Here is a 54,254-nt window from a genome sequence, read left to right as displayed (position 1 = left end):
AGAGTTCCAAAGAATAGCAAGGAGAGATAAGAAAGTCTTCCTCAGTGATCAGTGCAAAGAAATAGAGGAAAACAATAGAATGGGAAAGACTAGAGATCTCTTCAAGAAAATTAGAGATACCAAGGGAACATTACATGCAAAGATGGGCTCAATAAAGGACAGAAATGGTATGGACCTAACAGAAGCAGAAGATATTAAGAAGAGATGGCAAGAATACACAGAACTATACAAAAAAGATCTTCATTACCCAGATAATCACAATGGTGTGATCACTCACCTAGAGCCAGACATCCTGGAATGTGAAGTCAAGTGGGCCTTAGGAAGTATCACTATGAACAAAGCTAGTGGAGGCGATGGAATTTCAGTTGAGCTATTTCAAATCCTAAAAGATGATGCGGTGAAAGTGCTGTACTCAATATACCAGCAAATTTGGAAAACTCAACAGTGGCCACAGAACTGCAAAAGGTCATTTTTCATTCCAATCCCAAAGAAAGGCAATGCCAAAGAATGCTCAGACTACTGTAAAACTGCACTCATTTCACACACTAGTAAAGTAATGCTCAAAATTCTCTAAGCCAGACTTCAACAGCACGTGAACTGTGAACTTCCAGATGTTCAAGCTGGTTTTAGAAAAGGCAGAGGAACCAGAGATCAAATTGCCAACATCTGCTGGATCATGGAAAAAGGAAGAGAGTTCCAGAAAAACATCTACTTCTGCTTTATTGACTATGCCAAAGCCTTTGGCTGTGTGGATCACAATAAACTGGAAAATTCTTAAAGAGATGGGAATATCAGACCACCTGACCTGCCTCTTGAGAAACCTGTATACAGGTCAGGAAGCAACAGTTAGAACTGGACATGGAACAGTAGACTGGTTCCAAATAGGAAAAGGAGTACGTCAAGGCTGTATATTGTCACCCTGCTTATTTAACTTATATGCAGAGTACATCATGAGAAACGCTGGGCTGGATGAAGCACAAGATGGAATCAAGATTTCTGGGAGAAATATCAATAACCTCAGATATGCAGATGACACCACCCTTATGGCAGAAAGTGAAGAAGAACTAAAGAGCCTCTTGATGAAAGTGAAAGAGGAGAGTGAAAAAGTTGGCTTAAAGCTCAACATTCAGAAAACTAAGATCATGGCATCCAGTCTCATCATTTATGGCAAATAGATCGGGAAACAGTGGAAACAGTGACTGACTTTATTTTTTGGGGCTCCAAAATCACTGCAGATGGTGACTGCAGCCATGAAATTAAAAGATGTTTACTCCTAGGCAGGAAAGTTATGACCAACCTAGACAACATATTAAAAATTAGAGACATTACTTTGCCAATAAACTTCTGTCTAGTCAAGGCTATGGTTTCTCCAGTAGTTGTGTGGATGTGATGTTTGAACTATAAAGAAAGCTGAGTGCCGAAGAATTGATGCTTTTGAAGTGTGGTGTTGGAGAAGACTCTTGAGATTCCTTTGAACTGCAAGGAGATCCAACCAGTCCATCCTAAAGGAGATCAGTCCTGAGTGTTCATTGGAAGGACTGATGTTGAACCTGAAACTCCAATACTTTGGTCCCCTGATGTGAAGAGCTGACTTATTGGAAATACCCTGATGCTGGGAAAGGCTGAAGGCAGGAGAAGAAGGGGACGGCAGAGGATGAGATAGTTGGATGGCATCGTCAACTCCATGGACATGACTTTGAGTAAACTCCGTGATTTGGTGATGGACAGGGAGGCCTGGTGTGCTGCAGTCCGTGGGGTCTCAGAGTCAGACACAACTGAGTGACTGAACTGAACTGAACTGAGACGAAGCTGCTGGTCTCCTGCCTGGAGGATGTACATCCAGTTTTTGAGTCCACATCTCTCCCTTATTCCTTGCAATAGTGTTAGTTGCTCAGTCATGTCTGACTCCTTGCGACCCCATGGACTGCAGCACACCAGGTGCCTCTGTCCATGGGATTTTCCAGGCAAGAATACTTTGTTCCTTGCAATGCCTAATGTTTTTAAGTCTGGAGTTTTTGCTGTCCATTTTCTGGGTGAATATAATTCTCTGTCTGGTAGTGGTGGGGTTGGGTACTTACCTGGCCTTGGTGGTGGGGAGGGGGCTTGAGCGTCCAACTTTTTGTTTCTTTTTTTGGCTGTACCTCTGGCATAGAGGGTCTTAGCTCCCTGACCAGGTTTTGAACCCATGCCCTCTGAGGTGGAAGCATGGAGTCTTAAGCGTTGAGGGGTCCAACTTTTTGGAGTCCAGGCTTTCGGGCCAGTCCTCCCGTTTGGGCTCTTGGTCAGCTGCCTCCCCTGGGTTGTCTCATCACTACTCCCCCGTCTTCTTTCCATTTTCCAAAACTGCATTTAAATGTTTCATCTGCTTTTCTTCTATTCACTTTGTTCCTATAGATTTGTACCTTCCTTAGAAGGAAATGGCAACCCACTCCAGTATTCTTGCCTGGAAAATCCCATGGATGGAGGAACGTGGCAGGCTCCATGGGGTTGCAAAGAGTTGGATATGACTGAGCAACTTCACTTCACTTTTACTATGTTTTAGTGGGATTTTAGGCACAAGAGGCAAGTTGATCTGCCATCTTTATGAGAAAATTTCCTCAAAAAGTTTTTTTTCTTTTTAAAAAATAATTATTTATTAGCTTTAAAATTTTTGGCTGTGCTGGGTCTTTGTCTAGTTTCAGCAAGGGAGGGCTTCTCTTCCTTGATGTGCTCAGGCTTCTCATTGCGGTGACTTCTCTTATTATGGAGCACGGGCTCTAGTCTCGGGCTCAGTAGTTGTGACTCTTGGGCTCTAGAGCACAGGCTCAATAGTTATGGGGCTCAGAATTAGTTGCCTCATAACATGTGGAGTCTTTCCAGATGAGGGACTGAACCTGCATTGGCTGGCAGATTGTTATCCACTGCACTGCCGTGGAAGTCCCCTCTTTGTTTTAAAAATATTCCTCTAATTGTCTACTTAGGAAAAGTACTTTTAGGGAATTCTGTGGTGGTCCACTGGTTAGGACTCTGTGCTCTCACTGCCAAGAGGCCAGGGTTCAGTCCTTGGTTGGAGAACTAAGATCCCACATCCCATAAGCTGATGACCAAAAACAAACAAAAAAACTTTTAGATAATCTATTTTTTGGAAGACTTTATGTCTTTAAAGAACATGCTTAAGCTTCTGTATTAGTCTGCGTTCTGCTGAGAAACAGAGCTAATAAGTGTATATATATCTAGACTAATACAGAAGCTTAAGCATGTTCTTTAAATAACCCTTGAACAACAGATGTTTGAACTGTGTGGGTTCATGGCTATACAGATTTTGTTTTACTGTATACATACTGTGGTGCCACACGATCCACAGGTGGTTGAACTAGTAGATGCGGAATCACCAATAGGGAACATCGACTATATAGTTACACACAGATTTTCAACCGCCTAAGAGGTTGGATGCCCCTAACCCCCATGTTGTTCAAGGGTCAACTATATATTATATATATTAAAGCACTGGCCCTCGTGAATATGGAGGTTGAGAAGTCCCAATATTCATACTTGGTAAACTGGAAGCCCAGGAGAGAAAATAGTTGAGTTCCAGTTTAATTCTGAAGGCCCGACAACCAGGCAAGCTGATGGAGTGATTTTTATTAATAGTCTAAGTTCCAGTCCAAAGGCAGGGGACCAATATTCTTGCTCAAAGGCAGGCAGAGAACAAATTCTCCCTTACTCAGCCTTTGATTCTGTTCAGGCCTTCAAAGGATTGGATGAAGCCCACTCAATTTGAGGAGGGTGATCTGCTTTTCTCAGTCTTAATATTCCAATATTTATCTCATCCAGATAAACTCTTAGGCACACAACCAGAATAATATTTAGCCAACTATCTGGGCCCACATGGCCCCCAGGTAATTGACACATAAAATTGAGCATCACGGGTCTACCCCTGTCAACTTGTACTCTTTTGCATCTCCTGAAGCCATTCTTATTCTCCAAATAAAAATAACAACAAGGTCATCATTCCACCAAACATGATACAATCATCCTGTGTGCAACTGAAAATGCAACCAACCCCTTCCCCAGAAGAAGAAGTAAAGTCCTTGAGTGATGTTTGCTCTTCTCCTTGATCTTTCTTTTGAAAGGAGAGTTATGACCAACCTAGATAGCATATTGAAAAGCAGAAACATTACTTTGCCAACAAAGGTCCATCTAGTCAAAGCTATGGTTTTTCCTGTGGTCATGTATGGATGTGAGAGTTGGACTGTGAAGAAGGCTGAGCACCGAAGAATTAATGCTTTTGAACTGTGGTATTGGAGAAGACTCTTGAGAGTCCCTTGGACTGCAAGGAGATCCAACCAGTCCATTCTGAAGGAGATCAGCCCTGGGATTTCTTTGGAAGGAATGATGCTAAAGCTGAAACTCCAGTACTTTGGCCACCTCATGTGAAGAGTTGACTCATTGGAAAAGACTCTGATGCTGGGAGGGATTGGAGGCAAGAGGATAAGGGGACGACAGAGGATGAGATTGCTGGATGGCATCACTGACTCGATGGACGTGAGTCTGAGTGAACTCTGGGAGTTGGTGACGGGCAGGGAGGCCTGGCGTGCTGCGATTCATGGGGTCTTGAAGAGTCGGACACGACTGAGCGACTGAACTGAACTGAACTGAACTGAACTTGGTCTCTCTTAACTTAATTGAAAGTGAAAGTGAAGGTGAAAGTCACTCAGTCATATTTGACTCTTTGCGACTGTATGGTCCATGGAATTCTCCAGGCCAGAATACTGGAGTGGATTGCTGTTCCTTTCTCCAGGGGATCTTCCCAACCCAGGGATTGAACCCAGGTTTCCCACATTGCAAGTGGATTCTTTACCAGCTGAGCCACCAGAGAAGCCCCTTAATTTAAATAGTATGATGTAAAATTAAAAACATATCTGGGAATTCCCTGGTTATGACTCCACACTTTCACTGACAAGGACCCAGTTTCCATCCCTGATTGTGGAATCAAGATCCCACAAGCAGCATGGCATGGCAAAAACAAACAAACAACCCTAACCTCTCCCCCCTCAAAAAAACCAGAACACATAACTTGAATGAAAGAAAATCAATGTGTATTATGGTACATGAAAAGGATTAAGGGGGAAAAAACCCAAAGATTTTATATATATGCGAAAGTAAAAATGAAAGTGTTAGTAGCTTCAGTTCAGTTCAGTCGCTCAGTAGTGTCCGACTCTTTGAGACCCCATGAATCGCAGCACACCAGGCCTCCCTGTCCATCACCAACTCCCGGAGTTCACCCAGACTCACGTCCATCAAGTCAGTGATGCCATCCAGCCATCTCATCCTCTGTCGTCCCCTTCTCCTCCTGCCCCCAATCCCTCCCAGCATCAGAGTCTTTTCCAATGAGTCAACTCTTCACATGAGGTGGCCAAAGTACTGGAGTTTCAGCTTTAGCATCATTCCTTCCAAAGAAATCCCAGGGCTGATCTCCTTCAGAATGGACTGGTTGGATCTCCTTGCAGTCCAAAGGACTCTCAAGAGTCTTCTCCAACACCACAGTTCAAAAGCATCAATTCTTCGGTGCTCAGCCTTCTTCACAGTCCAACTCTCACATCCATACATGACCACAGGAAAAACCATAGCCTTGACTAGATGGACCTTTGTTGGCAAAGTAATGTCTCTGCTTTTGAATATGCTATCTAGGTTGGTCATAACTTTCCTTCCAAGGAGTAAGCGTCTTTTAATTTCATGGCTGCAATCACCATCTGCAGTGATTTTGGAGCCTCCCAAATGAAGTCTGACACTGTTTCCACTGTTTCCCCATCTATTTCCCATGAAGTGATGGGACTGGATGCCATGATCTTTGTTTTCTGAATGTTGAGCTTTAAGCCAACTTTTTCACTCTCCACTTTCACTTTCATCAAGAGGCTTTTTAGACGTGTCCAACTCTTTGCGACCATGTGAACTGTAACCCACCGTGCTCCTCTGTCCATGAGATTCTCCAGGCAAAAATACTGGAGTAGGTTGCCATTCCCTTCTCCAGGCCATATTCCCCACCCAGGGATCAAACCTACGTCTCCTGCATTGCAGGTGGACTCTTTACCATTTGAGCCAGAAGGGAAACCTTGAAACCATATATGTGTGTATGTGTGTTTTACATAACAAAATGAGAAGGAATACTTATGATAATTACAGTGTTTATATAACTGGTCACATGGTCATAGCTGGTAATTATCATTAGCTTCTAGTTGCGGTGAGCTGGCTTAGGTGCCCCACAGCATGTGGGATCTTAGTTCCCCGACCAGGGATTGAACTCATATCTCCTGGTTTGGAAGTTGGACTCTTAACCACTGGACCACCAGGGAAGTCCCTATTACTCATTCTATTGATATAATTCCTTTGCAAGCACCTCAGTTTGTTCTTTTCTTGGTGGAGTGACTTGAACCTTCATTCCTGAGAAGTCTGAGTCATTAATGGTCCTGCCTGGATTGGACTGCCAGTTTTCACTGACCTTTATCCCAGGGCATGTTAAGGGGAAGACAAGCCCTAAGGGCTCTTTGGCGTGGTCGGCTTATTCTCCCTTATGCCCAGTGTGGAGAAGCAGTCCAATTTCCCCTTGGAAGTCAGGGTCACTCAGTCCAGCCAGCACAGTAACCCCTTTCTTTGAGTCTCTCATGCCTCCAAATCAACAGGCAAAGTGGCCGGGCAGCAGTCTTAAATTGCAGTTCAATGGAATCATTGTTATGTCTTCTGGTGGAAGCATCCCTTCCTCTGAACTAAGACCTCCAGGCCAGCAGAGCATAAGGACATGGGGACAGGGAGAAAAAATTTCACTTGTGGGTTCTAGGGTTAGTAGTGATCACCTATTTCTACTCCCTGATACCCGGACCCATGAATCTTGGCTATGGGAGGAATAGCACCGTATGTTAGATGCTGATTCAGAGTATATACAGCCTTCTAGAGAAACTTGCCCCAGCCCTGCAAGGTATGACCAGTGTAGGGGAGAAAAATTTGCCGCCCTAAAATGTCTCTTTGGTATGTGGATTATCTTGAGCTGAAAATAAGGCATGAAAAACTCAGGAAGAACCTTTGACCTTCTTCCTAGCTGCCTAAAAGAATTCAGACAGAGGTCTTGTTCCTAGAATAGACCTATTATAGACCAGAGATATCTGCAAAGGATATGGGTTGAGTGGGGCGGAGGGTGGGGAAGCTCCAGGCAGGACCTAAGATCAGGGTCTGCTTTGTGTCCAGTGTATCTCCATATCCCAGCAAACATTTGTTAACCAAACACCCGCTTTTTTAAAAATATGATTTTCTTTATGATATTTGGCTGTGCTGGGTCTTCCTTGCTGTGCAGACTTTCTCTAGTTGCGATGCTCAGGCTTCTCATTGCAGTGGCTTCAGGCTCTAGGGTGCGAGGGCTTCAGTAGCTGCGGTTCCTGGGCTCCAGAGCACAGGCTCAATAGTTGTGATGCACCGGCCTCGTTGCTGTGTGGCATGTGGGATCTTCTTGGATCAGGGATCGAACCCATTGGCAGGCAGATTCTTTACCACTGAGCCAACAGGAAGCCCACCAAACACTTTTTCATCTCCGTATGTATTGCCTTCCTCCCCTTTGAGATTCCAAAACCATTTTCCCATCATTTTCTCTCTTTTTTTTTAGTTTTTTTTTTTTTCCCTGATGTGGACCATTTTTATAGTCTTTATCGAATTTGTTAAAATACTGTTTCTGTTTTGCTGCTGCTGCTGATCGACTCTGTGCGACCCCATAGAAGGCAGCCCACCAGGCTCCTCCATCCCTGGGATTCTCTAGGCAAGAGTACTGGAGTACGTTGCCATTTCCTTCTCCAATGCATGAGAGTGAAAAGTGAAAGTGAAGTCGCTCAGTTGTGTCTGACTCTTCACAACCCCATGGACTGCAGCCTACCAGGCTCCTCCGTCCATGGGATTTTCCAGGCAAGAGTACTGGAGTGGGGTGCCATTGCCTTCTCATTTGGGTATTTTGTCCATGAGGCCTGTGGAATCTTAGCTCTTTGACCAGGGATTGAGCCCAAACTCCCTGCATTGGAAGGTAAATTCTTAACCACTGGACTGCCAGGGAAATCTCCCCGCCATTCTCTTTTGTCTTTAGCTGAAGATGCTATTAAAGTTTAAGATTTTGTCCTTTTTGTTGCTCAGTTTTCCTGGGTCTCTCCTATGTAGACGTTACTAACTTTCATTTGATTTTCTCCTGTTATTCTGTCTTACATCAATTTAATTTTTAACCAGCCAGAGGAATCTAGAATGGTAGAGGACAATTTCTTCCTCCTCAAAAACACTGTGGGAGAGGGAAATTTCCTCTTCCTCCTCTTAGTTCTTTTTGGTTGACAAATTTAAATGGCATAAGGCAGATGAACAGGAGAAAATAAAATTTATTATGTGGCGTGAGGAATCCACATAAGCATGAAGAAGTCCAAAGACAGCAAGGGAAGACAGAGAATATATATTATCCTTACACTTTCCTGGCAGTCCAATGGTTAAGAGTCTGCCTGCCAATGCAGGGGACACGGATTCAATCCCAGGTTCAGGAAGATTCCATGTGCCTTGGAACAACTAAGCTGCAACTATAGAAGCTTGCATAAGAGAAGCCATCACAGTAAGAAGAGTACCTCAAAGAAAAATAACCCCTACTTGCTGCAACTGGAAAAAGCCTGGAAGCAATGAGGAAGACCCAACTGGGCCAAAAAAAAAAAAAAAAAAGAGAGAGAGAGACAGAATATGTATTATCTTGGACTAAGGAGAAGGAGCCCTGGAGAAGGAAATAGCGACTCACTCCAGTATTTGTTCCTGGAAAATTCCATGGACAGAGGAGCCTGGCAGGCTACAGTCCATGGGGTCACAAAGAGTCAGCCACGACTGAGCACATCAGTACAGTAAGGAGAAGGAGGTAGGAGCATGATATTTCAAAAGAATGTAAGGTAATTCACAGAAAGATTAAAGAGTTAATATTCGGTAAATAAATCCAAAGACAATGATAGGACTTTGATCAAGTGGGCCTTGCTAGGTTCCTCCCTGCCCACCACACCTAATTTACACTTTGCTGTAGTTACCTATCCTGATAACTCCTTCCTGGGACAGGCAATTAGTGGGGATGTTGTTCAAAGGTTCTTTCTGAGTCTTTCAGGTCTCGCCTATTTTCCGGCTCAAAGTAATCTGCATGCCAGCATGGCACATCTTGGGGTGGCCTGTCCTGAACCCTGTCATCATGGTAACTGAGTCTTCAGAAGTCCACAAAAGCTATCAAGCCAGCTGCTTCAGGGTGGTGAGGAACATGACGCAACCAGTGAATTCCATGAACAGGGACTCGTTGCTGCACTTCTTTCACTGTGAAGTGAGTTCCTGGATGTTCCTGGAAGCTTGGCCTCTGTACACCGGTGTCGAATCAAATCCTGGAGACAGTGTTTTGTATGAAGTAGAAAAGGATATCCTTATTGCTTGGCATCACTGATTCAATGGACATGCGTTTGAGCAAACTCTGGGAGACGGTGAAGGATAGGGAAGCCTGGTGTGCTGCAACTGACAGGGTTGCAAAGAGTCAGACACGACTGAGTGATTGAACAACAAAATTGCTTTGCTGGGCAAAGAGAGACACAGTGGGGTTCTGCTGTGGAAAAATTATGTGTCTCAACTCCAGAGAGGGCTTCCCTGGTGGCTCAGCAGGAAAAAAAAAAATCTACCTGCAATGCTGGAGACCCAAGTTCGGTCCCTGGGTCAGGAAGATCCCCTGGAGAAGGGAATGACAACCTACTCCAGTGCTCTTGCCTGGAGAATCCCATAGACAGAGAAGCCTGGTGGGCTACAATCCATAGCTAAGCTAAAAAAGCTAAGTCACTTCAGTCTTGTCCAACTCTGTGCAACCCCATAGACGGCAGCCCACCAGGCTCCCCCGTCCCTGGGATTCTCCAGGCAAGAACACTGGAATGGGTTGCCATTTCCTTCTCCAATGCATGAAAGTGAAAAGTGAAAGGGAATTTGCTCAGTCATGTCCGACTCTTCACAACCCCATGGACTGCAGCCTACCAGGCTCCTCCGTCCATGGGATTTGCCAGGCAAGAGTACTGGAGTGGGGTGCCATCGCCTTCTCCGATACAATCCATAGGGAGTCAGACAAAACTGAAGGGACTATGTGCTAATGTATGCAACTCCAGAGAACTTGATGAGGCTTTTTATAACAGTAGGTCAAAGGTGGGGTCTCTGACAAGATTAGAGTGTGAGCAGGGCTTATACTCACTTTATCTCATTTTAGGTAATCTATCTCCTAATGAACTTCTCTGCTCCCTTTAATCTGCCCTCAGGTGATTTCTTGGTTGCTCCTCCCTTGATTAGCAACTGTTTGAGTCCATCCCTCGGAACCCAGGGAAGGTTATAATGGCTGAAGTCTCGCCTACAAGAAATGGGGGACAGAAAGTCTTCCATGTCTAGGAACCCCACAGAGCCCCACTCGGTTTCACTAAGAAGCAATGTCATCCATCCATGATGCTGGATAAGGTGTTCTGTAAGTCCACAGATGGTAGGTTGACAGAAACATTGCATGTGGGGAAGGTGAAGTCATATCTGAAGTGTCTAAATGCAGAAAGAACAAAATGCTGGCTTTCCATGATGGAAGTGAAATAGACAAGAGGGCAGGGCACAACCTTTAAAAGAATGATGTCCCATTGAGATCATGACACAAACTGATTAGAATCATCCTGGTGTCTCAAACAATAGAGAATCTGCCTGCAATGAGGAAGACCTGGGTTCCATTCCTGGGTCAGGAAGATCCCCTGGAGAAGGGCATGACAACCCACTCCAGTATTCTTGCCTGGAGAATCCCCATGGACAAAGGATCCTGGCAGGCTACAGTCCATGGAGGTGCAAACAGTCGGACACAACTGAGCAACTAACACTCACTTTCTACAGGTCCAAGATGGCTGAAGATTTGATGTTCATTAGAGCTTGAGCCTCATTTACACTCACTGTAATACATCAGCATCTAAATGACACACCCACAGGCACCATGGTAGTTCCCAGGGTAACCATAAAAGGCCAAAAAGTGGGCAGTGGCCCAATACCTGGAAATCTCTGTCCCTTCTCCAAAATAGTTGGAATAATCCTCCCACTCATTAGTCTATGAAATTGTTGTTAATTACTGTTCAGTCACTAAGTCGTGTCTGACTTTTTGACCCCATAGATTGCAGCACGCCAACCTCCTACGTCCTCTACTATCTCCTAGAGTTTGCTCAGACTCACATCCATTGAGTCGGTGATGCTATCTAACTATCTGATCCTATGCCACCTCCTTTGCATTTTGCCTTCAATCTTTCCCAGCAGCATGATCTTTTCCAGTGAGTCGGCTCTTTATATCAGGTGGCCAAAGTACTGGAGCTTCAGCTTCAGCATCAGTCCTTCCAATGAATATTCAGGATTGATTTCCTTTAGGATTGACTGGTTTGATCCCCTTGCAGTCCAAGGGACTCTCAAGAGACTTCTCCAGCACAATTCGAAAGCACCTGCATTTCTACAAATGACCCACTTTAATTTCTTTTTATGGCTGAGTAATATTCTGTTGTGTGTGTACACCACATCTTCATCCATTCCTCTGTTGATGGGCATTTAGGTTGTTTCCATGTCCTGGTTATTGTAAACAGTGTTGCAATGAACACTGGAATACATGTCTCTAATCTGTTTTTTAATCTTGGTGACTAATTAAAAAGTTTTAAAAGTGCTCTGTAGGCCAATACTGAAAAATGTGTTAGTTGCTCAGTTGTGCCTGACTCTGCGATAACAAGGACTGTAGCCCTCCAGTCTCCCCAGTCCATGGAATTCTCCAGGAAAGAATACTGGAGTGGGTTGCCCTTCCCTTCTCCAGGGGATCTTCCTTACCCAGGGGTCAAACCTGGATCTCCTGCATTCCAGGTAGATTCTTTATCATTTGATTCACCAAGAAGCCAATACTAGACAAAGCAAATCAAACACATGTGTTGGCTAGGTTTGGCATATTTTCTTTCAGCAGCCTTATCCTCTCTGATCAGTTCACCTGTGTAATGAGAGGCAGAGGATGGTGGTACAGCCTGACTTAGGATTCTTAGCTATCTGGCTCTTTCTGGGGAATGGGCCAGGTGAGTGTATCAGAAACCTGTTTGCTTGAGGAGCCTCCCCCAAGGAGAGAACTTGACCAAAGGCAAGGAGGAACCTGTTCTAATATGCTCAGTTCAGTGACAAAATCTCTGGGTCAGCACTGATGCAAGACTCCCCACACTGGACTGTGACTCCTGTGAGGGCAAGGGCTATGTCATTTGTTTACACTGTGCACTCAGAGCTTAGCGGAGCCTGGCACGCAGTAGATAGTAAGTGTTGACTGACCGACTGACAGTATTCTTATTACTGCCCAGTGCATGTCACTCAAGTCATTTTTCACATCAGCCCTGATGAGTTCCTATCTGGATCCATGAGACTGTGTGTAAACAATGCAAGAACCACGTCCCTGAAAACTCTGCAAGACACTGGAGTACTGACGTGCTGCTCTGGTACTTCCTAAAAGAAGTAACCAAAAAGCAAGAAGGGGGATTTCCCTGGGGGTCCAGAGGTTAAGACTCTGTGCTTCCATGGCAGAGGGCACAGGTTTGATTCCTGGTTGGGGAACTAAGCTCCCACAAGCCACAGGGCATGGCCTATATATATCTATATATATATGTATGTTGTTCTTGTGTTCAGTCACCCAGTCTTGTCTGACTCTTCATGACCCCATTGGACTGCAGCATGCCAGGCCTCCCTGTCCCTTACCATCTCCCAGAGTTTGTCCAGGTTCATGCTCTTTGCATTGGTGATGTCATCCAGCCATCTCACTCTCTGACACCCTCTTCTCCTTCTGCCTATATATATATATATAGGCTTCCCAGGTGGCGCTAGTGGTAAAGACCCTGCCTTCAGTGCAGGAGATAGAAGAGATATAGGTTTGATCCCTGGATTGGGAAGATCCTCTGGAGGAGAGCATGGCAACCCACTCCACTATTCTTGCTTGGAGGATCCCATGGACAGAGGAACCTGGCAGGCTATAGTCCGTAGGTCGCAAAGAGTTGGACATGACTGAAGTGACTTAGCACATATATGCTATACATATAATTTAATTTATTTATAATTTATATTTATCATTATATTTATATTTTATAGAAACATTTTATTTTATAAATGTAAATTTTATGAAATATATGTATTCATATAAATATATATTATATATTATATAATATATATATTTAAAGTTTAAAAAATTAAGCTCCTGGAGAAGGAAATGGCAACCCACTCCAGTATTCTTGCCTGGAGAATCCCATGGACAGAGGAGCCTGGTAGGCTCCAGTCCACGGGGTCGCAAAGAGTCGGACACGACTGAGCGACTTCACTTCACTTCACATGTAGGGCAGCAATAAAGATATAGATGTAAAGAACAGACTTTTGGACTCTGTGGGAGAAGGCAAGGGTGGGATGATTTGAGAGAATAGCACTGAAACATGTGTATTACCATGTGTAAAATAGATCACCAGTGCAAGTTTGATGCATGAAGCAGGGCGCCCAAAGCCAGTGCTCTGGGACAACCCAGAGGGATATGGTAGGGAGGGAAGTGGCGGAGCGGGGTTCAGGATGGGGGGACACATGTATACCCATGGTTGATTCACCTTGATGTATGGCAAAAATCATCACAATATTGTAATTATCCTCCAATTAAAATAAATTAATTAACTGAAAAAAAATTAAGCTCCTAAGTATCATGCTCTAAGAAGCCTTCTCTGAAACTTCAAACTCATTAAAATAAAAAAAAAAGGCAAGAAGGCAATGTTTGCCTCTATGTTACTTACGGTGCAGTTTTAGCCTGTAAAGGGCTTCCGAGTAATAGCAGGAGCTCCCTTCCAGGAGATGGCACTGCTGGGTTGTTATAGTACTCACAGCCTGGTGAGGAAGTTGTCGGGTCATAGAGTGTTTATGAATTGGAGAAGGAAATGGCAACCCACTCCAGTGTTCTTGCTTGGAGAATCCCAGGGATGGGGGAGCCTGTTGGGCTGCCGTCTCTGGGGTCACACAGAGTTGGACACGACTGAAGCGACTTAGCAGCAGCAGCAGCAGAGTGTTTATGAACATGAGGATCCCGTGTAAGTGGGGAGAGGGTACAGGAAGCAAAATTTGCCACCCTAGAGTGTATCTCTTTGGCATGAGGATTTTTTAGGTTGGTTATTTGTAAGAAATAGAAGACTTAGGAAGTTATTCTTTTACTTTCTCTGCCTAAAAGAATTTTCTTTTATTTGAAAAGATTTTGAATTTTATATTGGATCATAGCTGGTTAACAATGTTGTAATAGTTTCAGGTGTACAGTAGAGTGACTCAGTCATACATATACATGTATCCGTTCTCCCCCTAACTTCCTTCCCATCCAGGCTGCCACATGACATTGGGCAGAGTTCCCTGTGCTATACAGTAGATCCTTGTTCATTATGCATTTAAAAATATAGCAGTGTGTACATGTCAATCTCAAAGTCCCTAAGAATTTAGATAAAGGTGGGAACTCCCTGGGGGTCCAGTGGCTAAGACTCTGTGCTTCTAATGCAGGGGGCCCAGGTTTGATCCCTGGTCAGGGAGCTAGATTTCACATGCCACAACCAAGTGTTCCCATGCTATAATGAATATTGAGGATCCTGCGTGCTGCAACTAAGACCTGGCGTAGCCAAATAAATAGATACCAAAAATAGAATCTGAATGAAGAGCTTGGTCCAGGAAGAGCTCTCTTGCCAGAGATGTCTACAGGGAAGAGGGGCTACGTGTCTGGTGGGGCCGAGATCAGTCCTCCCCGTGTCTCATTGTCTCTGAACAGCCCAGCAAACGTCTGTCTGGCAAGCATTTGTTAGTCCATATCCACATGAATTGCCTTCTTCTCCGCTGAAGTTCAAATTCCGCACCCCCTTTACTTTCAGATGGCATATGAGCCTCCGTTGCCTAACTTGGACCCCACATTCTTTTCAAAATTTTTTAAAAAATTAATTAATTAATTAACCTTTTTGGCTGTGCTGGGTCTTCATTGCTGTGCTCAGGCTTTTTCTAGTTGCAGCCATCCAGGGCTACTTTGTAATTGTGGTGTGCTGGTTTCTCATTGTGGTGGTTTCTCTTTTGCAGAGCACGGGCTCTTGGCACTTAGGCTCAGGAGCTGTAAGTAGTTGCAGCTTGAAGGCCCTAAAGTGTCGGCTTCATTCGTTATGGTGCAGTAGCTTAGTTGCTCCATAACGTGTGGAATCTTCCTGTACCAGGGGTCGAACTCGTGTCCCCTGCATTGGCAAGCAAATTCTTATCCACTGGACCACCAGGGAAGTCCCTATCATGTCAATTTAATTCTGAGATCAGCCAGAAGAACCTAAAAGGGTAGAGGAAAGTTTTTTCCCTCCCCCAGGTAGAAAAGCCCAAGAAATATTTGAGGGGTCTTATTTGTATCCACAGCTTGGAGAAATATCGGTTACATTTAGAGGTTGTGGCAGACACTGAAAGCTGCTAACCAAATCCTCTTCTTTCTGGGCACACACTCACAGTTAGATGTGAACTTGTGGTTGACTTCTAGCCAACGGAATGTGAATAGAACTTGTGTTTACCACACCTAGCCCTGGCCCATAGAAATCTCCAACTCTCTGATCCACTATGTTCTTTTCTTACAGTGGCCCTGGAAGTAATGTGTGGAAGATGGCAGGCCTTTGCTGTTCTGCTGACTTTTAAAAAACTTCTTGTTTTTAATATTTATTTATTTGGCTGCATTGGGTCTTAGTTGCAGTTCAGTTCCAGTTATCTATTGTTAAATAATGTGTGTGTGTACTCAATCGCTCAGTAGTGTCCGATTGTTTGTGACCCCATGGACTGTAGCCCTCCAGGCTCCTCTGTCCATGGAATTTTCCATGCAAGAATACCAGAGTGCATTGCCATTTCCTTCTCCAGGGGAGCTTCCCGACCCAGGGATCGAACCCAGGTCTCCTGAATTGCAGACAGATTCTTTACCATCTGAGCCACCAGGGAAGCCCTAAATAATGAAGTCACCCCAAAACTTAATGACAATACATATTGTCATTATTTCCTTTTCTCTGGCGAATGGGATCTTGTTCCCCAACAAGGGATGGAAACTGTGCCCCTTCAGTGGAAACGAGGTGGAGTCCTAATCACTGGACCACCAGGGAAGTCTCTTATTAATATTTCTGTATTATCTCTCATGGTTCAGGACATTCACTGGGTTCAGCTAGGCGGCTGTCACTTGTGGGTTTCCTGTAGTTGCAGTCAGATGGGGATGGAGTCATCTTGTGAGCGCTTCCTCACTCAAACCTGGTGTTGAGATTAATGTTGACAGCTGTAAGCTCAGTGGGTTCAGCCAGCACATCCACATGGCCTGGGCTTCCCCACAGCATGGCATGTGGGTTCCAAGAGTGAGTGTCCCGTGGGTATGAGGATGGGGCCTAGGTTCAATTCTTGGCAGGGAAACTATTACTAAGGTCCTGCAAGCCACACAGTATGGCCAAAAAACAAACAGATGAAAAACAATACCCCCCACAAAATCCCCACAAAGCAAAAAACTAAGAATAAAGCACTCCTGGGCATATATCTGGAGAAAAACATGGTTCGAAAGGGTACATACATCCCAGTGTTTACTGCAGTATTGTTTACAATAGCAGGGATGTGGAAGCAACCTAAATTTCCATCCATGGAAGAATGGATAAAGAAGATGAAGTACATATATACTATGGAATATCCTCAGCTATGAAAAAGAACAAAACATTGTCACTTGCAGCAACATGGATGAACTTGGAGAGTACCATACTAAGTGAAATAAGTCAGATGGAGAAAGACTAATACCATATGATATCACCTGTATCTAAGAAAAATTGCGGAATTGAAGTGATACAAATAAACTTATTTACAAAACAGACTCACACAGACTTATGGTTACTGGGGGGAAGGGTGAAGGGAAGGGATAGTTAGGGAGTTTGGGATGGACATGTACACTCTGCTATATTTAAAATGAATTACCAAGAAGGACCTATTGAACAGTCCAGGGAATTGTGCTCAATGTTATGTAACAACCTAAATGGGAAAAGAACTTAAAAAAGAATAGATACACATATGACTGAATGACTTTTGTTGTATACCTGAAACTAACACAACATTGTTAATCAACTATAGTATAAAATAAAAATTAAAAAGATAAAAATAAAAGCTACTACAATTATTACTGTAGGAATTTCACACAATTTTCTTTCCGTTACTAGAAAGTTCCTTGAGGGAACTGGGCCTTCTTATTGGTGTTGGGATGTAGCTACACTTCTTTTTTAAAAGTGATTTTTCTACATGAAAGAAGTACATCAATAAACAATCCTCTTTTAGTGTTCCTGAACAGTACGTGAATTGGAATTTTGGCAAGCACGGCTTCTATTTGACCATGGTCCAGATTCCCTGTATGTTGTGGAACTAGGAAGGAAGGAGGGTGAAGTCGCTCAGTCGTGTCTGACTCTTTGCGACCCCATGGACTACAGTCTACCAGGATCCTCTGTCCATGGGATTTTCCAGGCAAGAATATTGGAGTCGGTTGCCATTTCCTTCTTCAGGAGATCTTCCCAACCCAGGGATTGAACTCGGGTCTCCCGCATTGTAGGCAGACACTTTACCATCTGAGCCACCAGTGGAACTAGGATTCTCCTTAATCCCAATATTTCCTTCTAGAAATACTTCCTGCAGGGAAGTGAAGCTCTGCAAGTGCTGCAGGGCACAGGGGAGACTTCAGCTTTAATCTGCGAGGGCCTGGCTAAGGTTGAGAGTGCTAAATTGGCCAACTCCATCCTTCATTCAGGGCCAAGGAGGAAATTGGAAAGTCTGATCTTGAATTCAAGTGGTTTGTTCAAAGGTTTGAGAGTAGAAAATTCTCAAAAAATTACTGAGCGGGTTTCCAGGTGATATACTTATTGTAGGTGAGCTTGCTGGCATTGCCTGTACCCTGAAGTCACCCTAATTTGTTATTGAAATTAAAAAGTGGAAGAAAGACTAGTATCAGGGAATTTGACAGAGGTATTATTCCTTAACTAGGCTCACAGCCTTCGAAGGAGTCAGGGCCTCAGTTTAAGAATCCACTGAGGGCGTTTTTTTCCAGCTGAAATAAGCATAGATTTGAAGGGAGAGAGGCTTTTCCCATCTCAGTGACTATAGAGGCAAAAGACACAGAGCCCCAGGGTTGAAAACATCTGCCCTCTTTGCACCATGGAGGCTGAATTACCAGACAGAGCTCATCTACCAATGCAGCCTTGAGAGCCAGAAGCTTGGGTCTGCAGAGGGGAAATGGAAATGAAAATGTCTGCATAGGAGCACCCCCACCCCTACATGCTAAGTACGGAATGCCCAAATGAACCCTTTTCAAGATGATTTCTTCTGATTGTGTAACATTGCACGTGTGATTTGCTGTCTCCTTGAGAGTCTGAAAATGTTTCACTTGCGTGGCAAAATTGAAAAAGAGAAGACGGAACACGGTGTGCATCAGAGAGAGTCACCAACTTTTTGTGAAGTGTTGAATTCCACAGGATGAGGAGAAGGAATCACGGACAATTTGGTGACATGTTCTTTTTCCTTCTGCTCATGTTTGGAGATGAAGTTATTGCTGTTTATTTATTAAGGTCTTGAATGCTTAGTCACTCAGTCATGTCCAACTCTTGTGACCCCATGGGCTGTACTCTTCCAGGCTCCTCTGTCCATGGAATTTTTCAGGCAAGAGTACAGTGGGTAGCCATTTTCTTTGCCAGGGCATCTTCCTGACCCAGGGATTGAACCCTCATCTCCTGTGTCTCCTGCATTGGCAGGTTGATCCTTTATGAGCCATTGGGGAAGCCTTATTAAGGGCTTACTGAGTGCTGAATATATGCTGAATGCCTAGCATACATGATCTCATTTAATCATGGTCATAAACAGGCCCTGACAATGACAGCTGTTTTTGAGCTGGTGATATTATTCCAGCTGTTTTTGAGGTAGGTGATATTATTCCCATTCCACACATGATGAAGCTCAGAGAGGTTAAAAAACTTTTCAAAAGTCATGCAGCTAAAAGCAGCTACTAAATGGTCTGAACTCACTGGTGCACTCATGTAGTCATTCATTTCTCAGGTTCTCACTGAGCTTAGTTCTTTTTTTTCAAAATTATTCTATTGAAATAAAGTTGATATGCAATGTTGTGTTAATTTTTGCTGTACAGCACAGTGATTCAGTTATGTGTATATATATATTCTTTTTCAATTCTTTTCCATTACAGTTTATGACAGGATATTGAATATAGTTCCCTGAGCTATACAGTGGGACCTTGTTGTTTATCCATTGAGCATTGTTCTTAATTGCAAGAAATAGGAACCAATTCTGGTAGATTGTAGCAGAAGAGGAATTTATTAAAGGGGTCCTGGGATGCTTTTAGAAGTGCCAGGAGAGCTGAGGAGCCGGGTGTGGACACGTCACAGCAGGAGCAGTGGACACAGTGTGGCTGCCACTGTCCCTGCCATGTCCTGGTCACTTCCACCTTGCGAGGCTCACCCACTGGGGCAGGCTGCTGGGTGCTGCCTGCAAGCCCCAGCTCCTCCTCCATCTTAGGGTGGCTACCACCTTCCCCAGAGGTTCTGTAGGGCCTGCTTCTTGGCATTACTGCTTCTGGCTTCAAAATCTAGACAGTACCTCTGATGAATGGAGTGTGAGTATACAGTTTGCTCCAGAGCTGATAGATAGCTAAGAGACACGCTTCCTGTATGTGCATCAACTCTCCTGGGAGATGGGCTCTGTTCCCAGGACTCACAATGAGGAGCTCCCCAAATGTTGTAAAGATGTTCCGATGCTGGGCAGCTAGAGGAACACCTTTAAGTTCCTCTTTACATTGACTGCATGAATGATGCAGCTAGACGTGGTGGAGCATGCAAAGGTGGGTCCTAGAACCTGCCTGCAGACACCTCATCGACTCAGAATTCCCTTCCTTTCAAAGTGTGCATTTATTTGGCACCACAGTTTGCAAAGCCCTCTCTTCTCACTGTTTCCTTAGGTCATTCGGACAGACAGCCGTGCAAGGTAGACAGAAGAAGTGAAGAACTGAAGTCGCTCAGTCGTGTCGGACTCTTTGCGACCCTGTAGACTGTAGCCTGCCAGGCTCCTCTGTCCATGGGATTCTCCAGGCAAGAATACTGGAGTGGGTTGCCATTTCCTTCTCCAGAGGATCTTCCCAACCCAGGGACTGAACCTGCATCTCCTGCATTTCAGGCAGACGCTTTATCCTCTGAGCCACCAGGGAAGGTAGACAAAACTGATATTCTATTTCATCCTTGAAGAAGCTAAGAAGTTAGATGATGAGCCCAAGGTCCCCCTGCTGGTGAGTGGCAGAGTGGAGACTTGGCCTGTCTGAGTCCAGGCCTGGTGTCAGCCGGAAGCAAATGATCACAAATATCATGCTGCATCAATTCCTAGGCATGTGGTTTTCCCCTGAAATTTTTTTTTATGTGAACAAAACCAGCCTTCTTTATTTATTTTTAACTTTTCATCAGAGACATTTTCAATCATACACTAAAAGAAAATAACATAATAAGTTCCTATTACCCATCATTTCAATAATGATAACCTAAGGCCAATTTTGTTTCATCTATAATCCCCACTCACCCCCACCTCCACCTCTAGAATTTTATTTTATTTTAATTTTGTTTTCCAGAACTCCCCTGACCAGAGATTGAACTCATGCCACCTGAAGTGGAAGCATGAAGTCTTAACCACTGGGCAAGTCCTACCTCTCAGTGGTTTTTTTTTTAAAGCAAATAGGTTTCCCTAAAAAATGGGACTTTAAACTTAGTGATTACACATGTCACATGCCTGTTTCTTTTTCATCACCTCACCAAGACACCAGATATGATATGGCACCACTTTATGCCAGTTTGAAGTAGCACAACAAAAGTATCAACAAAGTCTCATTTTAGATGCTGATTACAAATTATTTTTTTTAAATACCAGGAATTGTGTAATTATTAAAAATTAAATAATTTCAGAGTTGGTAGGCTAGTAAGTCTGTCATGTTTTTGTCACCACCGTTGCTTAACAGAAATGCCTACCTACCTTCATGATCACTCCGCTTCTATGGTTTAGAATGGAACAATTATCGTGACTATTTTTCAGATTAACACTTGCCATTATTTTAATGTAAAACTGTTTTTAATAGCTCAAACAATGCCATGAAGTGCTGACATTTATGTTTAAAACTCTCTTCCGGGGACTTCCCTAGGGGTCCAGTAGTTAAGACTTTGCCTTTCAGGGCAGGAATGTGAGTTCAATCCCAAATTGAGGAGCTAAGATTCCAGATGACTTGTGGCCAAAAAACAAAAACAGAAAACAGAAACAATATTGTAACAAATTCAATAAAGACTTAAAAAGTGGTCCACATCAAAACAAACAAAAAACAAACAAACACAACTCACAGCCATATCAATAGCTCTGGAGTAGAAGTTAATGTGATAAATTGCTCTGAAGAAGGCCAGGCCCCACAACATCTGGCATTGTTTAGAACACTTCTGAATTCGGATGCATCTTGGAATCAATGATACGGCACAGTTTAATTGGCAACTTAAAAATTCCTGTCACTCTGCTTATTTAACTTATATATAGAGTACATCATGAGAAACCCTGGGCTGGATGAAGCACAAGCTGGAATCAAGATTGCCGGGAGAAATATCAATAACCTCAGATAGGCAGATGACACCACCCTTATGGCAGAAAGTGAAGAAGAACTAAAGAGCCTTTTGATGAAAGTGAAAGAGGAGAGTGAAGAAGTTGGCTTAAAGCTCAACATTCAGAAAACTAAGATCATGGCATCTGGTCCCATCACTTCATGGCAAATAGATGGGGAAACAGTGGAAACAGTGGCTGACTTTATTTTTCTGGGCTCCAAAATCACTGCAGATGGTGATTGCAGCCATGAAATTAAAAGATGTTTACTCCTTGGCAGGAAAGTTATGACCAACCTAGACAGCATATTAAAAGCAGAGACATTATTTTGCCAACAAAGGTCCGTCTAGTCAAGGCTATGGTTTTTCCAGTGGTCATGTATGGATATGAGAGTTGGACTGTAAAGAGGGCTGAGTGCTGAAGAATTGATACTTTTGAACTATGGTGTTGGAGAAGACTCTTGAGAGTCCCTTGGACTGCAAGGAGATCCAACCAGTCCATCCTAAGGGAAATCGGTCCTGGGTGTTCATTGAAAGGACTGATGTTAAAGCTGAAACTCCAGTATTTTGGCCACCTGATGCGAAGATCTGACTCATTTGAAAAGACCCTGATGTTGGGAAAGATTGAAGGCAGGAGGAGAAGGGAACGACAGAGGATAAGATGGTTAGATGGAATCACCGACTCAATGGACATGAGTTTGGGTAAACTCCGGGAGTTGGTGATGGACAGGGAGGCCTGGCGTGCTGCAGTTCATGGGTTCACAAAGAGTCAGACATGACTGAGCGACTGAACTGATGTCAAATAAGGAGGCACTTTACTTGAAGAAATTGCAGATTCTTTGGAATGCGGTCACTAAGACAGGGGTAGAAAGTGACAAGGGACAGGAGGAGAGCTTAGGGGGTGGCGGAGGGTGTCAGGGAAGGATCTGGTGAGAAGGTCTGCCACCCTCGGTCCCTTATCTGAAGCTCTAAATTCTAAAAAGCTCTGGAATATGAGTGTTCATTTGTTTTCTTCTTCCAAATTTGGAACCAAACCTAACCTGAACTAATGCAAAGTAACTTTTAAACATAATCTATAATGATAACTTTATTCTAGTCACTGTGAAGATCAATCTGTTTAGCTGCAGAAATATTCTTTGTTGATGGAGCATTATCCCAGTCCCTCATGGGGAGGGACAACAAGAGTTGTTGCCTACTTTTTTTTTTTTTTTTTTTCTGGTCATTTTTTGAAGCCTGTGGGATTTTAGTTTCCCAACCAAGGATAGAACCTGGTCCCTCTGCAGTGAAATCACAGAGTCCCAAGTACTGGACTGCCAGGGAATTCCCTGCACTGCCTTTATATTTTATTTTTAAACAAAACGTGTTTTATAATTTTTCTTTCTGTCCTTTGATATAGGAATTTCTTTTGACTTATTTTTGGCTCTGCTGGGTCTCGGTTGCTGTGTGGGGGCTTTCTCTAGTTGCGGTTCTCGGGCTTCTCATTGCAGTGGCTTCTCTCGTTGCAGAGCACAGGCTATAGGTGTGTGGGCTTCAGTAGTTGCAGCTCAAGGGCTCCAGAGTGAGAGCTCAGTAGCTGTGGTGCGTGGGCTTAGTTGCACTGTCCCACCGTGGAATTGTCCCGGACCAGGAATCCAACCCGTATCCCTTGTTTTGGCAGCTGGATTCTTAACCACTGGACCACGAGGGAAATCCCTGATGGCTGGATATAATTTAGATATGTGGAGACACGGAAGAGTTTTAAGAAGAGGAAAAAGCATCATCTCACATGGCGACAGAGGATGAGATGGTTGGATGGCATCAATGACTCAATGGACATGAGTTTGAACAAACTCTGGGAGATGGTGAAGGACAAGGGAGCCTGGCCTGCTGCAGCCCATAGGGTCGCAGTCAGACTCGACTTAGCTGCTGAACAACAATAACACATCAGCTTGGGTTTAAGTGTAAGTCAGGATCCAATCATTACATTTGCCTTAGAGGCAGAGATGACCTGCATTTCTTTCTTTGTTTGTAAATATTTATACACTCTGTGTACTTTTCTTTCTTTAAAAGTTATTTATTTATTATTTATTTGGCTGCACCTGGTCTTAGTTCGGCATGCAGGGTCTTTTAGCTGTGGCATGCAAACTCTGAGTTGTGGCACGTGGGATATAGTTCCCTTACCAGGGATTGAACCTTGGGCCTCCTGCATTGGTAGCAGGGAGTCTTAGCCACTGAACCACCAGGCAAGTCCTTAAGTGGCATTTCTGATAACTCCTCTCTCTTTTAATTTGTGTTTCATATGCAGCTGGAGGGCTGGACTTCCTGTTTTGCTTTTCCTTAGAGTATTAATCCCCTCCTTTTCGCACAAATCACCTGACTTCCCCGAAAACTCTAACACACCCTTTGGCTAAAACAGAGTGTTAGGCAATCAGTGAAATTCCCCAATCCCTCCTTCGGAGCCTGCAGCCCAGGACAGAGGAGTGTCAGGCTGGAAAAAGGATGCAGTTCTTGTTTCAAAAGCAGAGGGAGCTCCAAGATCAAAGCTCAGCTCCACTTTCCCTAAGCCATGGTCTCCCAGCCCCCTCTTTGTTTGGATCAGGGAATTTCAGACATGCACCCTGGGGATCACAGGGAAGGAACCAGAGAACCAGATCCAGGGAGGCCAGCGGAGGTTGCTGCAGAGGGAGCGTCCAGCTCTGAGCCGCTCTTCCTGGGAGCGGGCAGGGTCGCTCGGCCTGCCCACTGGCAAGAGGGACGGGACTGACCCACTTGTTCCCATCAGCTTCTGAAGGTAAAATCCTTAAACTTGAAGAACAGAGCTTTGATGGAAGGAAAAAGGAAGGCAGAAAACTTTACATAGGGAAGTTTTGGGCAGAGATCGAGGGCTGAGAAGAGCAGAATCCAAAGGAGGGAAAATATAGACCACCTATTTTTCTTAGGTTGACCCCATTCACCCTCATGTCACCCCCCCGCCCCAAAACAGTGTTCAGGGTTAGAAGCATATTTGGTAACACTTTTCTAGGGACTACGAGGAGATGTCTTATCTTTTTAGTAAAGGTAAAAAAGAAAAGGAAAAAAAGATCTGGAAAATTAAGGTAGGAAATTGAGGAAATAGCTTTCGTCTCCTTTTGTGTTCATTCACCTGCCCCTTTTCTTCTCCCCTCACACAACTCTGTCTGAGACCACTTCTCCCAAGGTCACTGCCTTCCTCTAAGGAAACAAATCCATTCCTCCGTCAGTGGTCTTTGGGAGCATTAAGAGAAATACATGCAATAATACACAGGCAAGAGAGTTGGTTCGAAGTGATAAGGGGGCTCCTTGTCAAAAGAGGAGGGAGACCTGTCCTGGTGGATGGTCATGATGCGGACAAACTCCTGAAATTCCAAGTGGAGACGGGGATGCTGTTCTGTGAGGGGAGAAGAGAGGCTGACAGAGCGGAGGCAGGGTGGAAGTTGGGGGTGAAGAAGGAGCACAGAGGAAGCAAAGCACTTGGGAAAAGTCTCATGCTTTTGGAAGAAAACCAGGAGAAGGTCCTGAGAAGCCATGGGAGAAGGATAAGGTTTAGTTTCAGTCTAGAACGAGAGCCAGTGTGAGAGGAGGGGTGTCATACACTGTTGCTTAATGATACAGCTCTGTTTAACCTCGGTGTTATTCACACCAAAGTGACACTGACCCCTTACCACTGAAACAGGTGCCTGTGTTTGTTCGACAAATACTGCTAGGCCTGCCACCCCTTTAGCTCCAAAGTCAGAGGTGCAGAGAGCCAGGACCAAGAGAAGAGCTGCTCACCAGGGATGAACAAATTGCCAGAGATGTGGTGAGTGATCCCAGGTCTAGAGAAATGTACATGGAACGCATTCCCTTCATCCTCTCAAGAGAACAGCTCAGATCCTAAGCCTGGGTTTGGCTTTGCCCTTGGTTTTTCTGCTTCATTCCAGCCCAAGACTCTATTCCATGCGCTGGTGCCCTTCGCCTCTCCCCTCCCATCTCCCTGCCCTAGTCCACTCGTACCTGGGTCACCCACCTCTCCAATTGCCTTTATTATTATTATTTTTTTAGGTGCATTGTCCTGTTTTCCCTTGTGGCCTGGGTTTATGCCGAGCCTACTATGTATGGAGAGATTCTATCCCCCAACTACCCTCAGGCGTACCCCAACGAGGTCGAGAAGTCTTGGGACATAGAAGTCCCTGCAGGGTACGGGATCCACCTTTACTTCACCCACCTGGATATAGAGTTGTCTGAGAACTGCTCCTATGATTCAGTGCAGGTACACTGTGATGGGTGCGAAAGGATGGGGCTGGGGTGGTGGACTGAGAGCGTGAGCACACAGTAAGCCGGGTCACATAGTCCTAAGGTGGGAAGTGGTCTATCTCTCTACCCTCCATGCCAAAATATTACCCTTTCCTGGGTTCTTTTGACTCTTCTCTTAGATAATGTCCGGAGGCCATGAAGAAGGGAAACTCTGTGGACGGAGGACCAACAAGAATTCAAACTCCCCAGTGGTGAAAGAGTTCCACATCCCATACAGTAAATTGCAGGTGATCTTCCGGTCGGACTTCTCCAACGAGGAGCGTTTCACCGGGTTTGCTGCGTACTATGTTGCTGAGGGTAAGGCTCACCTCTTTGTGCCTCATTGATCCAGCCATGAGACTGGAAGCAGGGCAAATATTGAGCAATACAGGGAGTGAGGATTCCGTTTGTAACTCTTATGAAGTATTGACTTGGCTTGGATCACTCCGTGAATTGCTTTTGTGAAAGTCAAACATGTAATCAAAAGTGTATCTTGATGGTGATGATGGTAATGAAAAAAATAGATAAAAAACACCCCAGTAATTTATTGAGAACCACTATGAGCTGGGTATTGTGTTAAGAACTTTACTTATATTAATTAAATCTTTACCTATATTAATTAAATCTTTACCTAAATTATATAATTTGAAGAGCTTCACAAGTGGCACTAATGGTAAAGAACCCACGTGCCAAAGCAGGAGACACAGAGTCACAGGTTCAATCCCTGGTTCGAGAAGACCCCCTGGAGAAGTGAATGGCAACCCCCTCCAGTATTCTTGCCTGGAGAATGCTGTGGACAGAGTAGCCTGGTGGTCTACAGTCCATAATGTTGCAAAGATTTGGACAGAAGCGACTTAGCACTCACTCAAATTATATTTATTTACTTATGGTTGCACTTGGTGGTCGCTATTGCACACAGGCTGTCTCTTCTTGCTCTCTTGGGTGCTAGTCTCTAGTCAGAGTGCATGGGCTTCTCTTTGCTGTGGCTTTGGCTTCTGTTGTTGCAGAGCATGGGCTCTAGGCCATGTGGGCTTCAGCAGTCGTGGCATGTGGATTCAGTAGTTACCGTGCAGGAGCTTAGTTGCCCCGAGGCACGTGGAATCTTCCTGGACTAGTGATCGAACCTGTGTCCCCTGCATTGTCAGGCAAATTCTTAACCACTGGACCTCTAAGGAAGTCCTACCTCAATTCTGAAAGTAGGTGTTATTATCTCTACTTAAAGATAGGAAAAGTAAAGATTAACGAAGTTAAATAACTTGCCAAGGCTCACACAAGGAATGTGTGGTATTCAAACCCATTTAACATATAGCAAACAAACTTTCACATTCTATGTGCGTCTACACCTATCTTCAGGGTATCATGATGTTAGAACATCTCATAAAGCCAAAGCCTTGTTTAGATTTGACAGAAGTGCCAGCATCATGTAAGGAAATACATGTATTAGTTGTTCCTCCCTGCAGAAGACATATTATGTTAAGCTTGCAGAATGCTATCCCTGGAGCGGAAATGCTCTGTTTATGAAAAAGGTCAAGGGTCTTCGGTGTTGACAGCTCCCACTATAGACGCACAATGGTAAAGCAGAAGTCTAGAATCATATTTCAGGAGAGTAACATGGAATAACTGGAGGAGGGCAGGGCAAATACTGGCAACCCACTCCAGTATTCTTGCCTGGAGTATCCCATGGACAGAGGAGCCTAGTGGGTCCTCTGGGTCCATAGGGTCACAAAGAGTTGGACATGAATGAAGTGACTCAACACAGTATAGAGTATAGTGTTTGAGATGTGATTCACTGAATGTCTCGAAACAACAGACCCTTCCTACTTTTCTTACACTTGCAGTTTTGGGCTTAACTTCATTCTTCCTTCTAGGTCTTTGTCCTTGACCACCGTTTTTCTCTACTTTTTGTAGATATAGATGAGTGCACAGCCTTTGCAGATGCTCCTTGCAGCCACTTCTGCAATAACTTCCTTGGTGGTTACTTCTGCTCCTGCCCTCCAGAATACTTCCTCCATGAAGACAAGAAGAACTGTGGAGGTGAGCTTGGCATCAGGAGAGGCGAATGTTCCCTGGGATTTGGGCTGGCTGGAGGCTTCAGTAAGGTGTCTGTCTACCCTTTTCGATTTTGATTAGCCACGGCCTTGACTTGGCATCAATTTTTAGTTACTCATAAACAGAAAGGGAGCCACAAGAGTGGAGAAAGATAAGCCTACAGGGTCAAGTTAATTAATTGGAGAAGAGAGATAGGTGTCAACTTGGGCCTCTTCATAACCATGAAAAGCTCCACATAAGCAATGCGATGGAAACCCAATACATATTAGGTATCTCTGCTGTTATGCATTGGTGTGTAATTGTGGCACATGGGCTTCAGTTCATAAGAAGGACCATAGTAAAGAGCTGGGACTCCTTGGCCTGACCCTATATTTTATTCTCCTTTTCTCTTTTTCTTCCTTAGTCAATTGCAGTGGAAATGTATTCACCACAATGACTGGGGAGGTTGAAAGTCCTAATTACCCCAGTCCATACCCAGAGAGCTCAAGGTGTGACTATCAGATCCAGTTGGAGGAGGGGTTCCGAGTGGTGGTGACCATGAGGAGAGAAGACTTTGATGTGGAACCAGCTGACTCCGAGGGCCACTGTCCCGACAGTTTGCTCGTGCGTGATGGATGATCAGTTTTCTTCCAACTCACTCAGAGAGAGTTCTCCCTGAAGATGCATTATCTAGCTTTCTGTCCCTTCTTTTTTTCTTTCTCTCCTTCTTATTTTATTTTACTTTTATCCCTTCCGTGTTACCTTTTTCTTTTCGTTCTTTCTCTCTTCTGATTTCCCCATTTTGATTCTCTTCAGTTTGTGGCAGGAGACCAGCATTTTGGTCCTTACTGTGGGAACGGCTTTCCTGGGCCACTAACAATTGAAACCCAGAGCAGTGCTCTGAATATCATCTTCCAAACTGATGGATCAGAACAAAGAAAGGGATGGAAATTTCGTTACCATGGAGATCGTGAGTAACCTAGAAGCTGCCCTCTAGTTGGTGGGACCAGAGTCCTTGCCCAAGGTAAAATCAAAACAGTGGATTGTTGTATGGATGGATATCCTGAGAACACAGCAGCTCCTCAGCACCATGTAAACCTGTTAGTGGTTGTGAGAAACCCTCAACTTTTAGGAATCCTTCAACTGGATTTTCAAATGCAGATGGCCTGGAGGTGGTTAGTTAGTAATGTCATTATTCTATTTTATTTCATTTCATTTCACTGTCAGACTTGCGAGATTTTAGTTCCTTGATTAGGGATCAAACCTGTACCCTCAACAGTGAGAACGCTGATTCCTAAGCACAGGACCGCCGGGGAATTCCCTGCCATATTATTTTAACCACCTCCATGTTGGAATGCTGGGTTTCAGGACTGAGGATGAGTCAACAACTGTAGAAAATATGTTGTTATTTAGTTGGTAAGCTGTGTCTGACTCTTTTGTGACCACATGGATTGCAGCCTTCCAGGCTTCTCTGTCCATGGGATTTCCCAGGCAGGAATACTGGAGTGGGTTGAAATTCCTTCTCTAGGGATCTTCCCAACCCAGGATCAAACAACATCTCCTGCATTGGCAGGTGGATTCTTTACCACTGAACCACCAGGGAAACCCAACAAATGTGAGAATGATTATATGTAATAATGATTCTCCAGTGATTTGGTAAAGTTCTTTTCCTATCCTTTTCAAGCAATCCCTTGTCCTAAAGAAGTCACTGCCAATTCCTTCTGGGAGCCTGAGAGAGCAAAATATGTGTTCAGAGATGTGGTGAAGATAACCTGTGTGGATGGGTTTGAAGTTGTGCAGGTAAAGCACTATCAGGGGCTCCTCTCTAGTCCCTAGGTCAGGATGAGCACACTGGAATTATCTGATCAATTACCGAATGTTCTCGTTTGAATGAGGTCTAGCACCTTCTCCATCAAGAGAACCCCTCAGATCTCTAGTTGTCTTCTCAGCCATGAAGATCCTTGGACATTTTCACATTCTCCTTTTGGCTTCAGTTTTCCTGGGGAAGGGGACTGGTATGTTGGGACAAAGTTCTTTTAGCTCCAACTCCTGGATGCTTTGGGTCATTCTGCTAAGATGTCCCCAGGCTTCTTGTAGTAAAGACTTCTCATTGATCCAAGGCCAGAGATCAATTCCATTTTTGGCTTTTAATTCCCTGTATCTCTCTTTATAAACTAATATTGAGGTTTATTATTTTCCAGGGAAGTGTTGGTTCCCCATCTTTCTACTCTACTTGTCAAAGCAATGGAAAGTGGAGTAATTCCAAGTTGCGGTGTCAACGTATGCATCTCTTTAAAATGGGACTACTTTTGTCAAAAAGTGGGCGGTGGCCCAATTCTTGGAAATCCCCACTCATTCCCCAAAATAGTTGGAATAATTCTACTCATTAGCCTATGAAATTACTCAGTCTTATGAAAACTCACAACCCTGGTGCCTCTCACCTTCTGAGATGGCCCACAGTCTGTCTACTGAATAAACCTTCTTTCCCTTAAGAATAAAGAAGGGAATAATTTCCCCTCTCCCAAAGGAAATGGAAAGATTAAGGCACTGAGATACAAATGCATGGTTTCTTCTTAGGCTTGTGAGATAGTGGATTGGGTTTTGAAGGGAAATCAGTCGTAGAATCCTAGTCCTGATCTGACCCCAGGCCTGCCAGACTAGCAGCTTTCTTACAAAGAAAGGGGCTATGAGATTAGTAGAGTTAATAGCATTCTATGGGTCCATTTCTACAGAGGCCTCACCAACCACTGGGAAGCAGGTTAGTTCTTGCAGTGTTCTAAGGGCCATTTGAAGTGGCAGGACTCAGTAGGCTGGGGAGATGATCATGGCCACAGAAGCTGATGTGGGGGATTCACCCCAAATGTGCTTATGGATGGGGGAGGCAGGGAAGGAGTGAGGATCAGAGCTGGGAGGATGGACTGGCCCAGGGACTCTTCCTGGGAAGAAGTGTCTATCCTGACCATCTCTCTCCTGTCTTCCTCATGTAGCCGTGGACTGTGGCGCTCCTGAACCCATTCAGCATGGTAGAGTTGAAGATCCAGAAAGTACTCTATTTGGTTCCATCACTCGCTACTCTTGTGAGATGCCATATTACAGCATGGAATATGAAGGGAGCGGTAAGGTTTCTTTGACTAAAGAAAAGAGAAAGAAAGAGTGAGAGTGTTGGAGGGTGAATAGTACGATCTTTCTGGGTTGGAGAGAGTTTGGAGAGAATGAGGGAGATGGGCTGGGCTTTGTTCATCCTCTTTGTTTAGTCTAAAGATACAATTTTCACACAGGATAGGGTTGGGGGCATGGGTTGTACAGGATCACCTGTAGAGTATCATAGAGGTCACCTAGCTCAGCTTCAAGAACTCCCCCTAAAATATCCATTTTCATGTGGTCATCCAGCTTTTGACCAACTATGTAATGTAGAACCCACAGGAGTAATGCTTCCAGCTTCAAGTCTCTATTCTATGATGACTTTTTTTTTTTTTTCCCCACACCATGTGGCATGTAGGATCTTAGTTCCCAATCAGGGTTCAAACCAGTGCCCCCTGCATTGGGAGCACAGAGTCTTAACCGGTGGACCACCAGGGAAGTCCCACAACTGACTTTCTTGATGGAAAGGCCTTGGTGGTGCTGGATGAAGGGCTGGATGGCTCATGATATGTCCCAGTTCATTACTTTCAATTTAATTTCCTACTTGAAGCACTTTCCCAGCCTCCACCTTAATCCTCTTCCTTCTGCTTTGGAGAATGTTCCTTCTAATTCCTGGGCAAGGGGATTGTTTGGGGCCAAAGGGATTTTTTAGAGGATGTTCTCAAGATTATTTTATGGTAGGTTTGATCCCATTGCCTCCTAAAATCCCAGAGGCACTGAGGCTCTGAATGGAAGGCAGAAGATAAGTGAGAAGATATGATGGTGAGTGTGTTCCTTCTCTCTGTGCTGTTTCAGAGGTGTATCACTGCAGTGGCAATGGGAGCTGGGTGAACAAGGTGCTGGGCATAGAGCCGCCGAAATGCATTGCAGGTAATCAGGGCTCAGACTTGGGGAGAGAGCGTGTACTCAGGTGCGTGTGCATAGGGCTCACCTTCTAAAAGGAGTTGTAATCCTCTTGGGAAGGGACTTGAAGGGACTTGGGAAGGGACTTGAGCCTAGCTCAGTGAGGTGGAGACAAATTTGGGCATGGATCTGCCAGGGCTTGGGGAATTCATCAACCGCATTGTCAGGGTGACTGACCTAAAGAGAAAAGTCAGCCAGTGACAGTTGGTGTCAGAGTCTGGGGTGTTAGATTTGGTAATGTTGGTGCAGGAAGAGGATCTAGGATTGCTAAAAACAGGGTCTGAAAATTGAGAGTGAGCAACCAACACTTAGAAACAGGATTAGTTGAATATCCTAGTTATTATATTAAAAGACTATCTGGCAACAAGATACAGAAGAATGAAAGAAATAAGGGGTTATATAGAGATTAGACGGCTTCTCCTGGTTGCTTAGATGGTAAAAAATCTACCTGCAATTTGGGTTCAGTCCCTGGGTTGGGAAGATCCCCTTGAGTAGGAAAATGTAACCCACTTCAGTATTCTTTCCCGAAGAATTCCATGGACTGAGGAGCCTGGTGAGCTAGTCCATGGGATCAGAAAGAGTTGGACATGACTGAGCAACTAACACTCAGACCATCATTATAGAGATTAGAGTTGAGTAGAAGAAGACTCCTAGACAAAGCCAAGAATATAATAATGATGCTCATAGTAACAACATTGTAATTGAGAGCTAGGGACTCAGCTAACTAATTGAAATTATTATCTCATTCAGTGAAGTCTTTGCAATAACCCTCTGGGCGAGGTGTTATTGGTCCTACTTTACGGTTGAATGAATTCATTGTGAGTTCACAGTTCAGGAAGGGATGGGATAGGCTTTAAACCCACATCTGTCTGTTATGTTCAACTCAGAGTCCATTCGGGCGGACCAGTGTGGGATTTAGGTAAGCCAACTTGATCTGAAATACAATTCAGTTTTAGTTGCATTGGGTAATGGCAAAGCAACCTTACCTGAGTCATTGGAGGATGAGATGAAAGATGGGAAAAGAGAACCCTCTCTTTGCCCTACATCCAGTTCCTAGGAAGTACTTGGCTGCAGTTAGGACTTGAGTGAAGAAGGTGATAGTTTTGGACCTGGGCATCAGAGGCAGATAGAAGGCTTGCCTTCCCACTACATGTGTGAGAACAGAGACTCCCAGCTGGGGCTCCTAGTTGGGTCCCTGACCAGATGTGCTGAGACTGGGGTGACATGTGCCTCCTGTAGGACTGTGAGTTAAGCTGTCCATAGTGTGAGGCTCATTTAGGTTCAGTACTTTATACATGGGCTCTGTTTAACCAGTCTCCCCCACAAGCCCACTCTTGGCACTGGCGATGTGGGATATTTGATCCTTAAGTGAGTTCAGATAAGTCAGGCAGTGAGTTGGTTGACCAAATACAGTAAGTCCCCTACATATGAATGAGTTCTGTTCCAAGAGCATGTTCATAAGTCCAACAACATGAGCTTAGGTACCCAACTAACACAACTGTACTGTACTATAACACCTTATAGTATAATAATGGTTTATAATACTTTTCACACAAAGGGTTTATAATACTTTCACACAAATAATACATACAAAATACAAAACAATACAAAAAATAAAGAAAATATTTTCTTAAAAAAATCTTTATTTACTTATTTGGCTTTGCTTTGTCTTAGTTGCAGCATGTGGGATCTAGTTCTCCAGTCAGGGATGGAACCCGGGCTCCTTGGTTTGAATGCACAGCCCCTTAGCCCCTGGGCCACCTGAGAAATCCGGAGAAAACACTTTTAATCTTACAGTAGGGGACCTTGAAAAGTACAGTAGTATCTTTCAACAGCTGGAGCTTCTTGACAATACCAGCCATATCACTGCTGTTTTTACACTGGCTTCCAGACATCCTGGGCTTGAAGTAGAGATGCTATACTATTGTACTTTACACCACTGTACAGTAAGTTCACAAATGCACAGCCGCTTGTAGAGGAGGTGTGCACAGGGCAATGTACCCCAGACACCTGAACCTACTTGTGTGATTGGATGTGCAAGCGCATGTTCACATCTTTGAAAGTTTACAACTTGAAGGTTGGTGTAGGAGATTTCCTGCATAAGGTTGGCTGTGTTGTGCTGAGAACAATGAAGCCCAGCAGGTGTTTGAGTGGCTGGAGGATTGCGGGGGGCCAGCGACTACCCACCTTGTTCTTTTTCCTTTCTAGTCTGTGGCACCCCCAGCGAGCCTTTTAGATCAACACAAAGAATATTTGGAGGCTCCATTGCGAAGATTGAAAATTTCCCCTGGCAAGTCTTCTTCTCGAACCCATGGGCTGGTGGGGCTCTCATTGATGAATACTGGGTGCTGACAGCTGCCCATGTCGTGGAGGGAAACGATATCCCAGTGATGTATGTTGGGTCCTCCTCAGTGGTCACCTCACAATTGTCAAATGCTCAGATGCTCACTGCAGAGAGAGTGTTTATCCATCCAGGATGGGAGGTCCTGGATCCTTCGATAACACGAAAGAATTTTGACAATGACATTGCGCTGGTGCGGCTGAGAGACCCAGTGAAAATGGGACCCAAGGTCGCCCCTATCTGCCTACCAGGCACCTCCTCAGAATATGACCCTCCGGAGAACGTCCTGGGCCTGATCTCAGGTTGGGGTCGAACAAATGTCAAAAGTCATGTTATTAAGCTCAGAGGGGCAAAGCTACCCGTTGCTCCCTTATCCAAATGCCGGGAGATGAAGGGGGTCAATCCTGGAATAGATATCAGTTCTTTTGTTTTCACTGAGAACATGATCTGTGCCGGTAATGACAAGGGTGTTGATAGCTGTGACGGGGACAGTGGTGGGGCCTTTGCTGTACAGGACCCTAAGGAAAACAAGCCCAAATTCTATGTTGCTGGTTTGGTGTCCTGGGGCCCCCAGTGTGGGACCTATGGGATCTACACTCGAGTCAAGAACTACGTTGACTGGATAAGGAAGACAATGCAGGAGTATAGTGCCCCCAGTGTAGACTAACCATACAGGTCCCACCAGCCTCTCTAAGGGCTGTGACCCCTCTGGACTTTCTCTTCCTCACAATAGTTCCATTATTTCACCATGACTGAGAGAGGACACGGGAGTGAGATTGAGCTAGTGACAGGACTTGGTTGTGGGGACACTGGGTTGGAGGTAGGGTTCTGCTCCTGTGGCTGTGTTGGTCTTTCAGTATAGTTGGACTAACTACATGGGGTCCTCTCCCCCGAGTCCATCCTGTGGACTTCAGTGTGCAAGGGAAACCCTCTCTTTCTCTATTCATGGGGTGGGGGGTCCTCTTTCTGGATGACCCACTCCTGTTCCAGTTCTGACTCTGAAATTTGCTGTGGGGCATTCTCTTGATTTTTTTTGGTTTCCCCTTTACCTGTTTGAAGTTGACCACATCATTTCTGCTATCTACTTGTAATAAAGCATGTTTATAACCCAGCGCTGGCTGACTTGTCTCATTCCACATCAAGACCTCAGCACCATAGAAAAGGAGTTTAATGGGCTGTTGTGTCCTGGAAACTCAGGGCCCTCAGAGCTCATATTTAAATATCATGAAAACAGGGAATCAGCTTCTCTCCTCTCTTCCAATGGAGAGTAACTGAGCATTGTGGATTAGCATAACATCAGTGCGAGGTGCCATGTTCTGCTTTAGAAACTCATCAAACATACCTGAACCTCAGTCGGAAGTCCACATACAGCAGTTAGAACTGGCTATTTAAGATTTTAGAGTCTAAAATTTCAAGGTAAAAATTGCTTCAGTGTGTCTCCTGAAAGTCAGTTTTCCTTTTGTATTAATACAAAATTATGAGCTAATGAAAAAGAAAAACAAATAAATTCTGCATGCTCTCATCTGCTTCCCTGGTGGTTTTGGTTAATTTGTCAGTCAGGCAACAATGTCTTCTCTGGGTTGAATGCTGCACTGAGATGTTACAGTTTATTCTGGTGAGGAGGGATCCAAAGTCTCCCTTTTACTCTTTTCCAAGGAAACAGAAAAACAAGCCAGCAAGCACACAAAGAGCTCCTCATTTTCCACAAAATGATCAGTGGTGAAGAAGGACTGGACAATAGAGACTAGTATTTTCTTTTAATTGAAGTACAGTTGATTTACAATGTTCTAAATATATATATATATGTATATATACTTCCCTGGTGGCTCAGCAATAAGGAATCTACCTGCAATGCGGGAGCTGCAGAAGATGCGGGTTCCATCCCTGGGTCAGGAAGATCCCCTGGAGGAGGGCAGGGCAACCCACTCCAGTATTCTTACCTCCAGAATCCCAAGGACAGAGGAGCCTGGCAGGCTACAGTCCATGGGATCACTGAGTCAGATACTACTGAAGTGACTGAGCACATACACATATATCAGTTCAGTTCAGTTCAATCGCTCAGTTGTGTCTGACTCTTTGTGACCCCATGGACTGCAGCATGCCAGGCTTCCCTGTCCGTCACCAACTCCTGGAGCTTGCTCAGACTCATGTCCTTCGAGTCGGTGATGCCATCCAACAATCTTATCCTCTTTCATCCCCTTTTCCTCCCACCTTCAATCTTTCCAAGCATCAGAGTCTTTTCAAATGAGTCAGTTCTTCACATCAGGTGGCCAAAGTATTGGAGTTTCAGCTTCAGCATCAGTCCTTCCAATGAATATTCAGGATTGATTCCCTTTAGGATGGACCGGTTGGATCTGTTTGTAGTCCAAGAGACTCTCAAGAGTCTTCTCCAACATCACAGTTCAAAAGCATCAATTCTTCAGCACTCAGCTTTCTTTATAATCCAACTCTCATATCCAACAGTTAGAACTGGACATGTAACAACAGACTGGTTCCAAATAGGAAAAGGAGTTCGTCAAGGCTGTATATTGTCACCCTGCTTATTTAACTTATATGCAGAGTACATCATGAGAAATGTTGGGTTGGATGAGGCACAAGCTGGAATCAAGATTTCCAGGAGAAATACCAATAACCTCAGATATGCAGATAACACCACCGTTATGGCAGAAAGTGAAGAAGAACTAAAGAGTCTCTTGATGAAGGTGAAAGAGGAGAGTGAAAAAGCTGGCTTAAAGCTCAACATTCAGAAAACCAAGATCATGGCATTCAGTCTCATCACTTCATGGCAAATAGGTGGGGAAACAGTGGAAACAGTGTCAGACTTTATTTTTTTGGGCTCCAAAATCACTGCAGATGGGGACTGCAGCCATGAAATTAAAAGATGCTCCTTGGAAGAAAAGCTATGACCAAACTAGACAGCATATTCAAAAGCAGAGACATTACTTTGCCAACAAAGGTCTATCTAATCAAGGCTATGGTTTCTCCAGGAATTGTGTGTGGATGTGAAAGTTGGACTATAAAGAAAGCTGAGTGCTGAAGAATTGATGCTTTTGAACTGTGGTGTTGGAGAAGACTCTTGAGAGTCCCTTGGACTGCAAGGAGATCCAACCAGTCAATCCTAAAGGAAATTAGTCCTGAATATTCATTGGAAGGACTGATGCTGAAGCTGAAACTTCAATACTTTGGCAACCTGATGCGAAGAGCTGACTCATTCGAAAAGACCCTGAATCTGGGAAAGACTGAAGATGGGAGGAGAAGGGGATGACAGAGGATGAGATGATTGGATGGTCCCACCAACTCAATGGGCATGAATCTGAATAAACTCTGGTAGTTGCTGATGGACAGGGAGGCCTGGTGTGCTGTAGTCTATGGGGTCACAAAGAGTTGGACAGCACTGAGCGACTGAAGTGAACTGAACTGAACTCATATCCATACATGACTACTGGAAACACCATAGTTTTGACTAGATGGACTTTGTTGGCAAAGTAGTGTCTCTGCTTTTTAATATGCTGTCTAAATTGGTCATAACTTTGCTTTCAAGGAGCAAGTGTCTTTTAATTTCATGGCTGCAGTCACCATCTGCAGTGATTTTGGAGCCCGCCAAAATAAAGTCTCTCACTGTTTCCATTGTTTCCCCATCTATTTGCCATGAAGTGATGGAACAAGATGCCATGATCTTAATTTTCTGAATGTTGAGTTTTAAGCCAACTGTTTCACAATACTGTTTTCCATTACGGTTTATTATAGGATATTGAATATAGTTCCCTGTGCTATATAGTGGGACCTTGTTTTTTGTATCTACCCTGTATATAATAGTTTGGAATCTGCTAATCCCAAACTCCTCATTTATCCCTCCCACCCCTTCCCCCCTTCAGTAACTATAAGCTTTTCTACCCAGAGATTAGTACTTTTTAAACTGAGGACAGGAGAGCTATCTTGGGGTGGTCATTGCCCCAGATGAGGTGTCTTACGAAAGCCATGGCCTGAAATTAAGAGTTCAGGGGGACTCTGGTCTGTTTGATGTGACACGTGGCTTTCAGGAATCTAGTTTTTTTTTTTTTTTTAATCAGAAGCCAAAAGGGGTGTATATGTGGCCCGTCAAGAAAGGACTTCGACCTCCCACAGACCAAAAGGGCCAAATTCCACAGCTGACCTTAGACTGTATTAAAACATGGTGAAGTAACCAGAACGCTAATCAAAAGGTCTGAAGAACCAAGGGGAGTTACAATAGGAAGCTTCTGGAAGGATCTTGTCCAATTAAGCAAGGAGCATAAAGCCATTTATGTTACTCCTTAACTGTATACCTGCCAACTACCTTCCCCCCCCGCCCCCACCTGTCATTCCATTGCCATGGAGTTGACTGTGAACCCTGGACTATAGTGCTTTGGACAAGAGAAGGGAGAATCTTCTAGAAAAAAAAAAAAAAGAATTGCAAAAATATTAAGATTAAGAAACACGCTTGTGATGTAGACATTTTCCTTCTTTTTAATAACTGGAGGAATAGAAAAAAAGTTAATCTGGAATCTGACAAATAACAGAGAAAAGAAGTCTCTCTCTACCAGCAAGAGTCTTCAGTCTATCTGGGTTCTGCCGTCACTGGCGGAGATACTGGTAAAGATTTGCTTGTTGCTGCTGCCTCAGACAGGAGAAGGCAATGGCACCCCACTCCAGTACTCTTGCCTGGAAAATCCCATGGATGGAGGAGCCTGGTAGGCTGCAGTCCATGGGGTCGAGAAGAGTCGGAGAGGACTGAGCAACTTCACTTTCACTTTTCACTTTCATGCACTGGAGAAGGAAATGGCAACCCACTCCAGTATTCTTGCCTGGAGAATCCCAGGGCAGGGGAGCCTGGTGGGCTGCTGTCTATGGGGTTGCACAGAGTCGGACACGACTGAAGCAACTTAGCAGCAGCTGCCTCAGACAACAAGATGGGTTGTTTTTCTCATCATTAGCTGTATTATCAGATAATTTCCCTGGTGAGTGGCAGGGAAGGGTTCTAAGTGAGTCATCATCAGAGACTTTAGAGCTGGGAAGGGCTTCTTGCCAAGGCCTTCTGGGCTAGAAAATTGTTCATTGTGGTTTAAATCAATCATACAGCCTTGCAAGTCACTTGGGAACAACATGTGTGCTTCATCTGAAACTCAAGAAAAGACAACTTTTCAAAAAGCAGGTGAACCATCACATTTCTTTGGTCAGAAGAAAAGAAAAAGGACTGGTGGGTCAACGCCTCATGCCTGGGAAAAAAGATGTCGACCAGAGGCCAAGAGGACTCTCTGGGAAAGACCCTGGTTGAAATTGGACCAGAAGGAGCTGGTGGGATTTGGAGATTCTATAAATTGCTTTTACTTTGATTTCTATCGAAAAATATTCTGTGAAAATGTGACTTTTTAACTTTCCAAATATGCATTCTTTTTTTTTAATTTAAACATATGAGAAAACTTCTTTCCAGCTATTTTCAGGTATAACTCACAAGTAAATTGTAAGATAATTAAAGTGTACAATGTGATGATTTGACCTGCATATATATTGTGAAAGGATGTCTTCTATCCAGTTAATTCACACACCTCTCACCTCATGTGTGTGTGTGTGTGTTACTCGCTCAGTTGTGTCTGTTTCTTTGTGACCTCATGGACGATAGCCCGCCAGGCCCCTCTGTCCATGGGATTCTCCAGGCAAGAATACTGGAGTGGGTTGCCATTCCCTTCTCCAGGGGATCTTCCTGACCCAGGGATCAAACCTGCATCTCTTGTATCTCCTGCATTGGCATGTTCTTTACTGTCTGAGCTACCAGGGAAGCCCTTAACTCACATATTTATCCTTAATTTTTTTTGTGTGTGGGAACACTGAAGTTCTACTCTCTTGGCAAATTTCAGTGATACAATATATTGTTATCAATTATAGTCACCATGTTACACATTAGATCCTCAGACCTTATTTATCTTATAACTATAATTTATACCCTTATATCGATCACTTTCTATTTCCCCTATGCCTCAACCCAGGGTGACAACTTTTTTATTTTCTCTTGCTATGAGTTTAACTTTTTCAAAAAGATTTGACACATATATGATATCTTGCAGTATTGCCTTTCTCTGGCTTATTTCACTTAAAGTAACCTCCTCCAGTTTCACCTGTTGCAAATGACAGGATTCCCCTCTCCCCACCCCCACTTTTTTTTAAGGCTGAATAATATTATATATATTGTGTACACACACGCATATACTTACACACTATTTTTTCTTGATCCATCCATCTATTGATTGACACTTAGGTTATTTCCAAGTCTTGGCTATTGTGAATAATGCTGCAATGAACATGGAAATACAGATGTCTTTTTGGGATAATCGTTTCATTTCTTTTGGATAAATACCCAGAATTGGGATTGATGGATGCCACAGTAGATCTATTTTTGATTTCTTGAGAAATCATACTGTTTTAGTAGCAGCTGTATCAATTTACATTCTCAAAAACAATATACGAGGATTCTCTTTTCTCCATATCCTTGTCAGTATTTGATATCTCTTGTTTTTTTTTTTTTTGATAATAGCTATCCTAACAGATATGAAGTGATATTTCATTTTGTGTGTGTATGCATTTTTTTTTTGGATGTGCCACGAGGCTTGTGGGATCTTAGTGACCAGGGATTGAACCCATGCCCTTGGCAGTGAAAGCGCAGAGTGCTAACCACTGGACCACCAGGGAGTTCCCTCACTGTGGCTTCGATTTGTATCTCCCTGATTATTAGTGATGCTGAGCATTTTTTCATGTACCCATTGGCCACTGTCATACAGCTTCGTTGGGGAAGGTCTGTTCAGGTCCTTTGTTCATTTTTGAATTGGGTTATTTCCTTTTTTTTTTTTTTGGCTATTGAGTCATATGAGTTCCTTGTGTATATTGGATATTGACCGATTGTCAGAGAAGCAGTTTCAGATTATTTTCTCCCATCATGTTGGTTGCCTTTTCATTTTGAAGATGGTTTCCTTCCTGAGCAGAAGCTTTTTAGTTTGATGTAGTCCCACTTGTTTATTTTTGCTTTTGTTGCTTAGTGGTCTTCTTTCCTGGGGGTGCAGCTTCTGTTTGAAAAGCCTCTTGTACAAAGGAATACAAATGACATAGAATACCAACAACAGCCCAGCAAGGCGCTAATCCTAATTTTAACCACTGTATTCGGTCTGACCTCCAAATAGGCTGTTTGCTATCTGTCTTCCTTTATGTTTAGCGTGAAAGTAAATTATCTCTTTTGTCTTCTCTGCTTGGGATTGACTTTGATATATTTTTGGCACAGTATGCTCAGGTTTGTCTGGGTACTCTCTACTCAGGGGTAAAATGAAAATGTTTCTTCATCTCTCTTGCACAGGAAGCAAGAAGAACCTAAGGTTTCCAATGGGAAAAAAAAGAGGTTGGTTAGAATAAAAATTCACAGGAGCCAGGGACAAAAGCAAAAAAAGTGCCTAAGTAAACAGTGGAGACAAACTCAGGATAAAAGAAATACAATTCTGGAATCAGTGGAAGCAAAGAGAGAGAATCTGGTCTTTACATGGAACCAAGCAGAGGTGGTGAGAATGGAAAAGGGCTGAACCCAAGAGGCTGGACAGAGGTATTCTGATCGAGATTTTGGAAAAATTAATTAACTAAATTGGACCTGGGCTCCCCCAGTGGCTCAGAGGTAAAATATCTGCCTGCAGTGTGGGAGACGCAGGAGACACAGGTTCAGTCCCTGGGTTGGGAAGATCCCCTGGCAGAGGAAATGGCAACCCACTCCATTATTCTTGCCTGAATGGACAAGAGGAGCCCCTGCACAGCTACAGTCTAAAGAGTTGCAAAGTGTTGGACACGACAGAGCGATTGAGCACACAGGTTGGACCTAGGTGAACTTTACATCTGCTTGGGCATGTGTGTGTGTGTGTGTGTGTATTAATACTTATGACATAATTTAATGTAGAATTTCCCCCCAGAAATTTATGAAATTCTCTCAGTGTGTCTTAGGTGGTCCTGACCCTTTCCAGTCTCTTTTCCTTGCACTTGGCTGCTTGCTTTGGCATCCTATGCTGTCTTCATTATCATCTTTTATCCTTCAGTGTGAATAGATATGGTAACTCATCGTGATGAGCAGAGATAGAGAGATTACTTGAGAGTGGGGATGTAAAATTGCCTTCAGTTCAGTTCAGTCGCTCAGTTATTACAGACTCTTTGTGACCCCATGGACTGCAGCACACCAGGCTTCCCTGTCCATCACCAACTTCTGGAGCTTGCTCAAACTCATGTCCATCGAGTCAGTGATGCCATCCAGCCATCTCATCCTGTGTCATCCCTTCTCCTCCTGCCCTCAATCTTTCCCAGCATCAGGGTCCCAGAATGAGTCAGTTCTTCCCATTAGGTGGCCAAAGTATTGGAGTTTCAGCTTCAACATCAGTCAACATTCAATATCCTTGCAATGAATATTCAGGACTGATTTCCTTTAGGATTGACTGGTTTGATCTCCTTGCACTGAAGGGACTCTCAAGAGTCTTATCCAACATCACAGTTCAAAAGCATCAATTCTTTGGTGTTCAGCTTTCTTTATGCTCCAACTCTCTAGAAATGCCTATAATGATAGTAGTAATCTATGTTGCATTCCACCAGGCTGACTGAAAAAGTATGATTCTAAGATCATAGTCATGAAGAAGGATCCTGCCTTCCGATTGTGTATATCAAGGCAGTAAGACACTATAGGACCCCTCCCCAGTACAGCTCACAGGGTGCCTGATGCTGCCTTAAGCCTGCCTCTTGTAGTATCTCATTTAGCTCTTAAATATTGATTAAAGAATTTATTGGCATATGCTATACAGCAAAGTGATTCAGTTATACATGTATATTCTTTTTTCATATTCTTTCCCATTACAGTCTATCACAGGTTATTGAATATACTTTCCTGTGATACACAGTAGGGCCTTATTGTTTACCCGTCCTATATATTTAATAGTTTGCTTCTGCTAATCCCAAGCTCCCAGTCCTTCCCTCTCCCACACCCTGACCCCTTGGCAAGCACAAGTCTGTTCTCTACGTCTGTGAGTCTGTTCCTGTTTCATCGCTAAGTTCACTCGTGTCATATATTAGAGTCCACATATAAGTGGGGAGAAGGCAATAGCAACCCACTCCAGTACTCTTGCCTGGAAAATCCCATGGACGGAGGAGCCTGGTAGGCTGCAGTCCATGGGGTCTCGAAGAGTCGGACATGACTGAGCGACTTCACTTTCACTTTTCACTCTCATGCATTGGAGAAGGAAATGGCAACCCACTCCAGTGTTCTTGCCTGGAGAATCCCAGGGACAGGGGAGCCTGGTGGGCTGCCGTCTGTGGGGTCGCACAGAGTTGGACACGACTGAAGCGACTTAGCAGCATATAAGTGACGTCATGTGGTATTTGTCTTTTTCTGACTTACTTCACTGAGTATGACAATCTCTAGGACCATTCATGTTGCTGCAAATGACATTATTTCATTCTTTTTTATGGCTGTAATTCTTTAATATTCATATGAGACTGCAAAAGATACTATTGTATAAGACTTGTATGAGTTACTTTTATTATTACCCACATTTTATAGAAGAAGAAACTTAGGCTCAGTTTGCCTTATGTCTGTGGAAAAACTTTAGCCAAAGAATAAGTTTCACTAGAGAAGTGAGAACATGCAGAAACAAAGGAAAACAGTCAAAGGAGGTCAAATAATAAGAGTTAGACATTAAGCATGGTCAAAGGACCTCTAGTTCCTTCTCAAGGGCTATAGATAATATTCTGAGCAATATCCTGTGAGCTGCCTTATAGATACTGAAACCCCAGGTGGAGAAGTTAATTATAGGATGACTAGACTGTAGCCACGATATAAACTGCCACAATTCAAAGAAATGGCCTTAAGGAAATGAGAACAAACCGACCCTGGAATTGAAAAATAAGTGTGCTTAATCAAGGTGATGCTGCTCAGATAACTGATGACTAATTTCCAGATGACTGTAGAGCTGACTGTGCTGTTTCTGCACGTTGCCCTCTCCCTCAGCCGACAAAAGCTCTAGCCCACTGATTGCCAGCCTGTCCAAAGGCCAACTCCTGTCCTTTGGACAATCCCCACTGATCGTTCAGTCACTCAGTCATGTCTGATTCTTTGCAACCCTATAGACTGCAGCACGCCAGGCTTCCCTGTCCTTCAGTATCTCCCAGAGTTTGCTCAAACTCATGTCCATTGAGTGGTGATGCCATCCAAGCATCTTATCCCCACTAGTTGCTGGTATCCAAAATAAAGCAAACTTTCCTTTCCATCACCAGCCTGGCCTCTTTATTGGCTTTTGAGCAGCCGGTTTCCTTTTTGGGTTACATTACCTCCAAATACCATGATGTTAGAAGTTAAGGCTTCAACATATAAATTTTGAGGGAGAGACACAGACTCACTCCATAGCAGCCGCTTTTTCTGAGCCTGCTTGGATGATTTCTCCTGTTCTCCCAGACTTTTGATGGTGTGTCTCAGGGCATACTCATTGATCTTGATCTTTTTCTCTTCTCTATCCTGCTTCACTCCCTTAGCGGCCTCATCCAAGCTGTGGCTTTAAACACCCATCCATATACCTACCAATGACTCTGAAGTTTACATTTTTAGCTCAGACCTTTTGTGTCAACTCCGAATCTACACATCAGCCAACTTAACATCTCTCCTAGGGAGTCTCATAGACACGTTTGTAACTTTTTGACAGTTATAACCATATCATTAGAACAATCATCTTAATGAGTCTGCTAATTCTTACATCTGTATCCGTTCTGGCTTGGTTTTGGTGGATTTTCCCCCTTGTTATGGATCATATTTTCCTGCTTTTTTGAATATTTCATATTCTTTGATTGGCTGTCAGACTGTGAATTTTATCTTGTTGAGTGCGGGATATTTTTGTAATTCTATAAATATTTTTGAGCTTTGTTCTCGGACTCAGTTAAGTTACTTGGAAACATTTTAATCCTTTGAGTCTTGCTTTTAACATTTATTAGCTGGGACCAGAGCAGCATTTACTCTACAGCCCATTGTTCCCTGCTACTGAGATAAGACCCTTCTACTAGAGGAAAACAATAGAATGGGAAAAACTAGAAATCTCTTCAAGAAAATTAGAGATACCAAGGGAATACTTCATGCAAAGATGGTCACAATAAAGGACAGAAATGGCATGAATCTAACAGAAGTAGAAGATATTAAGAGGTGGCAAGAATACACAGAAGAACTATACAAAAAAGATCTTCATGACCCAGATAACCACGATGGTGTGATCACTCACCTAGAGCCAGACATTCTGGAATGTTAAGTCAAGTGGGCCTTAGGAAGCTTACTATGAACAAAACTAGTTGAGGTAATGGAATTCCAGCTGAGCTCTTCCAAATCCTAAAAGATGACGTTGTGAAAGTGCTGCACTCAATATGCCAGCAAATTTGGAAAACTCACCAGTGGCCACAGGACTGGAAAAGGTCAGTTTTCATTCCAATCCCAAAGAAAGGCAATGCCAAAGAATGTTCAAAATACTGCACACTTGCAGTCATCTCACACGCTAGCAAAGTAATGCTCAAAATTCTCCAAGCCAGGCTTCAACAGTACGTGAACCAAAAACGTCCAGATGTTCAAGCTGGATTTAGAAAAGGCAGAGGAACCAGAGATCAAAATGCCAACATCCGTTGGATCATCAAGAAAGCAAGAGAGTTCCATTAAAAACATCCAGATCTGCTTTATTGACTATGCCAAAGCCTTTGACTGTGTGGATCACAATAAACTGGAAAATTCTTAAACAGATGGGAATACCAGAACACCTTACCTGTCTCCTGAGAAATCTGTATGCAGGTAAAGAAGCAACAGTTAGAACTGGACATGCAACAGCAGACTGATTCCAAATTGGGAAAGTAGCAGGTCAAGGCTGTATATTGTCACCCTGCTTATTTAACTTATATGCAGAGGACATCATGAGAAATGCTGGAGTGGATGAAGCACAAGCTGGAATCAAAATTTCCAGGAGAAATATCAATAACCTCAGATATGCAGATGACACCACCCTTATGGCAGAAAGTGAAGAAGAACTAAAGAGCCTCTTGATGAAAGTGAAAGAGGAGAATGAAAAAGTTGGCTTAAAGCTCAACATTCAGGAAACTAAGATCATGGCATCTGGTCCCATCACTTCATGGCAAATAGATGAGTAAGCAATGGAAACAGTGAGAGACTATTTTTTTGATCTCCAAAATCACTGCAGATGGTGATTGCAGCCATGAAATTAAAAGATGCTTGCTCCTTGGAAGAAAAGCTATGACCAAACTAGTCAGCATATTAAAAAGCAGAGCCATTACTTTGCTGATAAAGGTCCGTCTAGTCAAAGCTATGGTTTTCCCAGTAGTCAAGTATAGATGTGAGAGTTGAACTATAAAGAAAGCTGAGCACCGAAGAATCGATGCTTTTGAACTGTGATATTGGAGAAGACTCCTGAGAGTCCCTTGGACTTCAGGGAGATCAAACCAGTCAATCCTAAAGTAAATTAGTCCTGAATATTCATTTGAAGGACTGATGTTGAAGCTGAAACTTCAAAACTTTGGCAACCTGATATGAAGAGCTGACTCATTTGAAAAGACCCTGAATCTGTGAAAGACTGAAGGCCGGAGGAGAAGGGGATGACAGAGGATGAGATGGTTGGATGGTCTCACCAACTCAATGGGCATGAATTTGAGTAAACTCTGGTAGTTGGTGAGGGACAGAGAGGACTGGCATGCTGCAGTCCATGGGGTCACAAAGAGTCGGACATGGCTGAGTGACTGAACTGACCCACCCTACCTAATGCCCCATACATTTGGAGGTTTTCCAGTTTGGTTGGGCTTCCCAGGTGGCTCTAGGGGTAAAGAACCTGCCTGCCAATGCAGGAGACGTAAGAGATGTGGGTTCGATCCTTGGTTGGGAAGATCCCCTGGAGGAGGGCATGGCATCCTGCTCCAGCAATCTTGTCTGCAGAATCCCCTGGACAGAGGGACCTGGCTGGCTATAGTCCACAGGGTCACAAAGAGTTGAATATGACTGAAGTGACTCAGCATGCACGCATGTTGGCTCTAATTTTAGTTTTTAAAGGAACCTCCATTGTGTTCTTCATAGTGACTGTATCATTTTACACTGCCACCAACGTGTAGGAGAGTTCCCTTTTTCCCACACCTTCTTCAGCATTTATTGTTTGTGGATTCTTTTTTAAACATACAATATAAATGATTTATTAACAGCAGATCATCCTCATGGGCTAAGTGGTCAACCAGACATCCAGAATGAAGCCACAAGTTCAGCACAGCCTCTGAGCCGCTTGTTCCGACTCCAGTAGGGTGAGCACGTTGCCCTAATGCACGGGGCCTTTCATACCTCAAATGATGGAGTTGCTCACACCATCCATGAATTCTACATGCACCAACATGACCATCACTGCAAACCAGTCCTGCCCAGTACCTTGGTGACCCTGGCAAGCTTAATGGGCTGCACACAGCTTATGTCTGTGGTGGCAGCATGGTGGTGATTGGCTGGAGAGTTATTGTTTGGAGATTTTTTGGTGGTGGCCATTCTGACCAATGTGAAGTGATACCTCATTGTAGTTTTGAGTTTCATTGCTCTAATAATTAGTGATGATGAATATCTTTTCATGTGCTTTTTGGTAGGGTATTATTGGATCTTCCCTGGTGGCTCAGACAGTAAAGAATCTTCCTGCAGTGTGAGAGACCTGGGTTCAATCCCTGGGTGGGGAAGATCGCCTGGAGGAGGGTGTGACAACCCACTCCAGCATTCTTGCCTGGAGAATCCCATGGATAGAGGAGCCTGGTGGGCTATAGTCCATAGTATCACAGAGAGTCAGACCTGACTGAGTGACTTAGCACACACACATCCAGGCTGCTATTACCTCTAATCATCTTACGAGGCTTTTTTCTCCATCCTTCAGTGATTTCCTCGCCTGTGGGTGAATATTTGTAGGGATCTTCTGGAGTTCTTTCTATGTGGCTGACTCCTCTCTGACACTAAGTTCTGTGCACTTGTGGCTCTGTATCTTCAACTCAAGGAGTCTGCTGAGCCCTACCTGGGTTTCTCCTAGCACCTCAGCTTCGAATCTCTCTCAAGGCAGTTAAGCTGGGGCAATCATAGGATTCAGTTTCTCAGGAATCATTGTCTTTAGTACCTGAGGGCCAATGTCTCAAAAACCATTGTTTCACATATTTGATGTTTTTGTTGCTGCTATGGTTTGTCTGTTTCAGGAGGGAGGGTCCATCTGACCTCTGCTACTCCATCTTTCTAGGGTGCTAAGTCACTTCAGTTGTATCCCAACTCCTTGCGACTGCTAGACTCCTCTACCCAAGGGATTTTCCTGGCAAGAATACTGGAGTGGGTTGCCATTTCCTTTTCCAGGGGATCCTCCTGACCCAGGGATGGAACCCACGTCCTTTACATCTCCTGCACTGGCAGGCAGGTTCTTTACCACTAGTGCCACCTGGGAAGCCCTCTCTAATAGGCATTTATTAAAAACTTCATGGTCTTCCCAGGTGGCACAGAGGTAAAGAATACACCTGCCAATGTAAGAGATGCAAGAGACATGGGTTCAGTTTCTGGGTAGAGAGGATACCATGGAGGAGGAACTGGCAACCCACTCCAGTATTGTTGCCTGGAAAATTTCATGGACAGAGGAACCTGGTGGGCTATAGTCCATGGGGTCACAAAGAGTCAGACACGACTGAGCACATGGACATGCCTGAGCACACACAGATACACACACTCAATATGTTCAAAAGAGGATTCATGTTTGTTTGTTTTTTTAAATCTCCTCCCCTTGTAATCTTCTGCATCTGGTTGACTTCTTTCCTTTTCTCATCCTTCTCTCTCCAATATTTACTCCATCAGGAAATATTTTGGCTCTCTGCAAATTTTGACTACTTTGTATCACCTCCACTAAATCTACCTGGTCTGAGTTACCATCAGTTCTTACCGGGGTAACCATAATTGGTAGCCAGTTACTCCTAACTGGTCCCTTTCATGCCCCCCCCGCCCCCTCCCCCCCATATATAGTGTGGCCACAATCCAGAAGCCAGAATAAGCCTTTCAGACCATGAGTTTGTATCACTGAGCTCTGTTTTGGCTGTCTTTGTCAGTCCCTAATGGAGCCAGCATGTTCTTGCCTCGGGGCCTTTGCACTGGCTGTTCCCTCTTCCTGAATGTTTTTCCCCTGGGGATTCCCAGGTAGCGCTAGTGGTGAAGAACCTGCCTGCCAATGCAGGATGTAAAGGACAAGGGTTCCATCCCTGGGTCAGGAGGATCACTTGGAGAAGGAAATGGAAACCCACTCCAGTATTCTTACCAGGAAAATCCTTTGGACACAGAAGCCTGGTGGTCACAAAGAGTTGGACACGACTGAAGCGACTTAGCACGCCTAGCACCTGAAGTCTCTGAATATCTGAATGTTTTCAATCTTTGCTAAATATAAGCTTTCTCAATGAGGTTATTTCCTTAAACCTTTCAAAAATTAAAAATATTTCAATACAGCTCTGAGAGCTGGAGCATAAAGAAAGCTGAGCTCTGAAGAATTGATCCTTTTGAACTGTGGTGTGGGAGAAGACTCTTGAGAGTCCCTGGGACAGCAAGGAGATCAAACCAGTCAATCCTAAAGGAAATCAGTCCAGAATATCATTGGAAAGACTGATGCTGAAGCTGAAGCTCCTATACTTTGGCTACCTGATGCGAAGAAGTGACTCCTTAGAAAAGACCCTGATGCTGGGAAAGATTGAAGAAAGGAGGAGAAGGGGATGACAGAGGATGAGATGGTGGGATGGCATCACCGACTCAATGGGCATGAGTTTGAGAAAGCGCCAGGAGTTGGTGATGGACAGGGAGGCCTGGTGTGCTGCAGTCCATGGGATCACAAAGAGTTGGACATGACTGAGCAACTGAACTGAACTGACTACAGCTCTGTCTTTGCTTTTGGAACACCTTCCTATTGTTGTTTAGTCACTGAGTCATGTCCCACTCTTTACACCCCCATGAACTCTAGCCTGCCAGGCTCCTTTGTCCATGGGATTTTCCAGGCAAGAATACTGGAGTTGGTTGCTATATCCTTTTCCAGGGGATCTTCCTGACCCCGGGATGGAACCCACACCACCTGCATTGGCAGGTAGGTTCTTTACCACGGAGTCACCTGGGAATACATGGCTCAAAATTGGGAAGATCAAAAGAGAATACAGTGGTAACTTTTATTTTCACTCCTATCCTCCCCCAGAAACCACCATTGTTTCTTTTTAACCTTCCGGTGATATTTTATACATATAAAAGCAATATATAACTACTCTTTTAAAAATACAAATGGTGGTATTTTATTACGCTGTTCTGCTTCTTACTTTTTTCATTTATCTGTCTTAGAGATTGAATTACTATGTTGTATTCCATTATTTGGATATTCCATAATTTACTTGAAACTTTGGTACTAGAACTTTCAGAATTCAGGATTCTCATACTTTGCTATAACCAACAATGCTGGAGTGTCTGCCCTTGTACATAGGTCATTTATCTCATATATGAGAATATCTGTGGGAAAAATTCATGGAGGTGGAATTGTGGGGTCAAAGGAATGTGCCTTTGTAACTTTGATTGCATGTTAGCAAATTGCTGTCTATAGAGTTTGTACCAATTTACATTCCAAACAAAACAAAACAACCCCCCCCCCCCAAACCAAAACAATGCATGAGTGACTGTCTTCTCTGTGTCTTCACCAATATAATATATTACTGGTGAATCTTATTGGTAAAAAAAGTGGCATCTTAATTCAAATATATTTCTTTTTATGAGTTAGGTTAATCCCAAAAGTCCAAAAGCAATTTGTACTTTTTTCTATTAATTGCCTATTCACAGAATATTGGTTTTGTCCTTATTTTTCTATTCAGTGCCCTTGAAGAATTAGATGTACATGACTTTGGGGGAAGAGAGTGGGAACCAGGAAGGTCAGAGCAGTCATTGAATTCTCCTGAGGTCCAGTAAGGATAATTGGACCATACAATAAGGTCCAAGATAATTACAATAAGGACCAAGGACTCAGAATCTTAAATTTGCCAAGAATCTTAGAAATAACATACAACTGAAATTTTTTAGATCTAGTTTTAGTTTTCACCATTTTCATCTCCACCCACTCCACTCCTATCTCCATCAGAATCCTGAAAATGTTTCACTTCTAAAAACATTTCTAAACATTAAAAAAACTGCAATCAGCATATACTCTTCAAACGTAGCCCACGCCACTTGTGTATGCTTTCACGTAGACTCCATGAGAAAATGTTTTCTTTTCATTTTCAACTATAGAAGTCCACAATCCTGAAATCCCCAATCCTGACATCTAAAATGCTCTTAAAAATGGATAGTGTTTTAATAAGTTTGACACCAAAACTTATTTAGTGGCAAAACCTGCCAGTAACTGATAGGTAGCTATCCAGAGTGTTTATCACACTTACTATGACTATTCAAATGATTTTTCAGAAGAGTTCTTCTTTTTAAAAAACTGGAGTATAGTTGTTTGCAATGTTGTGCTAATTTCTGCTGTATAGCAAAGTGAATCAGCTATATGTATATATATATATATATATCCCCTCTGTTTTGAATTTCCTTCTCATTCAGGTCACCACAGAGCACTGAGTAGAGGTCCCTGTGCTGTACAATAGGTTCTCATTAGTTATGTATTTTATACATAATATTAATAGTGTACATGTCAATCTCCCAATTCATCCCACACTCCCTTTCTCACCCTGCTGTCTGCGGTGTCCACGTGGCTGTTCCCTACATCTGTGTTGCCTCTCCTGCCCTGCAAATAGTTTCATCAGTACCATTTTTCTAGAATCCACATGTATGCGAGAATATAGGATATCTGTTTTTCTGTTTCTGACTTACTTCACTTATCTGTGTTCTTGCAAGGTGCTGCCCTGGACACTGCTGTAATATGACGGTATTACATGACACAGATGGTATATTGCATTTCTGAAATCTGTAAAATGTTGAACATTGAAAGGCACTTGGACTTGAGGATGTCAGATAAGAGATTGTGGACCTACATTTAGACTTACAAACTCATCATTACTCAGGAATGTTTTAACTCTGCCTTGATCTTCCTTAATTCAGGCCTGTGTGAGTCAGCTCAAGTAAGGTTGTTCAGACAAGTCCAGCAGAGTCAGTTGTGCAATAATCAGTTCAGTTCAGTTCAGTTGCTCAGTTGTGTCTGACTCTTTGCGACCCCATGGACTGCAGCACAACAGGCCTCCCTGTCCATCACCAACTCCCAGAGTTTACTCAAACTCATGTCCATTAAGTTGGTGATGCCATTCAGCCACCTCATCCTCTGTCATCCCCTTCTCCTCCCTTCACTCTTTCCCAGCATCAGGGTCTTTCCCCATGAGTCAGTTCTTCGCATCAGGTGGCCAAAGTATTGGAGTTTCAGCTTTAACATCAGTCCTTCCAATGAATATTCAGGACTGATTTTCTTTAGGATTGACTGGTTTGATCTCCTTGCTGTCTAAGGACTCTCAAGAGTCTTCTTCAATACCACAGTTCAAAAGCATTAATTCTTCAGTGCTCAGCTTTCTTTATAGTCCAATTCTCATATCCATACATGACTACTGGAAAAACCATAGCTTTGACTAGATGGACCTTTGTTGGCAAAGTAATGTCTCTGCTTTTTAATATGCTATCTAGGTTGGTCATAGCTTTTCTTCCAAGGAGCAAGCATCTTTTAATTTTATGGTTGCAATCACCATCTGCAGTGATTTTGGAGCCCGCCAAAATAAAGTCTCTCACTGTTTCCATTGTTTCTCCATGTATTTGCTATGAAGTGATGGGACCAGATGCCATGATCTTAGTTTTCTGAATGTTGAGCTTTAAGCCAACTTTTTCATTCTCTTTCACTTTCATCAAGAGGCTCTTTAGTTTTTCTTCACTTTCTGCCATGAGGGTGGTGTCATCTGCATATCTGAGGTTATTGATATTTCTCCTGGAAATCTTGATTCCAGCTTGTGCTTCATCCAGCCCAGCATTTCTCATGATGTCCTCTGCATATAAGTTAAGTAAGCAGGGTGACAATATACCTGCAATAATATCATGATAATATTCTGGCATAAATACTTATAATGTTTATCCCAAGTTTTCAGTCCTTCTCTGGCCTTTAAACATATCTTAAATGATATAAATTATTTGGAAATGCTGTTAATGGAATTTACCTGGTTGTCCAGTGGCTAAGACTCTACACTTCCTCTACAGGGGTACAGGTTCCATTCCTGGTCCAGGAACTAAGACTCCACATGCTGGGAGGTGTGGTCAAAAAGTAAATACATACATATGTAAATAAATGATTAGAAAAAGCACCATTAGTGACTCAATTTGGGAACAAAAATTTCATACCACTCTTCTCTTAAGGAATATTTACAGACTGGAAACTGACCAGTTAAAAAAGATCTTGTATTTGTAGCTGTTTATGTGGGAAAATAAGGATTTTCTTTGCAGTGTATAATAAAAACAAAAGACAGAGATAAAGTACCTACAACTCTAATGATAAATGTGTGCAGCAACTTAACTATTCCCATTGTGCCGGGAGCCAGCGTGAGGAACTCCACCCATGGCAAAGGTCATGAGGAAGGAGGCTCGGCATACGCAAAGGTGGGATCGAGCCTCAGGAGTCCCCCTGGAAATTCTTGAGCATCTACCCCCAAAACCAGAGTCTGCCTACTTTCTGCTTTGTGCTCTCACCTACACCTCTGACTTTATGGGGGGCTGTCCCCCACCACCTCTCTCTGAAAAAGAGTTAACTTACAGCTCCCGTTAATAAAGTTCCTGGGCG

General features: G+C 43.6%; 1 protein-coding gene across 1 annotated transcript; it reads left to right on the top strand.

Annotated features, from left to right (window-relative positions):
- The first annotated feature begins 24,286 nt into the window (after window positions 1-24,286).
- On the top strand, window positions 24,287-35,506 carry C1S (complement C1s). Its single transcript, XM_061418052.1, has 12 exons — window positions 24,287-24,483; window positions 25,384-25,509; window positions 25,752-25,959; window positions 26,123-26,300; window positions 27,891-28,016; window positions 28,435-28,634; window positions 28,827-28,980; window positions 29,695-29,810; window positions 30,212-30,290; window positions 30,998-31,126; window positions 31,947-32,021; window positions 34,263-35,506. Exons 2-12 carry the CDS (start codon window positions 25,487-25,489, stop codon window positions 35,060-35,062), a joined length of 2,088 nt encoding a protein of 695 aa, XP_061274036.1. The 5' UTR covers window positions 24,287-24,483; window positions 25,384-25,486; the 3' UTR covers window positions 35,063-35,506.
- Window positions 35,507-54,254: the final 18,748 nt, after the last annotated feature.

Source organism: Bos javanicus, chromosome 5 (assembly GCF_032452875.1).
Source record: "Bos javanicus breed banteng chromosome 5, ARS-OSU_banteng_1.0, whole genome shotgun sequence".
NCBI classification, from domain to species: domain Eukaryota; kingdom Metazoa; phylum Chordata; class Mammalia; order Artiodactyla; family Bovidae; genus Bos; species Bos javanicus.
The sequence above is the reverse complement of the archived record's forward strand: the minus strand, read 5'-3'. Positions and strand labels throughout refer to the sequence as shown.

Bases quoted from the DNA above. Each gene is read 5' to 3' on its own strand.
- C1S (XM_061418052.1), top strand. From the start codon at position 25,487: ATGAACAAATTGCCAGAGATGTG. The intron at 28,981-29,694 runs GTGAGTAACCTA...ATCCTTTTCAAG, and splicing joins ATTTCGTTACCATGGAGATC to CAATCCCTTGTCCTAAAGAA. The intron at 31,127-31,946 runs GTAAGGTTTCTT...GTGCTGTTTCAG, and splicing joins CATGGAATATGAAGGGAGCG to AGGTGTATCACTGCAGTGGC.